A 72,089-nucleotide genomic window follows, 5' to 3' on the forward strand; every position below is an offset into this window, starting at 1 on the left:
TTACAAACTTATAGTATCACATAATGCCAACATATCATATATCCCATTTGTATTGGAATGAATTCTAACAAGATGCAAGGTGGAACATTTCATGATTGCCAATATGTGATACCATAAAAAATAAATATACCACTACTTAGTCAAGAACTTCATATTTCCAGGGTAAGTTTTATATGGATTTAATTGTCTTAGATATTAAGATAAATTCGTTCCATTTAATAGAAGCGATGTGGAGATGCAATGGGAACATCTACTTCTATCCTTATAGAATTTCAATAAAGAAGAATATACTAAGAAAAACCTTTGTACCTTAAATAACATCTCCCAGATCATTCACCTCTGTACAATTTTGTGGAAGCCAAACTTCAAAGCTGAAGATGACATTATGAACCAGAACCTCATAAGATACATAACATGGAAAGCGAGGAATAATCATTCCAGAGAGTCTCTAAACAAAGTAGCATGCTAAGCCCTTAATAGATATTCATTCATAGTTGGTCTATACTTCCCCACTTCTCTCAAGCCAGAGCCGAAAGCAAGCCACTCATAGATGTTGTTAGAGAGGTAGTACCAAGGATGGAATGAATGCTATGAGGCTATATATAGATGTGTTTCACTGTCTTCCTTCCTTTCCATCCTAGTATACTGATAGTAGCAAACAAACCAGATGGAATATCACTATGGGAAGGCTAGAAAATAAAATAAAATAAAAATATAAAAATGAGTGCTTAAAATATGACCTTTGAAGTTTTCCTTTGATTTTAACAGATAATTTATAAGCATATCAACCATTTTACATGCATCTACAGCCAAGCCCCATCTTTATCCCCCTGCCAAAATTTAAATAAGAATTAGAATAAGAATTACATGGGGGAAGTGGGAGGCTAAGTTTTTCAACTCTGAGGAACACCCTCTATTCAATTTTGTGAAGCCATGCTATTCCTGAAGGCGCGCATCCATGAGATGAGGAAGACACAGTTGTAGAGTCCAGATCATGCACCCTAATGTCAAGCAACATTCAGAGGCATGACAGAGAGCCTAAAACTTCTATGACCTACAAATTGTAGCAAGGCTAGCCCTATCCCTATAATTCAAGAGTGAAAACAGTACAACAACTCAAAAAAAAAAACACTAGTAATTATAAAAATTGTTAATATGGCATTGATACTAATAATTTTGTAGTGAGGGGCCTCTAGATGCAGCTCCATATTGAAAGTGGATTATGTATTATTATTTCACTGAAACATCAAAAACTCCTTTCGAAATCAAAAATATATTATTATACTTGCATGGTATAACCCAATCAGCTTTGGCTTTGACTGGGTATTATTTTGTCTTTGACAAAAAGGTTATGACTCTTATCCATAGTTTAGCATTATGAATTAATTTTTTATTTTTTTTTGACAATATTAAAATTTAATTATTTGTAAGATGATTGGTTGAGGTCTTATTATGGGTTGTTTAATAGCTTTCATCTCTATTAGTTACTATATTTTTGTTTTTAGTTTTATTTCGTTTTCATTTAACCTTTTGATTTTTTTTTATTATTTCTATTTTCATGAATTATATTTTTTTACAATATTTTCAATTTAAGTGACTTATTATTATATTAAAAAATATTTTAATAAATTAAATTATAGACAATTATATATATTAATAAAATAAAACACTCACATATAGTTATATGTGTTTTAATACAAACAATATTAGTTAATCATATTTCTTAATTCTTGGTGATGGCATTTAACAATATAATATTTTAAGTATTAAGGGGTTTTAGCAATGCATTATATTAGACATCATTTTTTTCCAATTCAATTAAGTAATTCATTCAGGTATGACCATTTCCATGAAAAATGGTAATACTTGAATGACTTACTTAATGCATTTGAATCCCAAAAAATGATATCTAATATAACATTTTATTAGTTGTTTTATTTTTGTGATGAAACGTCTTTGTCATTTTTTGGTTTTGTTAAACTATATTTAAGCTAAACCGCAACAACTAGCTGTTATATAACCCTTATTATATTTAAACTTTAGTCCAAATATAAATATATATTTAAACTTCCATCAAAATTATATGAAAAATTAAAAATTAACTAACTTTAAAAAAACACAAAAGCATTAATTTAAAATTGAATAAATGTATTCAACAACATTTCCATCCTTCTATTCGAGCATTGAGTAAGTACTACGTCCAATTGCAAACCTTCCTCAAAGAGAGCATCCCTTTCAACATTAATTTAATATGATAATACAAAATGTAACTAAAATATTTTTTATCTTCAAAAAAAAATTATGAGGGTTGAGTCTTTCTATTATTCATTTAATTGATAACTAATAGGAATGTTCAAACACATCGATATTGAAACCCCTTTTGGTTTCAACTCAACGAACTCCGCATGATCCATTTAAGTTTAAATATTCCCAAAACATAGTTGATCCGTTTCTACAATCTATATAAATTATAATCATATGGTTTTACGCAAAAATAAATTATTATATTTCAATGATTCATCAAATATTTATGTCTCACATTAATGAATCATTAAATGTAAGTACGACATTATTTTGATAAAAAAATTGAGTGTACTAAATTAATCAATATTATACAATTTCTCTATAAAAGGTCGATAAGTTTGTTAATTTTGATAAAAATTGAGCTTACATGAAATTAATGAATATTAGTAATTTCTGAAGAAAAAAGTTGATTAGTTTGTTGATTTGGAAAAGCTGTATAGAGAGGTATTTGTAAACGTGTATAGCATATGTTTTACATTTTCAAAGATAGCAATGTCGATTTTTAAAGATGAAAAGTTGTGCATTACCTCCCAATTATAATTAAAACTAAGTATTACTCACATCTCAATAGTTACCCACACCCCGAAGTATAAAAATTATATTTATGTTTGTTTTAATATTTATATATTTTAATTTAAAATAAAACTATTATTTGTTGTTGTTATAAATTATTTTATTTTATTTAAAATAGTATAGTTTTTTTATTTACTTCATTTTTTTCCACTCCTAATTTTTATCATAGAATTTAAGTTTTATATTACAATAAACATAAAATATTTTTTAAATAAATCATTTAAATATAGCAATAATACTTTTAAATATTTTTATTGACTACGTTTTGGTTATTGTTATTGACTAGGTTTTGGTTATTGTTTAAATATGTATACATATCAATAAAATTTGGATGATAAACTAATATAAAATATTTTTTAATTAAAATTGATTAACATAGGCGAATCTCCTCCATCCCATATTATCTCGTACTTCTGCGGATGCTAATAAAGATTGTTTCGTTGATTCACCACTTTGGTTTATAACATATCTAAGTTTATAAAACAGTAAAATCTAAAAAATATAAATAGTTCACATTCTGAATATGGCTATGAAAACTTGAAGTCTTAAGTAACTTGTTTATTTTTTATAAACATAGCATGAAGAACACTAAAAATTTCAGAAGGTTGTAAAGGCACATCTGATAAATGAATTCAACATTGCCAGGTAGAGATTGTTGTGCACACAATCACAAGAGATATCATTCATGCCTCTCTCCACCCTTGTGTGTGTTACTATTGATATCATTAATGCCTCTCCCCGCCCTTGTGTATATTTCTATTTTCTGAACTCAGCTTTGAAATATCAACACAATTTTTATTATAAAAAAATGAAGAAGAGGTTTTCCCACTAAGACTTGCAGTTGGCATCATCAAGAGTGAAAATAGAGAAATCAGAGATGAAAATGAACTTTCCTTGCAAAATGCTTGCAGTTGGCATGCTCAAAAGTTCCTTCCAAAATGAAAAATGCTAAAAAAACATAAAATAAAAAGTAGAAAAAATAGAGTTGAAAAAGGAACTTTCCTTCCAAAATGACCAAAATGTCTCTGTACATTCACAACACCTAAATTATACATTTTGGTTCCTAGATAGCCTTACATTTCCTATCAGCAATATTATGGAAAACAAATTCCTATTGCGACTTTCTGGATACTGCCTCTAAAGTTCTAGGTCACAAGAGACATTATTGTACAAATATTGCTTAAGTACTTGAAATCTAATCTAATTGAATATCAGCCTGTAAACATGTTTGTAATATGGATATTGAAAAACAAATAATGTGAAAATATTTGCAGTAGTTCAATGCGATCTTCTTCCTTAAGCCTTGTCCCTAATTAAATTACAACTACTACAACAACTATCGTAGTTAAACTACACATACCTTTCAAATTCAATGAACTTCTCAAATTTTCATATAAAATTCCAGCCGCATTAGAATCACCCGCACCACAAGTATGTACAGGGACGCTCAATTATAACATCCTTAGACAAAATAACATCATGGGCATGATGTTATTGTTCTCCTAAATTAAATCATCATTATTGAATTTAGGCTTCTATGATCCATATCAAGTTTGAGAGAAGATTTTTTGGCGAAAATCACATTGGGATGCTATTGTCAACGCTTTTTGAACCAACCAGTGTGGCTCTTCGTCAGGACAAGTTGAAGAAATAGATCTCGCTTTGCATATCAAATAGTCAGAGCAGAGCATCGAACAACTATATTTCATGATCAAGTAACGAGTATATTGATTAATGACTAAATTTGACAAGGAAACGATTAGTTTGCACTGTATTAGGGACATAACCTTTATTTAATTAAATAAGTTAATTCAGTTAGTTATAATCTTATTAAAATAAAAATAAAGGGACCATTTTATAAACTTATAATTATAAATATATATTAAAATAAATTAATTAAAATTAAAATTTATTATTATATATATATATTAGAGCAATCAATAGTTAGTTATAAAAGTTATTAAATATATAAATACTAGAGTAATATATAAATAGATAGTTATTTGTTACTAAAATACAAGTTAAAGAGACTATTTTATAAACTTATATTTATAAATATATATTAAAATAAATAAATTAGAAAATAAATTAATTTCAAAATAATAGTAGTTTATAAAAGTTATTAAATATATAAATATTAAAGTAATTTAAGGTTTAGAAAGAATATTTTAATATTTAAAAATTAATTAATAATTTATTTAACAGTTAAAATTAGCATATTATCATAGATTAATTTCAAGATTATTTTTCTTTCGTTAATTAAAATTATTAGAATAAAACAAGAAGCATAAGTTAAGTGCTATTAAAATACCTCAAACTATATCAACCACACCTGAAAGAACAATGGCCACAAGATATGGGAAACAAGGGGAAAATTACTTAAAAGAAAACAAGATCAAGCTATACCTAGGGATGGGAGGAAAGGAAGAAAATGACTAGGAAGAGAGGGATGTGACCTAGCAACTACTGATCTTCAAACCATCCTCTCTATTGAGATTGTTCGGTCTTTTTTCAATCTCAAGGGCTTCCCTATATTTTCAGTGATGAAATTGTGAAACTCTAGCAATAACATTAGCCTCCTCGATACAGACATGATGGTTGGTTTTCTCCACATGTTTTGCTAAAGAAAAAGAAATGGTTCTCCTATGCTTAAGGTTAATTGCATGCTGACTAATCCTTTGATTAATGGTGCAACCAATCTCACAAATATATGGTATCCCACAGGAACAAGGAATAATATATACCTGTTTCATGTCCTTAGGGTCGATAGGATCCTTCACTGATCTGAGGGACTTATGAATGGTGTTAAGGGGTCTAAAGGTCAAGGGGAAATTATGTTTCTTTAGAATCCTTGCAATCATATCAGTGGTCCCCTAAACAAACGGAAGATGGACACGTGGAGTTTAAATACATTACCAAGTATAATTCAGGAAAATGTGAGTTTTCGTTAGAAAGAGGAAATTAGACTTTTGGAGGAAGACTATTATGGCAAGTAGCTGGAAGAGAGAATTTACCCTTAGTTGCCATCCACCCTTTGTCAGGATATTTTTTTAAGACTATATGTGATGAAAATTTTTGAGCAATTGTGTGTTATTACTAACCCGTCACTATGTTTTACTAAGATATTCTGAACAGTTCAAACATTTTAAGGAAAATATGGGAGAAAAACAAATACTTAAAAAAATATTTAAAATAATAAAAATATAAATTACCCATAAATAAATAGTTCTATATCTTACTCTCCAAACCCATAAAGTAACCAACTCGTAGTCTTGTTTGAGAAGAGTTCTTAAGTTTTAACATGTATAGGGGAGGGGGGATGAGGATACTCAATGGGAAGAGTTCTAAGTTAAGTTTTAACCTATATAGGAAAGTGAATTAATTTAAAAGTTTATAAAAATGGAAGTGTTGAGTGGATGTTTTTAACTTTATACGTTTTATTTATATTTGTTGTATAAATGGTTTAATTTAAAATTTTAAAAATATGTATTTATATGTATTTATCTATATATATATATATATATATATAGATAAACATTAATTTGTGTTATTTTTTAATTAGATATGGATAAAGTTACACAGGAGGCTTGATTTTTGTTGGGTTTTTTGTGTGCTCTCTCTTGGATTCAAAAATAGTTTTCATTGTGGGTGGATCAGTCTCATGATGATTGATTTCAATACGCTTGTAAAAGGTGGTGCTACGTCTTCAAATTAGTATGGGAGTTAATGACAACAATAATCGACATTGCTACACAACTATGATAATAAAAGTTTTTAGTTATGAATGAAGAATAATCGATGTGCTTCTTTTGTGTGTGTCTAGATATTGAGTTTTCAATTATAAGATTTTTCACTTTTAAACTTACCTTTATATTAAAGATATTATCTTATTTTTTATTATTTAAATTTAGCAAATTACCTTTAATAATTTCATAAAGATCTTATCTGATTATTTTATGCTTTAGATAAATTTCAAAAAGAAAGTTAACTCTCAAAAGGTTAAGTGTATTAGTCATTTCCTTCATATTATATTAGATATTAGAATGAGAAATAATAATTAAATACATTATTTTTGGCCAAATGTAAAACGCACATGTGGATTCTAATTTTCTTATATTTATTTTAGTAATATTAAACATGATTTATTATTCATCTTTATTTTTAATTAATTAATTGTTTGAATTGCAAATGTATATTTTTTAATTTATAATATTTTAACAATATACGCTAAACAACCTAAATCTAAAACAACAATTATTATTTCTGCCTAAAATACAAATTTTATGTTCATTCACGTTTCATTTTTACATCATCTAATATAGAAACACATTTATTATGTCCTCTCACACTGCTCTATGATGACATAAGGGTAGTTGATATGCGAAAAGAGTCGAATGGTCTCCTCGGATTACGCGAAAGTGATGCTGAGTAAAACATTCATATTCCTTCAGGAGATCAACATTGCAATCAATTCAACATAGTCATTCAGTAAGTGGAAGATCCAATTAGTCTCTATGAGTTCCACATGAACAAAGTTGAATCAGATATCACAATCTCAATCATATAATCCCATTCCTAGTGATCTCCAACAAAATTTGTTACATGGATGATGTTTGAAATGATCTATTCTGAAGTCGCAACATTCAATGCTAAGATATCTTTGAGCCATGCCAACTTCTATGAAATAAATAGATATATAGGTTTACTTCTCTTTTAGGTTCAAGGTTTTCTTCCTTTTAGTTTTTGGATTGTCTTCTTAATTAGCCTCCAAATTCTCTTCTTGTTAAGCAACCAATTTAGCTTCTTATTTAGAGCCAATAATAGCCCCAAGTATGGCTTCCAATTTAACATCTAATTTTACTTTCATTTTAGTGCCAAATTATACTCTCATTTTAAGAACTCATGATGCTTCCTTTATACTTTCATTTTAAGAACTCATGATGCTTCCTTTATAGCTACCATTTATTATTTAATAGTTTTTATTTCAATTAAATTAGTTAAGTATATCATGCCTATTAAATACGTTTTATGATTATAAAGTAAGTCATATTTCACTTGAAATATTTTATAGCATACAATTTATAAATATATTTTAGAGAAATGGACATCCATACAAACCAAAAATATTTTTCTTAACTATAACCCATATTTTTATATTGTTAATAAACAAAATAGTTGGCCATGACTAGCTACACATAATGTAGGCCCAGATTCACATCATAGAGATTTCCATAGCATAACTCTTTCAGGTTTCATATAGTTACAACCCACACCACAACATTTGGCATGAAATATCTATATATATATATATATATATATATATATATATATATATATATATATATATATATATATAGATATATATATATATATATATATAAACTATAACCAATACTTTTATACTATTAATGAAAAATATTGTTGCTATGTCACTAGCTACACATAATGCATCCCCATATAATATATGTAAAAATGGTATAATTCAAAATGATACAACTCAATATGGTAATTTAGGTGAAAATGATACATATGGTAATAAACATTAAGGAATGATTTATGAACGATGATCCATGATTGAGTCTATATGATAAATGTCTATAGCTATGATAAATTTCGCTCGCTGCTACCAACTAATTACTCATCATCATCACCATCATCTACCATGATCATCACCATCATAATAATCATCAATGTCATCATCGTTGTCATATACCTCAGTGTCCTCTCCATCTACCTCATCATCATTGTCTCAAATGTTTGAACCATATCCAACATAATCTGGAATGATGTCAAGATCAACTCAATATTCTTGAAGACTCGTGTTATACAAAAAAAACATTCAAAATGAAAATTTAATTATTTCATCTAATATTTATTATATATTTGTTATATCTCTAATATTACAACATATGAGGTGAAACCATAATCATATTGTATCATATCAAAGTGCAGATATATACCATAATAAAATTTCAATTAAGTTACAACTAATATGTCACTAGAATGATGTAAAACATGAGAAAAATCTAATTAAAGTTAGTAAATCATTAATGACGATAGAGGATCGAAGTCTAGCCACTACTTTGCAAAGGAATGAGTAGGTGTAGCAACAAGAAGGGGGAAAGTGTCAATGATAGACATAGAAATTGGCCCTGGAGTAGCAATTCTTGGAAGGATTCTTTTTTTCACCATGTCGCTATAGAGAGGGTTGATGTAGCACTCCCCTCCTAGGCTATTTTAAGAGATATGGAGTAACTAAGCTCCCTAACTGCCCCTACAACTAGTGTACTAAAGTCTTGATGACAACATAAATATGGAAAAATGTTACCAAATACATGGGTATAGAAGGAGGATCAAGTGGCTCATGGATGAGAAACATTTTTGTGTTGGGCGCCAGTTGGAGCTCAATTTTTTTTGTGAAATTTTTCTGAAATGATTAAGGTTTCCTATTGATAATTAATGTAACTTGCGAAAATTGTTACAAAAGTTTCCTAACCTTATAAATTTTTAATATGCATTCTCAAATTATATCACATGAGAATCGAGAGATTCTCATTATGAACTTATCATTGTAATATGAAATTATAAAGCGGTGTGCTTTCTATGCGCAGAGATAGACATATAAAAGCAAATAGTGAATGATAGAAAGGGAGAGCACTAGAATTGTAAATCAGTATCTATCATTAAATCTTAATCATTCATGGTGCCATACCTTTCTATTCACTAGCTTATGTGTTGTCTAGTGTACTAGCCCTTTCTAGGAAGATAGGGCCCTTCTTCTTAGTAGGGTTCATTGGTTAGGAAAATATTGTGTCTTTTTAATTTATTTCCTCTCAATCATAATTAATATGTGATTGTTGTTACCATTATTATTAGACTTTTTGATGCTTTAGTGATTGCAGAGTGCTTACCTTTGTTGCATCAAGTTTTGCTTCCAATATATAATCACTTGTTGCATCTAGATTTGATTCCATTATTGCATCTTCTTTAGATTCTAATATGGCTTCCATTGTAGTGTCTTTAATTTTTTTTAATATTGCTTCTTGTTTTTCTACCTGAATGGCTTCTTTGTTTGTATCTTTAGGAAGGCCAAGATTGGCTCCTAATATTGCGTCCATTATTACATCTTTGTTTGTTACTTGAGTTGCTTGTATTTTTGCTTCACAACTAATGCAAAGTTTGGTACTAATATTACTTCAATTATTACTTCTTGATTTTCTACCTGAATGACTTATTTATTTTTCTTCTTAGGGAATCCCAAGTCTGGCCTTTGATATTGCTTCCAATATTACTTGTTTCTTTGCTACCTAAATTTATTTGGTCATTTCTTCTAAGGTTAAGCCATGTTTAGCAACTAGTATTGCTTTTATTATTACTTATTTGTTTAATACCTAACTACCTCTTTTTTTCCTTCCTAGGTAACGCCAAGTTTTAAGTCCCAGATTGCTTATAGTGTGCTTCTAGTTTAACATCTATTGTTGTTAACTTTCTTACTTCTAAAATTGGTTCCATGTTAGCCCTATTATTTGCTTCCTTTCAGTTGGAGGGTTTTCTCATGTTTAGTGAATGGGTTTGCTTCTCTTTTAGGTTCAAGGTTTGTTTCCTTTTAGTGTCAGGATTTTCTTCTTAATTAGCCTCCAATTTTTTTTTCTTGTTCTGCAACCAATTTAGCTTCCTATTTAGAGCCAATAATAGCTCCAAGTATGGTTTCCAATTTAACATCTAATTTTACTTTCATTTTAGTGTCACAATCTACTTTCATTTTAAGAACTCATGATGCTTCCTTTATAGCTACTAACAACATTTTTTTAAACTATAACCATTATTTTATATTGTTAATAAATGGAATAGTTGGTCGTGACTAGCTACACATAATGTAGGTCCAGATTCACATCATGGAGATTTCCATAGGATAGCCTTTTTAGGCTTTTTATAGTTACAAACCACACCACAACATTGGCATGAAATAATTTTTTTTTAACTATAACCAATATTATTATATTATTAATAAATAAAAATTTGGCCTGACACGAGCTACACATAATGTAGCCCCTTATAGTATATGTAAAAATGATATAATTCAAAATGATACAATTTTATATGGTAAGGTAGGTGAAAATGATATATATGATAATAAACATTAAAGGAGACATCATAACGATTTATCAACGATGATCCATGATGGAGTCTATATGATAAATGTCACTAGCTTTAATAAATTTCACTAGCTACTACCAACTTATTGCTCATCATCATCATCATGTCTATAATGATTATCACCATCATAATCATCATCAATGTCATCATCGTCATGGTATACCTTGGTGTCCTCTCCATCTACCTCATCATCATTGTCTTGAATATTTGAACCATACACAACATAATATGGAATGATATCAAGATCAACTCAATCTTCTGGAAGGCTCATGTTCTACCAAAAAACATTCAAAATGAAAATCTATTTATTTAATCTAATATTTAATATATATTTTTTGTATTTCTAATATTACAACATCTGAAGCGAAACCATAATCATATTGCATGATATCAAAGTGCAAATATAGCCATAATAAAATTTCAATTAAGTTACAACTAATATGTCATTACAGTGATGTAAAACATGCAAAAAAATCTATTTAAAGTTAGTAAATCATGGAGGAGGATAGAGAATCGAAATCTAGAAATTAATTTCCAGAGGAATTAGTAGGTGTACTAGCCCCTATGTCCAATGTAGTGTTCCAGCCCTTGTGTGACGTGTACTGTATTCTATTGAATATGAGGTACAATCATTACAGAAGAACTTAAAAATGCCCAGAACTGAGAAAACTCAAACAACTGAGTTGGCTCGAGTTTAAAAAAAGGAACTATTAATAGCATAACTAGTTGATAGAAATAAAGACATATTTATTTTAGAGGAATAAGTACAAAGCTTACAACAGTAAATTAAAAATCATGTTTTTCCCATTATGGTTCAAACTAAATTAGATGAACCTTCAAAGAAATTAACAAAGGTCATGGAAGAGCTCAAAATTTCATAATTTGAACTGAAGAAAACCCAAGATGATTTGGCGGTGGTAGGGGAGTAGTTGAATGTAAAGGAGAGGTAATAGCACATATTATATGACAATACAATCACCTTTCGAGAAAGTATAAGGAAACTCAATATGAAATCAAAGAGTTGAAAACCAATTTTGAAGGTGACATTTCTTTAATGGAAGATACACAACTATTTTTGTAGGAATTTACAGGGTAAGTTCCTCAGAAAGAACACCAAAAGGACACCGCTCACAACCAGATCACAGATCAATACACTAGTATTTTTGACGTGGTTAAAACCCTCAAAGAGGGAAACAGTCCACGGCCTGCGCCAACGTGGCTACTACAGGAAATTTATTAATCAAAGAATGAAAATTTACATAAGCTTCTCTCATGCACGGATTACCCGAACAATGACCCTCCATGCGCTTTAAATAGAACTCATGGACCAATCGGGTGTCAAGCCACGGATCAAGTGTCGGTAATACCGAGGAGAGAGTGAACCGTCAGATCACCACATATCGTGACCATCGGACTGTAAGTTACAAAATGTACAACGGTAAAGAAGCACACTTTACCTAACTCTATACCTAACTCTACACTAGACCAAGTTGAACTTAACTATATCCTATGTGTCGGAATATCCTAACATCCCCCCTTAAGAACAACTTGGGATAGGATTGAAGGATTTACAAATATGACACAATAGGAGAAGGAAGGAGGCACTAGAGCCTATCCCCCCTTAGTGACAACTTCCTGAACTCCAAGCATATATCGAAGTTTAGTGAACTTCGCCTCTGTGAGAGCCTTTGTGAAGATGTCTGCAACCTGATCATCTGTTGAACAATATTGCACTTCAAGAACATGGTCATGAATGAGCTTTCTGATGAAGTGCATGTGTAGTTCAATGTGTTTGCTGTGCTGATGCTAGACTGGATCTTTGCATAGCTGAATGGCACTTTGATTATCACACCAAAGTGTGGTTGGATGCTGCTGCTCAAAGCAAAACTCTGATAGGATCTGACGAATCCACAAGGCTTCCTTACTAGCTTCCACGACACCACGATACTCTGCTTCTACTGACGAAAGAGAAATGGCAGCCTGTTTCTTACAAGCCCATGTAATAGGTCCCGAACCAAGAGTGAGGACATAACCGGTAGTAGACTTCCGATCATCAGGGTCACCAACCCAATCAGAATCATTGAAACCAACTAATAGAGGAGCTTCTTTGGCACTGTAATGAATCCCAAACTGTACTGTACCTCGAACATAACAAAGTATTCTTTTAGCTGCTTTCTAATGACTTTCACGGGGGTTTTGCATAAAACGAGCAACAAGGCCAACAGCAAAGGAAAGGTCAGGACGAGTATGGGTTAAATACAAGAGTTTTCCTACAAGTTGACGGTATAAGGTAGCATCAACTTCAGGAGAAGTACAAGAGACTGAAAGTTTGACTCCAGACTGAAAGGGAGAAGGGGCTGGCTTACAGTCTTCCATGTGAAAATGACGAAGAATATCACAAGCATACTTGGACTAGGAAAGGGAAATACCCTCCTTGGATTGCAAGACTTGAAGACCGAGAAAATAGTGTAAGTGTCCTAAGTCTGTCATTTCAAATTTCTTTTTAAGGCTGGACTTCACATGGTTTATAAGGTTTGGATCACTACCAGTAAGAATAAGATCATCAACATAAAGAACAAGGATGATAAGAGAGTTGCCCACTTTCTTGGTGTAGACAGTATTGTCAGAATAACACCTAGAAAAGCCAGATTCTAAAAGAAAGCTATCCATTTTGGCATACCAAGCCCGAGGAGCTTGCTTGAGACCATAAAGAGATTTCTTAAGTCGACAAACAAGGCTGGAGTCTGTTTGGATGAAGCCAATGGGTTGTTCCATATAGATTTCTTCATGCAAGTCCCCATGCAAGAAGGCAGATTTAACATCCATCTGATGGACTTCCCATTTTAAAGAGGCAGCAAGGGAAAGAACAAGGCGGATAGAGTTCATTTTGGCAACAGGGGAGAAGGTTTCAGTGTAGTCAATGCCTTCAACCTGTGAAAAGCCCTTAGCAACAAGACGAGCTTTATGTTTATCAACTTTCCCATCTGGTCCATACTTGGTTCTGTAAACCCATTTACATCTAACAAGTTTGCGTCCCTTTGGTAGAGGAACAAGATCCCATGTATCATTTGTCAACAATGAATGATATTCTTCATTCATAGCTGCTTCCCAATGTGGATGGCCTGAAGCTTCTGCAAAAGTGTCAGGATCATGATTTACTGGAGCTTGAGCCAGTAAAGAAGAGGCTCTTTCAAACTGAGAACGTGTACGTCGCTGATCTGTAGGATCACCGGCAAGATCACCTGCTGCATCCCGAGTAGCACGGACCCATCTTGGAAGTTGAGGATCCTGAGAAGGTGGGGGAGGATTGTCATCCTCACTTTCATCATCTGAAGAAGAAATGTTTTCAAAAGTAGAAGAGATAGGAAGAGGTGGCACATCCGCCGAACTAGGCTCGCAGGCCGATTTATTTTCATCAAATTTTACATCTCTTCTAATGATAACATTTTTGGACTTAAATGGAATAAGTCTATAACCTTTTACATCTTCAGAATATCCAACAAAAGTACATTTCTCACTCTTAGGTTCTAAAGCTTTATGCTTTTCATCTGGAATATGGGCCCATGCTTCACTTCCAAAAACACGAAAGTGACTTACATCTGGTTTGATGGAACTCCAAGCTTCTTCTGGAGTGATATTCTTTAGAACCTTAGTAGGAGTGCGATTTATTATATAATTTGCACAATTAATTGCTTCGGCCCAAAAACTAAGACTGAGTCCTTTAGATTGCAGCATACAATTAGCCATTTCCTTTAAGGTGCGATTTTTCCTTTCAGCTACACCATTTTGTTGTGGAGTGTATGGAACAGTATGTTGCATTTGAATTCCATTTTCGGTGCAAAAGTTGATGAATGTGTTTTTAACATATTCTCCACCATTATCAATTCTTAGCTTAAGAATTTGATGTCCAGATTGTTTTTCAACAAAGGCTTTGAAGGCCAAAAATGTGTTAAATACTTCGCTCTTGAGTTTTAAGAAGTATACCCAAGTGCGTCTGGAGAAATCATCAATGAAAGTTAAGAAATACTTGCAGCCAGAGAATGAAGCAACATGAAGTGGACCACATAAATCACTGTGCACAAGCTGTAAAGGGGCTGAGGCGTGCCAAGAGGCACGTTTTTCAAAACTGTCCCGATGATGTTTTCCGAGTACACATCCGGAACAAACACCATCTCTGCAAGATACCATAGGAAGACCTGTCACCATATTTTCTTTACATAGATGCTGAAGGGAGCGATAGTTTAAGTGACCAAATCGCTCATGCCAAAGTTTGCTCACTTCATCATTATGAGCAACAAATACTGAGGGAAGATTTGATGACCCAAAGTTGTGAAACTTATACAACCTTGTGGAATCATCAGCAATACCAGTAGCTAGAATCTGTTTAGGATCTCTTAGATCCTTGATTACAACATCATGAGGTGAAAATTCAACAATTTTACCTTCACCTGAATGAGTTATCTGATATACAGATAGAAGGTTGCAGGATAAGGTTGGAACACATAATACATCATTAAACTGACCATTGTCTAGATGAACAGTTCCAGTCCCTACAACATTAAGAGATCTATCATCACCAACATATATATTTTTGGTGTTACAATCATTTAAAGAAGAAAACATGGCTTGATTTTTGGCCATGTGATAAGAGGCTCCAGAATCAATGAGCCACTCATGAGAATGAGAAGAAGAAGATACATTTAATGCATAACCAGACTGAGATGATTGACAACGACATGCAGAAAGTGCCATTCCTGAAGATGAAGTTGAATTTGAAGTTGAAGAATGCTCCACATGGATGTTATGTTTCTTCATTGCGGCTTCCAAGGCTTCCATCTTCTTAAAGCATTTAGATTCTAAGTGGCCATCTCGATTACAAAAGTTACAATGTCTATCAGTCTTCTTCCATTTGTTTTTATTGGTCCTATCATTTTGCTGAAATGATCTTTCATTTTGAGGTTGAGTTTGCTTAGGACCCTTGTTTGGTTTACGACCATTCTTTTTAGGAAATGACTTCTTAGGATTCTTTGAATTTGGTTGCTGCTGGGCGGCTAACGCTTTCTTGGAAGAGTTTCCAAGATTAAGAAGACCAAGGTGTAAGAGTTTTTCTTGTTCTCTTATTAAAGAATCACAAAAGGAGTCAAAGGAAGGGGCCTTGTAGTCTTTTCCCTGACAAATGAAAGCTTCCCTTGTAGAATGGAAGGTGGAAACAAATACAGAGTAGGCTGGTCCCAACTTAGTAAGGATGGAATAAATAAGGTTACTATCTTCTTTCTTAACCTTAACACCTTCCAAGAGATATCTAAGGGTCTTGAATTTGGACAAGAAATATTCAATGCAAGAAAAATTATTAGGATCCAATGTAAGCTGCTCATTTTCAAGTTGATGGGCTCTAATTTCATTTTCAATCCCAAAAACTTTAGTGAGTTGTTCCAATGCTTCATGAGGAGTCTCAAGTTCTGCAATATGGAATCTAAGATCAGGAGAAATAGACATCCCTATCAAACCACGTGCTTGATCTTGTCTATTTTCCCATTTTGCAGCCTTGTCTTCATCTTTTGGTTTCTTCTCTTGGTCTGTGGCTATTCTGTAGAGACCTTTACTTCTAAGTAAATCTTCCATGTAGGATATCCATTGGAAGTAGTTAGTGCTGTCAAGAATGACTTGGCATGGACTTTCCATTTTAAAAAAAGCTGAAGCTGAAGATGCTGAAAGTAAGTGTTCCAATGGATAGATCTCGAAAAATTAGGCAGTTTTAAAAAAAATGGCTCTGAAAAAGGCTTCCGGATGAAGAAGTTATGGCTTTTGGAAAAAAGTATTGTTGAAGTTGCCGGAAAAGTGCGCGAATGTGCGGAAATGAAAAAATCCGCCCCCACAAAATGGAGACTTGAACCCAAGACCTCTACTCTCTTAAAATATCTTTGAACCAATTGATCTATACAAAAAATTTGAGAGAGAGAGAGAGAGAGAGAGGGGGGGGGGGGGCCTTGGTTTGCGTGCTTGCCTTGAGAAAGCTCTTTTTCCCTACAAAACACAAAACACAAAACCCAACACGGACATGCAAAGAAAACGAACCTTATGGCTCGAAGTTAGCTTTAGCCAAAAAACTAGATATTTTAAAAAATGAACCTTGCGGCTCAAAGTTAGCTTTACTCGAAAAACTAACTATTTTTCTCAATGTTTCTGATTTTCCGAGATCACACTAAGGTGCAGGGAAAAGAGCATACCCATGAGAAAAATCCTTCCTTTCTGTTTCTGATTTGCCCAGATCACACAGAGTCGTAGGGCAAAGAGCATACGCAGAAATGAAAGGTATAGATCCGGTTAAAAAAAAACTAAATAAACCGAAACCGAAATAAGCAGAGAGAAAATAACAGTAAACTGCAAATAAAGACTGTATACCTCGAGATCTTAAAAATGACGCAAATAGGGATACCGGAAACCTTTTCGCGTGAAACGAAAGGGGTTCCTCACTGTAACAGATGCTCCGAACACAATAGAGCAGTTCTCTCGGCCCGAAAGCAGTCAGAAACAGCAAATCTAGGAAACGGCAGCCGCATGCAGTTCTACCGGCTTCAGATTTGGATCACCAACGGACGCGGCCCTCAAATAGCTCCGATGCCATGTAGGAATTTACAGGGTAAGTTCCTCAGAAAGAACACCAAAAGGGCACCGCTCACAACCAGATCACAGATCAATACACCAGTATTTTTCACGTGGTTAAAACCCTCAAAGAGGGAAACAGTCCACGGCCTGCGCCAACGTGGCTACTACAGGCAATTTATTAATCAAAGAATGAAAATTTACATAAGCTTCTCTCATGCACGGATTACCCGAACAATGACCCTCCATGCGCTTTAAATAGAACTCATGGACCAATCGGGTGTCAAGCCGCGGATCAAGTGTCGGTAATACCGAGGAGAGAGTGAACCGTCGGATCACTACATATCGTGACCGTCGGATTGTAAGTTACAAAATGTAAAACGGTAAAGAAGCACACTTTACCTAACTCTACACTAGACCAAGTTGAACTTAACTATATCCTATGTGTCGGAATATCCTAACAGAGGTGACATTATTGAAGAATTTCATTTTATATGGGAGTATATTGTTACAATTACACAACAAAATATTATAATAAGAGTATCATAAATGAGTATTGATTTATACAAGAAATAAGCAGAAAAAGAAGCACTCAAGTCCAAGGAGATAATTAAGTATTTGAATGAAAAATATTCAACAAAATTAAGGGTGATAGTCACAATATTTTGGACCAAGCACACCAGTGATGTCGTATTTTAACATGTGGAGGCATGGAAACTTGGGTGAAGGTCAAGACCGTGTGATGGGAAAGTATTCATTCCATTCATCGTAATCTTTGTTGAAGTTAAAGAAAGTGGTTAAGGGGATTACTGAATCAAATTTTTGTTGCAGAGGAGATCATCTGAGTTGTCAAATAAATGACGGAATTCCAAGCTTATGAATGCCGATGAGGCTAATACCAAGGTAAAATGGTAAAATAGGGTAATATTGGGAGACAATTAGCATGTGTCAACCATCGTATTGAGTATATGTGAAGGAATATTGTCAACTAATATCATGCACACTCAAAGTGATACCATAATGATGGCGTTGAGGTCACAAACAACCATGATGAACATGCACCAAGAGTTGAAAAACATAAAATACCACCAAAGGTATGATTGAGGAATGAAATAATTAGTGAAAGTAACTCTTTGAGTAATAGGGTTTCTTCGAGTAATAGGGTTTGAGAGAGGTATTTGTTGACGTGTATGCTATATATTTTACATTTTCAAAGATAGGAAGGTCAAGTTTTGAAGATGAAAAGTCATACATTAGCTCCCAGCTATAATTAAAACTAACTATTACCCACACCCCAATTGAAAACTATAAGAATTATATTTATGATTATTTTAATGTTTATATATTTTAATTTATGTTTGGTGGTGTTCTAAATTATTTTATTTTATGTAAAATAGTATACCTTGTTCACTCTTTTCTTTTTTTTAGTTCTAATATTTATCATACAATTTATGTTTTATATTATAATAAATATAAAATACATTTTAAAGAAATCATTTAAATATCATTTTTCTAATTTTTTTCATCCAACTTTTAACTTTTTTTATTATTATAATAATTAGCTAATTAACATAATATATAATTATTATTTAAGATATATAGCAATAATTTTTTTAAATACTTTGATTGACTAGGTTTTCGTTATTATTTAAATATGTATACATATGAATACAATTTGGATGATCAAGTAACTAATAAAATATTTTTCTAATTAAAATTGATAAACACATGCAACTCTCCTCCATCCTAGATTATCTCATTTTTCTAGCAATACTAATAAATATTATTTCATTGATTCCGCACTTTTGTTTATAACATATCTAAGTTTATAAAATAGTAAAAACTAAAAAATGGAAATAGTTCACATTCTGAATATGGTTAGCAAAACTTGAAGTGTAAGTAACTTGTTTAGTTTTTATAAACATAGCATTAAGAACACTAAAACTCTCATAAGGTTGTAAAAAGGCACATATGGTAGGTGAATTCAACATTGCAAAGTATAAATTGTTGTGCACACACTTGCGAGAGATATCATTCATGCCTCTCCCCACCATTGTGTGTGTTACTATTGGCTAAACTCTGTTTTGAAATATCAATGGAACTTTTATTATTAAAAAAAAGGAAGAAGAGGCTTTCCCACTAGCAGTTGCAGATAGCATGCTCATGAGTGAAAATAGATAAATAATAGATGAAAATGAACTCTCCTTCCAAAATGAAAAATGTTTTCAGTTGGCATGCTCAAGAGTGAAAATAGAGAAATCAGAAGTGAAAATGAAATTTCTTTCCACGATGAAAAATGCTTTAAAAGAAAAAAAAACAGAAAAATTAGAGGTGAAAAAGGAACTTTCCTTCCAAAATGCCCATAATGTGTTTATGCATTCACAACACTATATTATACATTTCAGTTCCTATATAGCCTCACACTACATATCAGCCATGTTATGGAAAAAAAATTCCTATTGTAGTTTTATGGGTATTGGCTTTCAAATTCTAGGTCACAAGGGACGTTGTTCTACAAATCTTGCTTGAAATACTTGAAATTTGATCTAATTGAATATCGATTTGTACACATATCTGTAGTATGGTTATTAAAAAACAAATAATATGAAAATATTTTAGATTTCTTAGTTCAATCTTCTTCCTCAAGCTTTGTCCCTAGTTAAATTACAACTACTGCAACAACTCTCTCAACAACTCTCGTAGCTAAATTACACATACCTTTCAAATTCAATAAACTTCTCAAATTTTCATATAATATGCCAGTGGCATTAGCATCACCATCTCCACAAGTGTATACAGGGACGCTCAGTTATAATATCCCTGTACAAAATAACATCATGGGCATGAGGTTCTTACTCTCCTAAATTAAATCATCATTAATACAAATTATGTCAAATAGTTTAAATACATGAGCAATTGGAAAATGTATGAGTTTTCCTTGTAAAGAGGCAATTAGACTTTAGTATAAAAGAAGATTATTGGAAGAAGACTATTATGGTAGGTAGCCAGCAAAATACTATTTGCCCTTAGTTGTCATGCAAGGAAAACTATTATGGTAGGTAGCCTGGAAAGGACTATTTGGCTGTAGTTACCATCCACACCTTCTCAAAATATTTTTTAGATTGTATCTGCTGAGGATTTTTGAGAAATTGTTATTAGTAAGTGCGTCACTGTGTTTTAATAACATATTTCGACCATCTCACACATTTTAAGGAAAAAGGAAAATACCTGGAGAAAAACAAAATATTATCCAAAATAATAAAAATATGAGTGGATGTTTTAAATTACCCACATGTATTTAAATATATTTGTAGACATTAATTTGTGTTAATTTTAATGAGATATAAATAAAGTTATATGAAGCTTGAATTTTTTTTTGTTTCATCCGCGCTCTCTTTTGGTTTCAAAAATGGTTGTCATTGTGGGTGGATCAATCTCGTCACGATTGACTTCAATGAGATTGTAAAAAGTGGTACTAAATCTTCAAATTAGTATGGGAGTGAATGACAACATGAACCAACATTGCTACACAATCATGACAATAAAAGGTTTTAGTTATGAACAAAGAATAATGAATGTGGATCTTTTGTGTGTGTCAAGATATTGAGTTTTCAATTATAAAATTTATCACTTTTAAACTTACCTTAATATTAAAGATATTATCTTAGTTTTTATTATTTAAATTTAGCAAATTACCTTTAATAATTAATTAAAGATCTTATCTAATTATTTTATGCCTTAGATAAATTTCAAAAAAAAATTAACTCTCAAAAAAATTAAGTGTATGAGTCATTTCCTTCATATTATATTAAATATTAGAGTGAGAAGTAATGATTAATTACATTATTTTTGGCCAAATATAAAACACACATGTGAATGGTAATTTTTTATATATATTTTAGTAATATTAATCCTAATTTATTATAAATCTTTATTTTTAATTAATTTTTTAATTTAGAAATATATATTTATTTATTTATAAACCACCATTATTATATCAAATTAAAATACAAATTTTATATTCATTCACATTTCAGTTTTACCTCGCCCAGCCCGGAAACATATCGATTACCTCCTCTCGCACTCCTCTACGATGAAATCGGGGTAGTTAACACGCGAAAAGAGTCGAATGGTCTCCTCGGAATACCCGGAAGCGATGCTGAGTCAAACATTCCTATTCCTTAAGGAGATCCCCTACGCTCATCGATTCAACATAATCATTCAGTAAGTGGTAGAACCCCGGCCATATACTTCCATTCCTAACGCTCTCCAATAGACTCTGTTGGACTCTGTTACATGCATGATGTTTGAAACGATCTATTCTGAGGTCGCAGGATTGAACGCTAAAATATCTTTGAGCCATGGCAATTTCTATGAACAAAGACTCCCTTCCGTGTGCTCTAGGAACAAAGACTCCCTTCATAGTACATACTACAATTAATTTGAATTCAATTCCATATTCAGATTTATTTACCACTTCAGATCTTGAAATTCGGATCCGCCTCACATCCCCTTCTCCGTCATGTATTTATAGACTATGCCCCTTTGTGAGTATTGTATATTAATGAAATAGTTTATGTGCAATTGCAAATCAGCCCTACACCGTAATGTATTTATAGACTATGCCCCTATGTGAGTATTGTATATGCATGAAATAGTTTATGTGCAATTGCAAATCAGACCTACACAGCATTTCTGCCATAATTTTTGTTATGTCCAACCAATAGCTAGGAACCATCTAACGTTATTCAGCATCCGATCTTTTCGGCGATAACCGATTAAGGGCATAAAAGTTGTCATTCCTGACACATCGTTTTTAAACTGATAATGTCATTGCCCATGAAGACGAAAATCAGTATGTCTGTAATTGTAGATGCTGCTCTACTCTTATTTGTGATGACCTTGTTGTTAAATGAAGTCTCCGCCACTTACAGGCAAATGCATGGGATTACTGATAAAAGAATGAATGCTCATTCTTCCGTTGAAGTGGCAGTAGCAGTAGAAGCTTTGTGCCACCACTTGCAGACGGTATTGTTGGCTCGTCTTGCGGGGCTCATCACGACAAAAATGTTCCATGTCCACCAAGTCTACGAACAGAGAAGTTCGAGATGGACGTGAATGGCAAGGCAGAGATAACAAGGAATCATCAGACAGAGAAGAACAAATCAGCAGATACGCCCGGTTTAATGATTAATTCTATTATAAAACCCAGGGCACTAACTAACTATAACTATTACTTGACCCTATTACATGAATAACAAGGTTAGGTTTGGACCCTAACATTTGGAAGGTCTAATATATGTCTTTTTAATTAAAGAAACAATTTTTTCTTTTTTTAATTAGCTCACTAATATGTAAGCCATGTACAAAAGGTTGTCAAGAGCCAAATGTGAAACCTCTCACCTAAAGTTAGGGAGGTTACAGATTCAACTATCTTGATCTTGTAGCCGTTAAGTACCCTAATTCGAGCCATTATTTTACTCGATATACCGTACATGGATCCTGGAAAAGTACTTGAATAAATTTCCACTTGGTGTTCTCCTAAGAAAAAAATACTCATGAGGTTTCTTTGGAAACAATGGTTGAACCCAAGTGGTTGTATAAGATGAAGCATGTGGCTAACAAGAGCAAATAGAAGTACAATGCCACATTCATTGGCTTAAAATTTTCATAAAGAGAGGTTACCTCCAATATTTGGTGAATAGCCAACCTCATATTTAAGTTTTCCTTTGTATAAATACATTGAGCCATTTCAAGGAAAATTCACTCAACTGTTGCAAAGCATTTGCTTCACTATTTGGAGGGCACTATGTTGCATAGCTTTGTGGATTCAAAATAGCAAGGTGAGGCTAGTTCTTGGAATAACAATTCCAGGTTTTGTTTCAACCCGGGGTTTGATCCTAATTATGATATCCTATATCAGTTGGAAGAAAGCAACAATGGCATTCATGTGTTGGAGCTGATGGTTTTAAGTATTATGACAAGCAAATTTGCTCAACTCCCTACAAATCCAATACTTCATGATCACTCCAAGAAAATCGACATTTGGTACCATTTCCTAGAAGATAAGTTCAAGAAGGGAGCAATGGTTCTTGAGTATGTTCCCTTGAATTTGGAAGTTTTACATATTTTGACTAAGCCCCTCTCAAAGGGGAAAATTGAGATGTTGAGGGAGAGACTAGGCTTAGTGGAGAACATCTTCTCACAAAGAGGTAGCATTACACATTTTTAACTTGTTTGCTCAGTAGTGAATTCTCCTTCCTCATAGCATAAGAATGATAGTATGTCCATAACTCGGAGCAACAAATACTTACCATTTGATGTGAGCAGAGCATTGATGGCTAACAGAGTTAGGCAAAACACTAGTTTACTTTGGGACAAGTATGGTTGTCTAAGTTACACACACACACATATGTATGCATTCTTGTTTCACTATACCATGCAACTTAGACAACAACACTTGTCCCAAGGTAAACTAGTGTTGTGCCCAAAATAAACTAGTGTATTGAAAGTATTTAAAATAGAGATAAAGATTCATAAATAATTTCTTTGCAATGCCAAAAAAAAAACATTCTACAACAAATACCTACATGTCATTGAAATCATCAATATCACACTTGAAGCATATTTCAATTACCTGTATGGCAATTTCTTTCAATTACTAAGACATTTTAATTATATTTGTATACTATAGTGAGTAGTCTACCTTTGAGAGGACCTCATCTCCAAAAAACTTAGACTTCTATAATTTCTATAAATATGAGGGCTTTCCATCAGGTAACCTTAACAAAAAATATCTTCCAGAAGTATCTAATGAAATCCCCTCAATAACGACACTTGAGTTCTCATTACCAAGACTCGAAATAGCCAACCTCTCCACAACACCATCATCTCCAACAAATGAAAGGCATAGATTAGAAGTATGTAGCAAATTCAGGCTCAAATAACCTCTGCAACATAGTAAAAAATGAAGCAAACCCTTAGTACATGCTATTGAAGATATCAGTTATTCTACATCACAATTCAAATGCTCCAAAAAAAAAAAAAGTTCTATGCATTGAGCCTCTTACAAACCATGAACTGGACTAAAAATCTAATAAATATCATTCTCTCTTTAACCATCATGATTTTCGTATTAGTCTAGATTTCTCGATTATACGAGTGCTTGTTACAGTTTGTTTCTTCTTTAACATACTTTTCAGCTGCTCGACATGCAATACATATACCAGTGAGCAGAATGAATAGGATGTGAATATATCCATGCATCAAAATCAGCATGGTAAATGTGGACTTGGAATCTATGAACCAAAGATTCAGTTGGCATGAAATGTTCTCAACCTCTATGGTTATCTTATATGCCCCAGAGGAAAACAAATAAAAATGTACAAGTGCACATATGAAAGGGAATTGAAATTTTAGCTCTGGAAATTGATTTTAGTTAGTTAACAAACATTTTTTTTTAAATGCAATGATTTTATAACATGAAAGAAGTCCTAGAACATAAGTAAAATCATGTCTTATAAATAGTTATAAGATCATGATTAATGAAATTGTGGGATCTTTCAAAGAATATACAAGTTACAAACTTATAGTATCCCATAATGCCAACATATCATATATCCCATTTGTATTGGAATGAATTCTAACAAGATGCAAGGTGGAACATTTCATGATTGCCAATATGTGGTACCATAAAAAATAAATATACCACTACTTAGTCAAGAACTTCATATTTCCAGGGTAAGTTTTGTATGGATTTAATTGTCTTAGATATTAAGATAAATTCATTCCATTTAATAGAAGCGATGTGGAGATGCAATGAGAACATCTACTTCTATCCTTATAGAATTTCAATAAAGAAGAATATACTAAGAAAAACCTTTGTACCTTAAATAACATCTCCCAGATCATTCACCTCTGTACAATTTTGTGGAAGCCAAACTTCAACGCTGAAGATTACATTATTAACCAGAACCTCATAAGATACATAACATGGAAAGCGAGGAATAATCATTCCGGAGAGTCTCTAAACAAAGTAGCATGCTAAGCCCTTAATAGATATTCATTCATAGTTGGTCTATACTTCCCCACTTCTCTCAAGCCAGAGCCGAAAGCAAGCCACTCATAGATGTTGTTAGAGAGGTAGTATCAAGGATGGAATGAATGCTATGAGACTATATATAGATGTGTTTCACTGTCTTCCTTCCTTTCCATCCTAGTATACTGACAGTAGCAAACAAACCAGATGGAATATCACTATGGGAAGGCTAGAAAATAAAATAAAATAAAAATATAAAAATGAGTGCTTAAAATATGACCTTTAAAGTTGTCCTTTGATTTTAACAGATAATTTATAAGCATATCAACCATTTTACATGCATCTACAGCCAAGCCCCATCTTTATCCCCCTGCCAAAATTTAAATAAGAATTAGAATAAGAATTACATGGGGGAAGTGGGAGGCTAAGTTTTTCAACTCTGAGGAACACCCTCTATTCAATTTTGTGAAGCCATGCTGTTCCTGAAGGCGCGCATCCATGAGATGAGGAAGACGCAGTTGTAGAGTCCAGATCATGCACCCTAATGTCAAGCAACATCCAGAGGCATGACAGAGAGCCTAAAACTTCTATGACCTACAAATTGTAGCAAGGCTAGCCATATCCCTATAATTCAAGAGTGAAAACAATACAACAACTCAAAAAAAAATCACACTAGTAATTATAACAATTGTTAATATGGCATTGATACTAATAATTTTGTAGTGAGGGGCCTCTAGTTGCAGCTCCATATTGAAATTGGATTATGTATTATTATTCCACTGAAACATCAAAAACTCCTTTCGAAATCAAAAATATATTATTATACTTGGATGGTATAACCCAATCAACTTTGGCTTTGACTGGGTATGATTTTGTCTTTGACAAAAAGGTTATGACGCTTATCCATAGTTTAACATTATGAATTAATTTTTTTTTTTTTTTGACAATATTAAAATTTAATTATTTGTAAGATGATTGGTTGATGTCTTATTATGGGTTGTTTAATAGCTTCCATCTCTATTAGTTAATATATATATATATTTTTTTAGTTTTATTTCGTTTTCATTTATCCTTTTGATTTTTTTTTATTATTTCTATTTTCATGAATTATATTTTTTTACAATATTTTCAATTTAAGTGACTTATTATTATATTAAAAAATATTTTAATAAATTAAATTATAGACAATTATATATATTAATAAAATAAAACACTCACATATAGTTATATGTGTTTTAATACAAACAATATTAGTTAGTCATATTTCTTAATTCTTGGTGATGACATTTAACAATATAATATTTTAAGTATTAAGGGGTTTTAGCAATGCATTATATTAGACATCATTTTTTCCAATTCAATTAAGTAATTCATTCCGGTATGACCATTTCCATGAAAAATGGTAATACTTGAATGACTTACTTAATGCATTTGAATCCCAAAAAATGATATCTAATATAACATTTTATTAGTTGTTTTATTTTTGTGATGAAACCTTTGTCTTTATCATTTTTTGATTTTGTTAAACTATATTTAAGCTAAACCGTAACTACTAGCTATTATATAACCCTTATTATATTTAAATTTTAGTCCAAATATAAATATATATTTAAACTTCCATCAAAATTATATAAAAAATAAAAAATAAACTAACTTTACAAAAACACAAAATCATTAATTTAAAATTGAATAAATGTATTGAACAACATTTCCATCCTTCTATTCCAGCATTGAGTAAGTACTACGTCCAATTGCAAACCTTCCTCAAAGAGAGCATCCCTTTCAACATTAATTTAATATGATAATACAAAACGTAACTAAAATATTTTTTATCTTCAAAAAAAATTATGAGCGTTGAGTCTTTCTATTATTCATTTAATTGATAACTAATAGGAATGTTCAAACACATCGATATTGAAACCCCTTTTGGTTTCAACTCAACGAACTCCGCATGATGCGTTTAAGTTTAAATATTCCCAAAACATAGTTTATCCGTTTCTACAATCTATATAAATTATAATCATATGGTTTTACGCAAAAATAAATTATTATATTTCAATGATTCATCAAATATTTAAGTATGTCTCACATTAATGAATCATTAAATATAAGTACGACATTATTTTGATAAAAAAATTGAGTGTACATGAAATTAATCAGTATTATACAATTTCTCTATAAAAAGGTTGATAAGTTTGTTAATTTTGATCGAAAATTGAGCTTACATGAAATTAATGAATATTAGTAATTTCTGAAGAAAAAAGTGGATTAGTTTGTTGATTTGAAAAAGCTGTATAGAGAGGTATTTGCAAACGTGTATAAGTTTGTTGATTTGAAAAAGCTGTATAGAGAGGTATTTGCAAACGTGTATAGCATATGTTTTACATTTTCAAAGATAGCAATGTCGATTTTTAAAGATGAAAAGTTGTACATTATCTCTCAATTATAATTAAAACTAACTATTACTCACATCTCAATAGCTACCCACACCCCAAAGTATAAAAATTATATTTATGTTTGTTTTAATGTTTATATATTTTAATTTAAAATAAAACTATTATTTGTTGTTGTTATATATTATTTTATTTATGTTTGTTTTAATGTTTATATATTTTAATTTAAAATAAAACTATTATTTGTTGTTGTTATATATTATTTTATTTTATTTAAAATAGTATAGTTTTTTTATTTATTTCGTTTTTTTTTCACTTCTAATTTTTATCATAGAATTTAAGTTTTATATTACAATAAACATAAAATATTTTTTAAATAAATCATTTAAATATAGCAATAATACGTTTAAATATTTTTATTGACTAGGTTTTGGTTATTGTTATTGACTAGGTTTTAGTTATTGTTTAAATATGTATACATATCAATAAAATTTGGATGATAAACTAATATAAAATATTTTTTAATTAAAATTGATTAACATAGGCGAATCTCCTCCATCCCATATTATCTCGTACTTCTGCGGATACTAATAAAGATTGTTTCGTTGATTCACCACTTTGGTTTATAACATATCTAAGTTTATAAAACAGTAAAAACTAAAAAATATAAATAGTTCACATTCTGAATATGGCTATGAAAATTTGAAGTCTTAAGTAACTTGTTTAGTTTTTATAAACATAGCATGAATAACACTAAAAATTTCAGAAGGTTGTAAAGGCGCATCTGATAAATGAATTCAACATTGCCAGGTAGAGATTGTTGTGCACACAATCACAAGAGATATCATTCATGCCTCTCTCCACCCTTGTGTGTGTTACTACTGATATCATTAATGCCTCTCCCCGCCCTTGTGTGTATTTCTATTTTCTGAACTCAGCCTTGAAATATCAACACAATTTTTATTATAAAAAAATGAAGAAGTAGTTTTCCCACTAAGACTTGCAGTTGGCATCATCAAGAGCAAAAATAGAGAAATCAGAGATGAAAATGAACTTTCCTTGCAAAATGCTTGCAGTTGGCATGCTCAAAAGTTCCTTCCAAAATGAAAAATGCTAAAAAAAACATAAAATAAAAAGTAGAAAAAATAGAGTTTGAAAAAGGACCTTTCCTTCCAAAATGACCAAAATGTATCTGTACATTCACAACACCTAAATTATACATTTTGGTTCCTAGATAGCCTTACATTTCCTATCAGCAATATTATGGAAAACAAATTCCTATTGCAATGTTCTGGATACTGCCTCTAAAGTTCTAGGTCACAAAAGACATTATTGTACAAATCTTGCTTAAGTACTTGAAATCTAATCTAATTGAATATCAGCCTGTAAACATGTTTGTAATATGGATATTGAAAAACAAATAATGTGAAAATATTTTCAGTAGTTCAATGCGATCTTCTTCCTTAAGCCTTGTCCCTAGTTAAATTACAACTACTCCAACAACTATTGTAGTTAAACTACACATACCTTTCAAATTCAATCAACTTCTCAAAATTTCATATAAAATTCCAGCCGCATTAGAATCACCCGCACCACAAGTATGTACAGGGACGCTCAATTATAACATCCCTAGACAAAATAACATCATGGGCCTGATGTTATTGTTCTCCTAAATTAAATCATCATTATTGAATTTAGGCTTCTGTGATCCATATCAAGTTTGAGAGAAGATTTTTTCGCGAAAATCACATTGGGATGCTATTGTCAACGCTTTTTGAACCAACCAGTGTGGTTCTTCGTCAGGACAAGTTGAAGAAATATATCTCGCTTTGCATATCAAATAGTCAGAGCAGAGCATCGAACAACTATATTTCATGATCAGGTAACGGCTATATTGATTAATGACTAAATTTGACCAGGAAACGTTTAGTTTGCACTGGATTAGGGACATAACCTTTATTTAATTAAATAAGTTAGTTCAATTAGTTATAATCTTACTAAAATAAAAATTAAGGGACCATTTTATAAACTTATAATTGTAAATATATATTAAAATAAATTAATTAAAATTAAAATTTATTATATATATAAATATTAGACGAATCAATAGTTAGTTATAAGAGTTATTAAATATATAAATACTAGAGTAATATATAAATAGATAGTTATTTGTGATTAAAATACAAGTTAAAGAGACTATTTTATAAACTTATATTTATAAATATATATTAAAATAAATAAATTATAAAATAAATTAATTTCAAAATAATAGTAGTTTATAAAAGTTATTAAATATATAAATATTAGAGTAATTTAAGGTTTAGAAAGAATATTTTAATATTTAAAAATTAATTAATAGTTTATTTAACAGTTAAAATTAGCATATTATCATAGATTAATTTCAAGATTATTTTTCTTTTGTTAATTAAAATTATTAGAATAAAACTAGAAGCTTAAATTAAGTGCTATTAAAATACCTCAAACTATATCAACCACACCTCAAAGAACAATGGCCGCAAGATATGGGAAACAAGGGGAAAATTACTTAAAAGAAAACAAGATCAAGCTATACCTAGGGATGGGAGGAAAGGAAGAAAATGACTAGGAAGAGAGGGATGGGACCTAGCAACTACTGATCTTCAAACCATCCTCTCTATTGAGATTGTTCGGTCTTTTTTCAATCTCAAGGGTTTCCCTAAATTTTCAGTGATGAAATTGTGAAACTCTAGCAATAACATTAGCCTCCTCGATACAGACATAATGGTTGGTTTTCTCCACATGTTCTGCTAAAGCAGAAGAAATGGTTCTCCTATGCTTAAGGTTAGTTGCGTGCTGACTAATCCTTTGATTAATGGTGTAACCAATCTCACAAATATAGGGTATCCCACAGGAACAAGGAATAATATATACCCGTTTCATGTCCTTAGGGTCTATAGGATCCTTCACTGATCTGAGGGACTTATGAATGGTGTTAAGGGGTCTAAAGGTCAAGGGGACATTATGTTTCTTTAGAATCCTTGCAATCATATCAGTGGTCCCCTAAACAAATGGAAGATGGACACGTGGAGTTTAAATACATTACCAAGTCTAATTCAGGAAAATGTGAGTTTTCATTAGAAAGAGGCAATTAGACTTTTGGAGGAAGACTATTATGGCAAGTAGCTGGAAGAGAGAATTTACCCTTAGTTGCAATCCACCCTTTGTCAGGATATTTTTTTAAGACTATATGTGCTGAAAATTTTTGAGCAATTGCATGTTATTACTAACCCGTCACTATGTTTTACTAAGATATTTTAAACAGTTCAAACAATTTAAGGAAAATATGGGAGAAAAACAAATACTTAAAAAAATATTTAAAATAATAAAAATATGAATTACCCATAAATAAATAGTTCTATATCTTACTCTCCAAACCCATAAAGTAACCAACTCGTAGTCTTGTTTGAGAAGAGTTCTTAAGTTTGAACATGTATAGGGGAGGGGGGATGAGGATACTCAATGGGAAGAGTTCTAAGTTAAGTTTTAACCTATATAGGAAAGTGAATTAATTTAAAAGTTTATAAAAATGGAAGGGTTGAGTGGATGTTTTTAACTTTATATGTTTTAATTATATTTGTTGTATAAATGCTTTAATTTAAAATTTTAAAAATATATATATATATATATAAACATTAATTTGTGTTATTTTTTAATTAGATATGGATAAAGTTACAGAGGAGGCTTCATTTTTGTTGGGTTTTTTGTGTGCTTTCTCTTGGATTCAAAAATAGTTTTCATTGTGGGTGGATCAGTCTCATGACGATTGATTTCAATAAGCTTGTAAAAGGTGGTGCTACGTCTTCAAATTAGTATGTGAGTTAATGACAACAGTAACCGACATTGCTACACAACTATGATAATACAAGGTTTTAGTTATGAATGAAGAATAATCGATGTGCTTCTTTTGTATGTGTCTAGATATTGTGTTTTCAATTATAAGATTTATCACTTTTAAACTTACCTTTATATTAAAGATATTATCTTATTTTTTATTATTTAAATTTAGCAAATTACCTTTAATAATTTCATAAAGATCTTATATGATTATTTTATGCTTTAGATAAATTTCAAAAAGAAAGTTAACTCTCAAAAGGTTAAGTGTATTAGTCATTTCCTTCCTATTGTATTAGAATGAGAAATAATAATTAAATACATTATTTTTGGCCAAATGTAAAATGCACATGTGGATTCTAATTTTCTTATATTTATTTTAGTAATATTAAACATGATTTATTATTCATCTTTATTTTTTATTAATTAATTATTTGAATTGGAAATATATATTTTTTAATTTATAATATTTTAACAATATACGCTAAACAACCTAAATCTAAAACAACAATTATTATTTCTAACTAAAATAAAAATTTTATGTTCATTCACGTTTCATTTTTACATCATCTAATATAGAAATACATTTATTATGTCCTCTCGCACTGCTCTATGATGACATAAGGGCAGTTGATACGCGAAAAGAGTCGAATGGTCTCCGCGGATTACACGAAAGTTATGCTGAGTAAAACATTCATATTCTTTCAGGAGATTAACATTGCAATCGATTCAACATAGTCATTCAGTAAGTGGAAGATCCAATTTGTCTCTATGAGTTCCACATGAACAAAGTTGAATCAGATATCACAACCTCGGTCATATAATCCAATTCCTAGTGATCTCTAACAAAATTTGTTACATGGATGATGATCTCTGAAGTCGCAACATTCAACGCTAAGATATCTTTGAGCCATGCCAACTTCTATGAAATAAATAGATATATAGGTTTACTTCTCTTTTAGGTTCAAGGTTTTCTTCCTTTTAGTTTTGGGATTGTCTTCTTAATTAGCCTCCAAATGCTCTTCTTGTTAAGCAACCAATTTATCTTCCTATTTAGAGCCAATAATAGCCCCAAGTATGGCTTCCAATTTAACATCTAATTTTACTTTCATTTTAGTGCCAAATTATACTCTCATTTTAAGAACTCATGATGCTTCCTTTATACTTTCATTTTAAGAACTCATTATGCTTCCTTTATAGCTACCATTTATTATTTAATAATTTTTATTTCAATTAAATTAGTTAAGTATATCATGCCTATTACATACGTTTTAAGATTATAAAGTAAGTCATATTCACTTGAAATATTTTATAGCATACAATTTATAAATATTTTTTAGAGAAGTGGAAATCCATACAAACCAAAAACATTTTTCTTAACTATAACCCATATTTTTATATTGTTAATAAACAAAATAGTTGGCCATGACTAGCTACACATAATGTAGGCCCATATTCACATCATAAAGATTTCCATAGCATAACTCTTTCAGGTTTCATATAGTTACAACCCACACCACAACATTGGCATGATATATATATATATATATATATAAACTATAACCAATACTTTTATACTATTAATGAAAAATATTGTTGCTATGTCACTAGCTACACATAATGCATCCCCATATAATATATGTAAAAATGGTATAATTCAAAATGATACAACTCAATATGGTAATTTAGGTGAAAATGATACATATGGTAATAAACATTAAAGAATGATTTATGAACGATGATCCATGATTGAGTCTATATGATAAATGTCTATAGCTATGATAAATTTCACTCGCTACTACCAACTAATTACTCATCATCATCACCATCATCTGTCATGATCATCACCATCATAACCATCATCAATGTCATCATCGTTGTCATCTACCTCAGTGTCCTCTCCATCTACCTCATCATCATTGTCTCGAATGTTTGAACCATATCCAACATAATTTGGAATGATGTCAAGATCAACTCAATCTTCTCAAAGATTCGTGTTATACAAAAAAAACATTCAAAATGAAAATTTAATTATTTCATCTAATATTTATTATATATTTGTTATATCTCTAATATTACAACATATGAAGTGAAACCATAATCATATTGTATCATATCAAAGTGCAGATATATACCATAATAAAATTTCAATTAAGTTACAACTAATATGTCATTAGAATGATGTAAAACATGAGAAAAATCTAATTAAAGTTAGTAAATCATGAATGACGATAGAGGATCGAAGTCTAGCCACTACTTTCCAAAGGAATGAGTAGGTGTAGAAACAGGAAGGGGGAAAGTGTCAATGATAGACATAGAAATTGGCCCTGGAGTCGCAATGCTTGGAAGGATTATTTTTTTCGCCATGTCGCTATAGAGAGGGTTGATGTAGCACTCCCCTCCTAGGTTATTTTAAGAGATATGGAGTAACTAAGCTCCCTAACTGCCCCTACAACTAGTGTACTAAAGTCTTGATGACAACATAAATATGGAAAAATGTTACCAAATACATGGGTATAGAAGGAGGATCAAGTGGCTCATGGATGAGAAACATTTTTGTGTTGGGTGCCAGTTGGAGCTCAATTTGTTTTGTGAAATTTTTCTGAAATGATTAAGGTTTCCTATTGATAATTAATGTAACTTGTGAAACTTGTTACAAAATTTTCCTAACCTTATAAATTTTTAATATGCATTCTCAAATTATATCACATGAGAATCGAGAGATTCTCATTATGAACTTATCATTGTAATATGAAATTATAAAGCGATGTGCTTTCTATGTGCAGAGATAGACATATAGAAGCAAATAGTGAATGATAGAAAGGGAGAGCACTAGAATTGTAAATCAGAATCTATCATTAAATCTCAATCATTCATGGTGCCATACCTTTCTATTCACTAGCTTATGTGTTGTCTAGTGTACTAGCCCTTGCTAGGAAGATAGGGCCCTTCTTCTTAGTAGGGTTCATTGGTTAGGAAAGTATTGTTTCTATTTAATTTATTTCCTCTCAATCATAATTAATATGTGATTGTTGTTACCATTATTATTAGACTTTTTTATGCTTTAGTAATTGCAGAGTGCTTACCTTTGTTGCATCAAGTTTTGCTTCCAATATAGAATCACTTGTTGCATCTAGATTTGATTCCATTATCGCATCTTCTTTAGATTCTAATATGGCTTCCATTGTAGTGTCTTTAATTTTTTTTAATATTGCTTCTTGGTTTTCTACCTGAATGGCTTCTTTGTTTGTAACTTTAGGAAGGCCATGATTGGCTCCTAATATTGCGTCCATTATTACATCTTTGTTTGTTACCTGAATTGCTTGTATTTTTGCTTCACAACTAATGCAAAGTTTGGTACTAATATTACTTCAATTATTACTTCTTGATTTTCTACCTGAATGACTTATTTATTTTTCTTCTCAGGGAATCCCAAGTCTGGCCCTTGATATTGCCTCCAATATTACTTGTTTCTTTGCTACCTAAATTTATTTGGTCATTTCTTCTAAGGTTAAGCCATGTTTAGCAACTAGTATTGCTTTTATTATTACTTATTTGCTTAATACCTAACTACCTCTTTTTTTCCTTCCTAGGTAATGCCAAGTTTTACTTCCCAGATTGCTTATAGTGTGCTTCTAGTTTAACATCTATTGTTGCTAACTGTCTTACTTCTAAAATTGCTTCCATGTTAGCCCTATTATTTGCATCCTTTCAGTTGGAGGGTTTCCTCATGTTTAGTGAATGGGTTTGCTTGTCTTTTAGGTTCAAGGTTTGTTTCCTTTTAGTGTCAGGATTTTCTTATTAATTAGCCTCCAATTTTTTTTTCTTGTTCAGCAACCAATTTAGCTTCCTATTTAGAGCCAATAATAGCTCCAAGTATGGTTTCCAATTTAACATCTAATTTTACTTTCATTTTAGAGTCACATTCTACTTTCATTTTAAGAACTCGTGATGCTTCCTTTATAGCTACTAACAACATTTATTTTAACTATAACCGTTATTTTATATTGTTAATAAATGGAATAGTTGGTCGTGACTAGCTACACATAATGTAGGTCCAGATTCACATCATGGAGATTTCCATAGCATAGTCTTTTTAGGCTTTTTATAGTTACAAACCACACCACAACATTGGCATGAAATAATTTTTTTTTTTTAACTATAGCCAATATTATTATATTATTAATAAATAAAAATTTGGTCTGACACGAGCTACACATAATGTAGCCCCTTATAGTATATGTAAAAATGATATAATTCAAAATGATACAATTTGATATGGTAATGTAGGTGAAAATGATATATATGATAATAAACATTAAAGGAGACATCATAACGATTTATCAACGATGATCCATGATGGAGTCTATATGATAAATGTCACTAGCTATAATAAATTTCACTACCTACTACCAACTTATTGCTCATCATCATCATCATGTCTATAATGATTATCACCATCATAATCATCATCAATGTCATCATCGTCATGGTATACCTTGGTGTCCTCTCCATCTACCTCATCATCATTGTCTCGAATTTTTGAACCATACACAACATAATATGGAATGATATCAAGATCAACTCAATCTTCTGGAAGGCTCATGTTCTAAGAAAAAACATTCAAAATGAAAATCTATTTATTTCATCTAATATATAATATATATTTTTTGTATTTCTAATATTACAACATCTGAAGCGAAACCATAATCATATTGGATGATATCAAAGTGCAAATACAACCATATTAAAATTTCAATTAAGTTACAACTAATATGTCATTACAGTGATGTAAAACATGCAAAGAAATCTATTTAAAGTTAGTAAATCATGGAGGAGGATAGAGAATCGAAATCTAGAAATTAATTTCCAGAGGAATTAGTAGGTGTACTAGCCCCTATGTCCAATGTAGTGTTCCAGCCCCTGTGTGATGTGTAGTGCATTCTATTGAATATGAGGTACAATCATTATGGAAGAGCTTAAAAATGCCCAAAACTGAGAAAACTCAAACAACTGAGTTGGCTCGAGTTTAAAAAAAGGAACTATTAATAGCATAACTAGTTGATAGAAATAAAGACATTTATTTTAGGGGAATAAGTACAGAGCTTACAACAGTAAATTAAAAATCATGTTTTTCCCATTATGGTTCAAACTAAATTAGATGAACCTTCAAATAAATTAACAAAGGTCATGGAAGAGCTTAAAATTTCATAATTTGAACTGAAGAAAACCCAAGATGATTTGGTTGTGGTAAGGGAGTAGTTGAATATAAAGGAGAGGTAATAGCACATATTATATGAAAATACAATCACCTTTCGAGAAAGTATAAGGAAACTCAATATGAAATCAAAGAGTTGAAGACCAATTTTGAAGGTGACATTTCTTTAATGGAAGATACACAACTATTTTGAGGTGACATTATTGAAGAATTTCATTTTATATGGGAGTATATTGTTATAATTATGCAACAAAATATTATAATAAGAGTATCATAAATGAGTATTGATTTATACAAGAAATAAGCAGAAAAAGAAGCACTCAAGTCCAAGGAGATAATTAAGTATTTGAATGAAAAATATTCAACAAAATTAAGGGTGATAGTCACAATATTTTGGACCAAGCACAACAGTGATGTCGTATTTTAACATGTGGAGGCATTGAAACTTGGGTGAAGGTCAAGACCGTGTGATGGGAAAGTATTCATTCCATTCATCGTAATCTTTGTTGAAGTTAAAGAAAGTGGTTAAGCATTACTGAATCAAATTTTTGTTGCAGAGGAGATCATGTGAGTTGTCAAATAAACGACGGAATTCCAAGCTTATGAACGCCGATGAGGTTAATACCAAGGTAAAATGGTAAAATAGGGTAATATTGGGAGACAATTAGCATGTGTCAACAATCGTATTGAGTATATGTGAAGGAATATTGTCAACTAATATCATGCACACTCAAAGTGATACCATAATGATGGCGTTGAGGTCACAAACAACCATGATGAACGTGCACCAAGATTTGAACAACATAAAATACCACCAAAGGTATGATTGAGGAATGAAATAATTAGTGAAATAACTCTTCGAGTAATAGGGTTTCTTCGAGTAATAGGGTTTGAGAGAGGTATTTGTTGACGTGTATGCTATATGTTTTACATTTTCAAAGATAGGAAGGTCAAGTTTTGAAGATGAAAAGTCATACATTAGCTCCCAGCTATAATTAAAACTAACTATTACCTACACCCCAATTGAAAACTATAAGAATTATATTTATGATTATTTTAATGTTTATATATTTTAATTTATGTTTGGTGGTGTTATAAATTATTTTATTTTATGTAAAATAGTATACCTTGTTCACTCTTTTCCTTTTTTTTACTTCTAATATTTATCATACAATTTATGTTTTATATTATAATAAATATAAAATACATTTTAAAGAAATCATTTAAATATCATTTTTCTAATTTTTTTAATCCAACTTTTACCATTTTTTATTGTTATAATAATTAGCTAATTAACATAATATATAATTATTATTTAAGATGTATAGCAATAATGTTTTTAAATACTTTGATTGACTAGGTTTTCGTTATTATTTAAATATGTATACATATGAATACAATTTGGATGATCAAGTAACTAATAAAATATTTTTTAATTAAAATTGATAAACACATGCAACTCTCCTCCATCCTAGATTATCTCATTTTTCTAGCAATGCTAATAATATTATTTCATTGATTCCCCACTTTTGTTTATAACATATCTAAGTTTATAAAATAGTAAAAACTAAAAAATGGAAATAGTTCACATTCTGAATATGGTTAGCAAAACTTGAAGTGTAAGTAACTTGTTTAGTTTTTATAAACATAGCATTAAGAACACTAAAACTCTCAGAAGGTTGTAAAAAGGCACATATGGTAGGTGAATTCAACATTGCAAAGTAGAAATTGTTGTGCACACACTTGCAAGAGATATCATTCATGCCTCTCCCACCATTGTGTGTGTTACTATTGGCTAAACTCTGTTTTGAAATATCAATGGAACTTTTATTATTAAAAAAAAAAAAGAAGAGGCTTTCCCACTAACAGTTGCAGATGGCATGCTCATGAGTGATGGCATGCTCATGAGTGAAAATAGATAAATAATAGATGAAAATGAACTCTCCTTCCAAAATGCAAAATGTTTTCAGTTGGCATGCTCAAGAGTGAAAATAGAGAAATCAGAAGTGAAAATGAAATTTATTTCTAGGATGAAAAATGCTTTAAAAAAAAAAAACAGAAAAATTAGAGGTGAAAAAGGAACTTTCCTTCCAAAATGCCCATAATGTGTTTATGCATTCACAGTACTATATTATACATTTCAGTTCCTATATAGCCTCACACTACATATCAGCCATGTTATGGAAAAAAAATTCCTATTGTAGTTTTATGGATACTGGCTTTCAAATTCTAGGTCACTGGCTTTCAAATTCTTGGTCACAAGAGACGTTGTTCTACAAATCTTGCTTGAAATACTTGAAATTTGATCTAATTGAATATCGATTTGTACACATATCTGTAGTATGGTTATTGAAAAACAAATAATATGAAAATATTTTAGATTTCTTAGTTCAATCTTCTTCCTTAAGCTTTGTCCCTAGTTAAATTACAACTACTGCAACAACTTTCTCAACAACTCTCACACCTAAATTACACATACCTTTCAAATTCAATAAACTTCTCAAATTTTCATATAATATTCCAGCGGCATTAGCATCACCAGCTCCACAAGTGTATATAGGGACGCTCAATTATAATATCCTTGAACAAAATAACATCATGGGCATGAGGTTCTTACTCTCCTAAATTAAATCATCATTAATACAAATTATGTCAAATAGTTTAAATACATCAGCAACTCTAATTGAGGAAAATGTATGAGTTTTCCTTATAAAAAGGCAATTAGACTTTAGAATAAAATAAGATTATTGGAAGAAGACTATTATGGCAGGTAGCAAAATACTATTTGCCCTTAGTTGCCATGCAAGGAAAACTATTATGGTAGGTAGCCTGGAAAGGACTATTTGGCCGTAGTTACAATCCACACCTTCTCAAAATATTTTTTAGATTGTATCTGCTGAGGATTTTTGAGAAATTGTTATTATTAACCGCATCACTGTGTAAGGAAAATACGTGGAGAAAAACAAAATCTTAAAATATTATCTAAAATAATAAAAATATGAGTGGATGTTTTAAATTACCCACATGTATTTAAATATATTTGTAGACATTAATTTGTGTTAATTTTAATGAGATATAAATAAAGTTGCATATAAAGCTTGAATTTTTTTTTGGTTTCATCAGCGCTCTCTTTTGGTTTCAAAAATGGTTGTCATTGTGGGTGGATCAATCTCGTCACGATTAACTTCAATGAGATTGTAAAAAGTGGTACTAAGTCTTCAAATTATTATGGGAGTGAATGACAACATGAACCAACATTGCTACACAATCATGATAATAAAAGGTTTTAGTTATGACCAAAGAATAATGAATGTGGATCTTTTGTGTGTGTCAAGATATTAAGTTTTCAATTATAAAATTTATCACTTTTAAACTTACCTTAATATTAAAGATATTATCTTAGTTTTTATTATTTAAATTTAGCAAATTACCTTTAATAATTAATTGAAGATCTTATCTGATTATTTTATGCCTTAGATAAATTTCAAAAAAAAAAGTTAACTCTCAAAAAAATTAAGTGTATTAGTCATTTCTTTCATATTATATTAAATATTAGAATGAGAAATAATGATTAATTACATTATTTTTGGCCGAATATAAAACACACATGTGAATTGTAATTTTTTAATATATATTTTAGTAATATTAATCCTAATTTATTATAAAGCTTTATTTTTAATTAATTTTTTAATTTAGAAATATTTATTTATTTATTTATAAACCACCATTATTATATCAAATTAAAATACAAATTTTATAGTCATTCACATTTCAGTTTTACATCGCCCAGCCTGGAACCATATCGATTACCTCCTCTCGCACTCCTCTACGATGAAATCGGGGTAGTTAACACGCGAAAAGAGTCGAATGGTCTCCTCGGATTACCCGGAAGCGATGCTGAGTCAAACATTCCTATTCCTTAAGGAGATCCCCTACGCTCATCGATTCAACATAATCATTCAGTAAGTGGAAGAACCCGGGCCATATACTTCCATTCCTAGCGCTCTCCAATAGACTCTGTTGGACTCTGTTACATGCAAGATGTTTGAAACGATCTATTCTGAGGTCGCAGGATTGAACGGTAAAATATCTTTGAGCCACGGCAATTTCTATGAACAAAGACTCCCTTCCGTGTGCTCTAGGAACAAAGACTCCCTTCATAGTACATACTACAATTAATTTGAATTCAATTCCATATTCAGATTTATTCACCACTTCAGATCTTGAAATTCGGATCCGCCTCACATCCCCTTCTCCGTCATGTATTTATAGACTATGCCCCTTTGTGAGTATTGTATATTAATGAAATAGTTTTTGTGCAATTGCAAATCAGCCCTACACCGTAATGTATTTATAGACTATGCCCCTATGTGAGTATTGTATATGCATGAAATAGTTTATGTGCAATTGCAAATTAGACCTACACGGCATTTCTGCCATAAGTTTTGTTATGTCTAACCAATAGCTAGGAACCATCTAACGTTATTCAGCATCCGATCTTTTCGGCGATATCCGATTAAGGGCATAAAAGTTGTCATTCCTGACACATCGTTTTTAAACTGATAATGTCATTGCCCATGAAGATGAAAATGAGTATGTCTGTTATTGTAGATGCTGCTCTACTCTTATTTGCGATGACCTTGTTGTTAAATGAAGTCTCCACCACTTACAGGCAAATGCGTGGGATTACTAATAAAAGAATGAATGTTCATTCTTCCGTTGAAGTGGCAGTAGCAGTAGCAGTAGAAGCTTTGTGCCACCACTTGCAGACGGTATTGTTGGCTCGTCTTGCGGGCCTCATCACGACAAAAATGTTCCATGTCCACCAAGTCTACGAACAGAGAAGTTCGAGATGGACGTGAATGGCAAGGCAGAGATAACAAGGAATCATCAGACAGAGAAGAACAAATCAGCAGATACGCCCGGTTTAATGATTAATTCAATTATAAAACCCAGGGCACTAGTATATACTATATACCATATATTGTGATCTTTTGCATGTTCTAGTTCGTCCTCGGATATATAGTATATACCATATATAGTATATACCATATATGGTATATACTATATACCATATATTGTGATCTTTTGTTTTTCTTTCATGTTCCGATACATCTGTTACCTATCCCGCAACAAAATATAATTTTGTTTTCTTTTGATTATAATGGATTATTTGTTGGAATAATCTAGGCACATATCATTCCTTTTAAATATAAGTGGAAAGAGGATTGAGTCCTTTTAAATATAAGTGGAAAGAGGATTGAGTTGCAAACAAATTTTTTCTGGTAACACAACGCATATTTATTTTAGTAAACGGATCTCTACTTCTATATCTTATACTAAAAATTTAGAGATCGACCTTATTAGGTTAGCTACGCATATAATAATATTAAATACATTTTGCCGGATGTTTATAAAATTTATGTTGGAGGTATTTAAGTTATATTATAATAATGGTATGTTAATTATTAAGTTGAATAGTTCATTATTAATATAATAATAATAATAATATGATTTCACTGTTAAGTTTACGAAGGTATTCATATTCTACTTCTATTGACTCGCTAGTTTTGAACCTGTGACCTCTTAACAAGAAACACATGTTTTTAATCATTAGGCCCACTCAAGCTATATTATGAATGATGAGTTTAACTCTTTTTATTTAAAAATGAAAATAAATAGAAATAAAGTAAAAATGCACATGGTTAAAGAAAAATAATCATTTCAATGTTGATTCTTTTGGGTATTTAGAAATTTGTTTTTCTATATATTTATACCAAAAGACCTACTTATTTTGGAGTGGGAGGTAAAAAATTTATTGTTTGTTCAATAATAAATGATACATCCACCACTCCAAATTAAAAAAATAAAATATGCTTTTTTTTTGTAAAAATAAAAATAAATGACCAACATCAAACTAGAAACATAGTGTTCATCATTATTTTTATCATTGTTCCATTTTTTTATTTTTTATTTTTAATATGATTTTCAATATTTTTTGTTGTGACAAGTCTCTAGATAGTTTCTAGTAATAAACTATATATACCTGTGTGATATTCCATATTTAAAATGCGACCACACCTTCTCTGAAAACACTACAACAAAATAGGCATTTAGTGCCAGAAATAGCATCATAATTGAGTGTTTTTTAGCATGTCACTATTACATAAAGGACTATTTTAAGAAAATATTTGAGACAATTTTTTGGTAAGCTATGTTAACTTAAGACAAAAGAAAACTTCTGTATTGTCTAAAATATTGTCTTCAAGGGGTGTCTCAAAAATTATTTTAAAGATTATTGTCTTAAAAAATATTGTCTTATAGATTATTGTCTTAAAAAATATTGTCTTGATTATTGTTTTAAAAAATATTGTCTCTATAGAGACAATATATAACACAAGAATTATTGTCTCTTTAGGAGACAATTTCATTTGTGTCTCTCTAGGGACAACACTGGCATTAGAGACAATATGTATTTAATACTAGCTATTGTCTCTCTAGAGACAATAAATTTTTTATTTAAATATCTCTTTTCTCTCCTTAGAGACAATATAAAACAATGAATCCAAAAATATCTCACCATTGAAATAAATCAATATAAAAAACATTTAAAATAAGCTACAAAATTATTGATTAATTCATGTTAGTGCACAGTGGAATCGAACCACCAACTTCCTGCTTGTAAGGAACACACTCTTCCATGAGCTAGCACACTTTAAAGAATGGTTAATTATTAAATATCTAGTGCTTAAGCTGGTACATATGTCATGAAAGCATGTAATGATGGATGTAGCGAATCAGGCATTGTAAATGTCCTTCCTACTTATGGTTTGTTGATATCACGTAGCTAGGGTACTCCTTTGGGGGAAAATATTAAGTTCGACTTGCAATATGCTACAGTCCCTATGTTTAGAGGGAAAACCTATAGATTATAGAGGGAGCCCTAACAATTAAATAAATTCTCTCATGTATACAACTAATGAGATGGGTGAATATGTAATGAGTCTTAATGCTGAGCCTGTGGAAATTTCTAAGAATTTGATGAACGAGGATGAGAGGCATGAGCCTGCTAGTCTATGGAATATTAGTTTTGATATGGCTTCTTCTAAAGATTGTTTTGTGGTAGGTGTTTTTCGGGTTTCTGTTGTGGGCACTCATCATCATTTTACCTTCAAATTGAAGTTTTAATGTACCAACATTGTGATGAGTATGAATCCATGATGTTGGGTCTTAAGACAGCTAGGAAGATAGGAATGAAAATGTTGAAGATTGTGGGTGATTCCCATCTATATATCAATCAAGTGAAAAAAAAATGTCAAGCTAAGCATCCAATACTGAGGTAGTACCGAAATAAAGTATAGGATTTATTCTATTTCTACATCAGTATATATATCTATGTCATCAGTCATGAGTAGATAGTATCAATGTACAACAACTCAACCACATCTCCCGTGCTATCTACATAAAAAATATGATGGTTGAGTGAAAAAATCGCATGGAATACATCATAAGTGTGTCACGAATACATCATGTGTACACAATACATCAGGAGAGGACTATAACGTTGACTCTAGCCCTCTCACTCAAGAGGATCATTTGTTAGTATCTACTGCAAGCAATATTCGTATCTATATCACATGCCTCATAGGGTCGCCTGTATGGCGATCCTCACTCTCATAACTCTAGCATTGCTCACTGTCTATGACGTCCCTCACCTCTTCCTACCTTACACGCTAGCCTCCTTATGTCACCTTATATCAGTCTACAGGCTCTCCTTATCTCTCCTTAGCTAGATAATATTCGTGTCCTTAGCTACTAGAATTATACCCAATAGAGTTATATTTGTTCCATAGTGTTTCATGGCCTAAATTGGTTGTATCTCTACTACACCTATGCCGCAATAACAAGATCTATGGTCACCTATGTGGGTTTGTATCCATGTGATCTTAATCTCCATCTAAAAAATTAATCTTTGTTGCATCCTATCTTACCAACTTGGCCAAAATATTTTCAACTGCGTCCTCTAATTCAACTTGTTAGAAGCGGGGTGCAGCATTGAAATCCATTAACTAAACTGGTAATAACAATTGACCTTGACTGATCAACATCAAGCACACAAGTATTTTTTTTCAATTGTTTAAAGCTTTATTCATTGCTCTATTGTGGTGACTCCATAAACCTGGTAGATCATCAAAAGAGAAATATTTGTCTATGACTTGTGAGAAATTTTCCTCCCACGTATAAGATAGTAAGACATTTAGGCAAGGAAAACTATTATAAAATATAAAAAATTTACAACCCACATCTACAATTTACGTCCTTAGCTATTATCACACCATCATTGATAATCTTTGAAGAACCATAATTGCTTTCCAAAAAAACATTTTTGCCCTTTGGTCCAAGGGTGAGTTTGACAAGATCAGTAAGCTTTTTGATACCTGAGTGCAAGACAATTTGAAAATATTTTCAATAGATGCACAGTGAAATGCTGGAATATATGTCATACCAAACCTACATACAAACCACACATTAACATCAAATGTATATGGACAAAGAAATATCTACCACAATGAAGTTTTATGTGAAAAGAATCTTCCTTTAGATGGACTTTTTTTCTCTGACCTGCAATTTTTTTTGTTGCTGACCCATCTTGGTTGAAGTACAAATCCTTTGCCATAGCTCTTGGATTGACTACCACTCTCTCCTACATAATCTTGTGGTTTGCCTTTTGCTTAATAAATTGAAGAAGATGGGTGAAAAAACTACAAGAGAATACAATTGTCGGGCATTTTTGTCAGATATTGCACCTAACTTCCTCTCCTTTCCAATGTTATCCAGGTAGACAAAAGTGGAAACTATTGTCATACTACCCATATCATAGGCCATCTTCCCTTATTCTGAATAGAGAATTACAATATCTTCATATTAGTTATTATTTCACAAAAATGAATGCCAAAGTAACAAAAAACACCAGTAACTAACAAACTAAATAGCTATTAAGGCTTCTGGCAAAATTTGTAGCATCATTAGAGACATAGCCTAATCGAAACCCACCCACCATCCTCATCTTAAATGATACAGGTTTCTATACTTGCACTCTTATTTTACAAAAATAGACAAAAGATGGTTAAATTAATACTATAATAGAACAATATCAACCCAGTTCTCATATGCACCCCAAGGTTTGCAAGTGAGCTTGATATGCAATTTAATCGTGGCTGTTTATCTGGCCACAATCCAATGGTCTATCATTAATCACTATTTTCTTTGTGCAAACTTCTAAGGCACATTTTGATAACTTATAAGGGACTCCCGTCGCTCCGATTTGATCTCAGCTGTTGATCTAATTGACCCAATGGTTGCTGAGTGTAACGTTCACTCCTCCGCTCATCCTTTTTTTCTTGGGTTTACCACATTTTCCTCAATTTCTCTATGTATTTCGAGTTCCTTTAAGGTTCTTCCTTACGCCCTTTCACTACTCGTTCTTCCTCTCAGTCTTAACTCCTTTAGAGAATTCTTGCTTCGCAATTTCACCCTAGATATCCACTTTGGTCTTTGATTGGATTCAGAGATCCTTAGTAGTTGCTCTGTCAGTATTACACCCCAACATACTTTAGAACTTTGCCTGCACTCTTTCACAGATCCTACAAGTTCAAAATAGTAATTCAAGCATTCATGAAATACTCTTCAATACTCTGACACAATCAGGAACCAACATTTGCATATATTAATATAAAAGCAAAGATTACATCCGAGACACTTCAGTCTCATGCACACACACAGAGGCCTGATTTTACTATTATTCGTGGCCTCTGCTTCTACCTGTAGGCTTTCATATGCTTATATGGAAACTTCGATTGGGTTACTATTCCCATCCTTTCCTTAAATCACTCAAATAAAGCTTTAAAGCTTGATACATACATACATATGTGGCATACTTTATCCACTGCATCTTTCCCCTCTATTTTAAAGAAAAAAAGTTGCCTTATTAGCTCAATGGTCCATATCTACTCTAATTAACTCCTAAAAGCTCTCTCTTGCTCCTAGAGAATCGGCTTTGACCTCTACTTATGTTATCATTTATTTATTTTGAGAGAATTTACATATTCTCCCATTATCTAATTAAATCACACTTAAAAGCCTAGATATTGCATTAACTTGACACTTAGGAAAACATTTCCTTAAAATGCATGACCCCCTATGTCTACTATTCATAATGATTTTCCTTCGGCTAAACGCTCCTGCATCAATAATATATGGTTGTAGGTAATTGAATGCAAAAGTATTGTCCAATGTAGTTTTATATCGAAAAATTAAAATCAAATTGAAGCTATTGCACAACCAAACTCAAGCAGATAGTTATTAACATAGAGACAATAGATTTTTATTGCAAGAACCCAAATTGAAAAAAGAAAAATTGTTGGAAACTTTATTTTTCTTTTGAAATACTTACAAAGAATAAGATTTACATTGAGATTTCATGTACTATTACTCAATGATAGCAATTGCAACTCCTCATGCATGGACAGGCTCAATTGTCACTTCCTCCAATCTTCAAGCAAGGTTTTCTTCCTGAGTTTTTTCTTACTATTTCCCTTTTTCTTCATTTCCTCTCCATCTTTGTCTTCATTTTTTTTGGATAAGAAACATTATCTACTAATGAGCCACCTTGGAAATCCAACCATCAAGAGGATTCATTTTATTAAGGCCTTTTGGCCTTTGAACTTCAAGTTGCTTGACATTCAATCCCCAAATCAACCGCAACAACATGCCACATTGCAGAACCTGGAAACATAAAAATAATTTCAGAGAATGTTTTGACCCTTAATCTGGAAATCAACCACAACAATATGGTAGCTGGAAAGGGACAAAATTTTTTTTTGACCTTTACATGAATCATATGAGACTATTATTATAACAATTTCTAGCATTTTTTCTACAATCAGTTTATCTCTGCATGCTATGGAAACATAAACAAAAACAAGAACTGGCTTTAGGTCTCAAGAAACAATGGATATCGTCTGTCATTCTCTAGGATGTAATACAATCACATCAGGGGATTAAACCCCAAGCAACTACTTTGATACATAAATCTATTATGCACTCAAAATGGTACAAAGAGGCAATTTGTTAGTAAACGTATTGAAGTTACAAGCCCCTCAAGGTATTGTCCATAATCATGCTTTCTAATGTATGGACACCTATTCACCTTTATTCTTAAAATAGAAGTGCATGCATCCAAAACAAGAACATGCTAGAAACATTATATGTGTGTGTGTGTGTGCATTCATGTTTCACTATACCATGCAACTAAGACAACAACACTTGTCCCAAAGTAAACTAGTGTATTGAAAGTATTTAGAATATATATAAAGATTCATAAATAATTTCTCAAGTGATAAGACCCAAGGCCCAACAAAAACATGCTACATCAAATACCAACATATCACTGAAATCATCAATATCACACTCGAAACATATTTCAATTACTAATACTATTTAATTATATTTGTATACTAGAGTTGGTAGTCTACCTTTGAGAGGAACTCATCTCCAACGAACTTAGACTTCTCTCACTGCTATAAATATGAAGGATTTACATCAGGTAACCTTAACAAAAAATATCTTCCAAAAGTATCTGATGAAATCCATTCAATAACGACACTTGAGTTCTCATTACCAGTACTCAAAACAACCAACCTCTCAACAACACCATCATCTCCAACAAATGAACGGCATATATGAGAAGAATGTAGCAAATTTAAGCTCAAAGAACCTCTGCAACACAGTAAAACATGAAGGAAACCATTGGTACATGCTATTGAAGATATCAGTTATTGTACATCATAATTCAAATGCTAGAAAACATAATTTCTATGCATTGATCCTCTTACAAACCATGAACTGGACTAACAACCTAATAAATTTCATCCTCTCTTTAGCCATGAGGTTTTTCATGTAAGGCTAGATTTCTTGATTATACGAGTGCCTGTTCCAGTTTGTTTCTTCTTAACAAACTTTTCAACTACATGACAGGGAATACATATACCAGTAAGAAGAATGAATAGGATGTGAATATATCCATTCATCATAATTAGCATGGAAAACATGGAATTGGCGTCTATGAGTCAAAGATTTAGTTGGCATGAAACGTCCTCAACATCTATGGTGATCTTAGATGCCACACAGGCAAACAAATGAAAATATACAAGCAAGTGCACACATGAAAGGCCATTGAAATTTTAGCTCTCGAAATTGATTTTAGTTAGTTAAAAAACATTTTTTTTCTTTTTTAATGCAATGATTTTATAACATGAAAGATGTCTTAGAATAGAAGTAAAATCATATCCTATAAATAGAGATAACACCATGATTATTGAAATTGTGGGATTTTTCAAAGAATACACAAGTTACAAACTTACAGTATCACATAATGCCAAGATATCATATATCCCATTTGTCTTGGAATGAACTCTAACATGATGCAAGATGAAACATTTCATGGTTGCCAATATGTGATACCTTAGAAAATCTATCTACCACTACTTAGACAATAACTGCATGTTTCCAGGGTAAGTTTTGTATGGATTTAATTGCCTTAGATATGAAGAGAAATTCATTCCATTTAATACAAATGATGTGGAGATGTAATAAGCACATCTACTTCTATCCCTATATAATTTCAATAAAGAACAATATACTAAGAACAATCATTGTACCTTAAATAGCATCTCCCAGATCGTTCACCTCTGTACAATTTTTTGGAAGCCGAACTCCAAAGCTGAAGCTGACATTATCAACGTGAACCTCATAACATACATAACATGGAAGGTGAGGAAAAATCATTCTAGAGAGTCTCTAATCAAAGTAGCATGCTAAGCTCTTAATAGATATTCATTCAAAGTTGATATATACTTCCCCACTTCTCTCAGGCCTGAGCTGGAAGAAAGTCACTCATAGATTTTATCAGAGAGGGAGGATCAAGGATGGAATGAATTCTATGAAGCTATATATAGATGTGTTTCACTTTCTTCCTTGCTTTCCATCCTAGCATACAGGCAGTAGCCAATAGACCAGATGGACTATCACTATGGGAAGGATAGAAAATAAAATTAAAAAAAAAAAGATGAAAATGAGTCCCTAAAATAAGACTTTTGAAGGTTTCTTTTCATTTTAACAAGCCATTTATAAACATACCAACCATTTTACGCACATTTACACCCAAACCCCATATTTATCCCCCTGCCAAGATCTAAATAACAATTAGAATAAGAATTACATGGGGGAAGTGGGATGCTAAGGTTTTCAACTGTGAGGAACAATCTGTTAAATTTTGCAAACCCATGTTGTTACTGAAGCTGCACATCCGTGAGATGAGGAAGACGCAACTGTAGAGTCCATATCATGTGCCCTAATGTCAAGCGATGTCTAGAGGCATGAAATGGAGCCTAAAACATCCATGACCTATAAATGGTGGTGAAGCTGGCCCTATCCTTGTAATTCAAGAGTGAAAACAACACAACAACTCAACAAAAAAGTAAATAACTAGTAATTATAACAATGGTTAATATGCCATTGATACCACTAATTGTGTAGTGAGGGGCCTCTAGATGTAGGTCCGTATTTCAGGCGTCTAATTGCAAAACCTCTCCAACTCGAGAGGAAAACCCATAAGAATTATTCTTCTTATAGAATCTTCAATTGACAGATTCCAACACCTAGACCCTTGACATTAATTCTCTCTACGAAAAAGAGATATGTTTCCTCATAGTTCTTAAAATAAATAAATATATACTTAATGAACTCAAACTTCTTTTCAGGGTTTACCAACATATGGATTATTGTGGAATTGTTGAGCTTTTTATCTTGGTTGAGATGTTGTCGCTTCCCCAAGTATCTATAGTTTATATTTAAGAGGAAGGGACTATGAAGCTTGCTTTGTTCAATTATAATTAAGGGATTCTTATGAAACTTGGAAAGATTAGTCAACTTGAACACATGTTGAAGGTAATAAGAATTTGACATGTGAGAGGGGGCCAAATTAAATATTATATATAAATATCACATTTTAAAATTATTTAATAATTTTATATAAAACAATTTAAATGAAATTACTGTTAATTTTTATAAAAAATTGATCACTAAATTTATAATATCAAAACATACACCATTATCCCTACTTTTAAATATTGAAATTGGACTACGTATTAGTATTAGTAATTCACTGAAACTTCAAAAAGTCCTTACAAAATCGAAAATCTATTTTTATACCTGCATGGTATAACCTATTCAATTTGGCTTTGACTGGGTATTACTTTGTCTTTAAAAAAAAAGTTATGACGCTTATCCATAGTTTAACATTAAGAATTCAACTTCTATTATTTTTTAACATTATTGAAATTAAATTATTTGTAAGATGATTGTTTGAGGTCTTATTATGGGTTGTTTAGTAACTTCCATTTCTATTAGTTACTAGTTTTTTCTTTTTAGTTTTATTTCCTTTTCATTTAACTCTTTTATTTATTTTTCTATTATTCCTACTTTGATGAATTATATTGTTTTCACAATATTTTCAATTTAAATGACTTATTATTATATTATTAAAATATTCTAATAAATTAAATTATAGACAATTATATATATATATATATATATATATATATATATATATATATATATATATATATATATTAATAAAAATAAAACACACACATATAGTTCTATGTGTTTTAATATAAACAATATTAGTTAATCATATTTCTTAATTTTGGTGATGGCGTTTAACAATATAATATATAAGTACTAAGGGGTTCTCCCAGTGCATTATATTAGACATCATTCTTGTGGGATTCAACTCGGTTAAGTAAGTCATTCAAGTATAATCATTTCCATGAGAAATGGTCATGCTTGAATGACTTACTTAAAGGAGTTGAATCCCACAAAATAATATCTAATATAATATTTTATTAGTTGTTTTATTTTTGTGATGAAATCTTTGTCATTGTTATTTTTTTTTTCATTAAGCTATATTTAAGCTAAACCACATGTACTAGCTATTATGTAGCCCTGATTATATTTTAATTTGAGTCCAAATCAAAATATATATTAAAACTTCCATCAAAATAATAAGAAAAAATAAAAAATTAACTAACTTAAAAAAACACAAATTCATTAATTTAAAAATAAATAAGTGTATTCGACCACATTTCCATCTTTGTATTCAGCATTGAGTAAATACTACATCGAACTACAAACCTTCCTCAAAGGGAGCATCCCTTTCAACATTAATCTAATATAATAATAGAAAATATAATTAAAATAATTTTTATCTTCAAGAAAGAGTATGAGAGTTGAGTCTTTCTATTATTTATTTAATTTATAACTAACCAGAATGTTCAAAAACATGGATACTGAAACACCTTTTAGTTTCAATTCAACGAACTCCCGAACTCCCCATGATTACTTATGTGTATCTTTTTAAACCTTTTCAAGTTTAAAAATTCCGAAAACATAGTTGATCCGTTTGTACAATTTATATAAATTATAATCATATTGCTTTTACGAAAAAATAATTTATTATATTTAAATGATTTATCAGATATTTAAGTACTTCTCACATTAATGAATCAGTAAATATAAGTACGACATTATTTTGATAAAAATTCAGTGTATATGAAATAATAAATATTAGCAATTGCTTTAAAAAGTGTAAAAATGGTTGGTTGGTTGGTTAATTTGGAACAATTGTGTGAGACAGGGATTTTTAATGTATGCTATATATTTTATATTTTTAAAAATAGCAAGGTCAATCTTTAAAAATGAAAAAATGTGCATTAACTATTACCCACACGTCAATTGATAACTCTAAAAATTGTGTTTATGTTTATTTTAATGTTTATATATTTTAATTTGAAATAAAATTATTGTTTTGTGGTGTTATAAATTATTTTATTTTATGTAAAATAATATACTATATTTATTCACTTTGTTTTTTTTTCACTTCTAATTTATATTATAGAATTTAAGTTTTATATTATAATAAATATCAAATATATTTTAAAGAAATCATTTAGATATTATTTTTCTAAAAGAAAATTTCCATCTGTTACCATTATTGTATTATTATATTAATTATCTAATTAACATAATATATAATTATTGTTTGATTTCTAAAGCAATAATATTTTTAAATAATTTCATTGACTAGGTTTTGGTTATTGTTTAAATATGTAAACATATGAATAAAATTTCGATGATAAACTAATTAATTTATTATTTTTAATTAAAATTGATGTTTCATTGATTCACCACTTTGGTTTATAATATATCTATGTTTATGAAACAGTAAAAATTAAAAAATGGAAATAACTCACATTGAAGTCTAAGTAACTTGTTTAGTTTTTAGAAACATAGAATGAAGAACCCTAAAAATTTGAGAAGGTTTTAAAAGCACATTTGATAGGTGAATTCAACATTGCGAGGTAGAGATTGGTGTGCACATAGATATGATTCATGGGGAGGTATGATCCATGCCTCTGCCCCCCTCTGTGTGTTATTATTTGCTGAACTCAACTTTGAAATACCAATGCAACTTTTATTATTACAAAGGAAAAAAGAAAAAGAGGTTTTCCCAGTAAGAATTGCAGTGGGCATGATCAAAAGTGAAAACTGAGAAATCATAGATGAAAATGAACTTTCCTTCCAAATTTCTTGCAGTTGGCATGCTCAAGAGTGAAAGCAGAGAAATCAAAAGTGAAAAAGAACTTTCCTTCCAAAATGAAAAATGCTATTTAAAAATAAAAAATAAAAAAGTAAGGAAAGAAATTAGAGATGAAAGAGGAACTTTCCTTCCAAATGATGGAAATGTATATGTACATTCACAGTACCTAAACTATACATTTCGGTTCCTATATAGCCGCACACTGCCTATCAACCATAATATGGAAAACAAATTCCTATTGCAGCTTTTTGGATATTTCATACATTTCGGTTCCTATATAGCCGCACACTGCCTATCAACCATAATATGGAAAACAAATTCCTATTGCAGCTTTTTGGATATTTCCTCTTAAATTCTACGTCAGAAGAGATGTTGTTGTACAAATCTTGCTTCAAATAATTGAAATTTGATATAATTGAATATCAATCTCTACACACATCTGTAATATGCTTATTGAAAAACAAATAATGTGAAAATATTTTAGGTAGCTCAGTGCCATCTTCTTCCTTAAGCCTTGTTCTAGGTTCAATTACAACTACTGCAACAACTCTCCCAATTAAATTACACATACATTTCAAATTCAATGAACTTCTCAACTTTTCATATAAAATTCCAGCCGCATTACCGTCAATATACAGGGACGCTCAATTATAACATCCCTTCACAAAATAACATCATATAACATCATGGGCATGATGTTATTATTCTCCTAAATTAAATCATCATTAATATAAATTATGTCAAATAGTTTAAATACATAAGCAAGTAAAATGTGTGAGTTTTCGTTATAAACAGGTAATTAGACTTTAGAATAAAAAAAGACTTTTGGAGGAAGACTATTATGGCAGGTAGCCTTGAACCGACTATTTGGCCTTAGTTGCCATCCACCCCTTGTCAAGATATTTTTTTAGGTTGTATGTGTTGAAGATTGATTTTTAATGCATTGCGTGTTGTTACTAATGGTTAGTGTTTTACCAAGATATTTTGACGAGTTCACACATTTTAAGGAAAATAGGAGAGGAAAAGCAAATACCTAGAAAATTATTTAAAATAATAAAAATATAAATTACCCATAAATAAATAGTTCCATATCTTACTCTCCAAACACTAAAGGAACCAACTCATAGTCTTGTTTGAGAAGAGTTCTCAGATAAGAGTTCCATATCTTACTCTCCAAACACTAAAGGAACCAACTCATAGTCTTGTTTGAGAAGAGTTCTCATATAAGTTTTAACATTTATGGGAGAGAGTGCATGATGATACTAAATGGGAAGAGTGCTAAGTTAAGTTTTAACATGTATAGGAGAGTGTATTAATTTAAAAATTTATAAACATTGAAGTGTTGAGGGGATGTTTTTAACTTTATTTGTTTTAATTATATTTGTTGTAAAAGTATATTAATATCAAAATTTAAAAATATGTATTCAGATATATACAAAGGTATTAATTTGTGTTAATTTTTAATTAGATATGGATAAAGTTACAGAGGAGGCTTGATTTTTGTTGGGTTTTTCATGTGATCTCTCTCGGATTCAAAAATGGTTGTCATTCTGAGTAGCTCATTCTAGTGACGATGACTTCAATAAGCTTGTAAAAAGCATTAATGGGTCTTCAAATTAGTATGGCTCTGAATGACAACATGAACCTAAGTTGCTACACAATCATGATAATAAAAGGTTTTAGTTATGAATGGAAAATAATTGATGTGCCTCTTTTGTGTGTGTCTAGATATTGAATTTTCAATTATAAAATTTATCACTTTTAAACTTACTTTTATATTAAAGATGTTATTTTATTTTTTATTATTTAAATTTAGCAAATTGCCTTTAATAATTTCATAAAGATCTTATCTGAATATTTTATACTTTCGATAAATTTCAAAAAACAATTAACTATCAAAAAATTAAGTCTATTAGTCAATTCCTTCCACATATAAATATTAGAGCAAGAAATAATAATTGGATATACTATTTTTAGCCAAATAAAAACACACATGGAAATTGTAATTTTCTTATATATATTTTAATAATATTAAACATGATTTATTATTCATATTTATTTTTAATTAATTAATTTTTTAATTTATAATAATTTGATAATACACCAAGCAACCTAAATCTAATACAACAATTATTATTTCAAACTAAAATAAAAAATTTATATTCATTCACATTCCAGTTTTACATCACCCAGCCTAGAAACACATTTATTATCTCCTCTCGCACTCCCCTACGATGAAATCAGGGTAGTTAACAAGCGAATAGAGTCGAATGGTCTCCCTGGATTGCCTGGAAGTAGTGCTGAGTCAAACATTCCTATTCCTTCATAAGATCCCCTACTCTCATCGATTCAACATAGTCATTCAATAGGTGGAAGATCCAAATGGTCTCTATGAGTTCCCCATGAACAAAATTGAATTAGATATCGCAACCTCGGTCATATACTTCCATTCCTATCGCTCTTCAACAGAGTGTGTTAGATGGATGACGTTTCATACGATCTAAAATATGTTTGAGCCACGCCAACTTTTATGAAATAAGTAGATATATGGGTTTATTTTTATTAGGTTCAGGTTTTGCTTCTGAGTATTTTACATGGATGAGGTTTCAAACGATTTATTCTAAAGCCTCAACATTGAATGCTAAAATATCTTTGAGCCACACCAGCTTTCATGAAATAAGTAGATATATGGGTTCATTTTTTTAAGGTTCAGGGTTTTTTTCTTTTTAATGTTGGGATTCTCTTCTTAATTAGCCTTTAAATGTTCTTTTTGTTAAGCAACCAATGTAGTGTTCTATTTAGAGCCAATGATAATCCTAAGTATGGCTTCCAATTTAAGATCTAATTTTACTTTCATTTTAGCAACACATTATACTTTCATTTTAAGAACTCGTGATGCTTCCTTTATAAATAACATTTTTTATTTAATGTTTTATATTTCAATTAAATTAGTTAAGTATATCATGCCTATTAAATAAGTTTTATGATTATAAAGTAAGTCATATTGTACTTGAAATATGTTATAGCATACAATTTATAAATATTTTTTAGAGAAATGGACATCCATACAAACCAACAACATTTTTTTTAACTATAACCAATATTTCTATATTGTTCATGAACAAAATAGTTGGTCATGACTAGCTACACATAATGTAGACCCAGATTCACATTATAGAGATCTCCATAGCATAGCCCTTTCAAGTTTCTTATAGTTAAAAACCACACCACAACATTGGCATGAAATATAAATATAACTATAACCAATATCTCTATATTGTTAATAAAAAATTGTTGGTTTGTTACCAACTACACATAATGCAACCCCTTATGATACATGTAAAAATGATATGTTTCAAAATAGTACATGTCAAAATGATACAACTCAATATGGTAATGTAGGTGAAAATGATACATATGATAATAAACATTAAAGGAGACATCACAAAAATTTATGAACGATTATACATGATGGAGTCTATATGATAAATGTCTCTAGCTATGATAAATTTCACTAGCTACTACCAACTTATTGCTCATCATCATCATCATCATCATCATCATCATCTCTATCATGATCATCACCATCATAATCATCATCTTCGTCGTCTATCTCCATGTCCTCTCCATCTACCTCATCATCATTGTCTCGAATGTTTGAACCATACCCAACATAATCTAGAATGATCTCAAGATCAACTCAATCTTCTGGAAGAGTCATTTTCTACCAAAAAAAAAAATTTAACATTCAAAATGAAAATTTAATTATTTCGTCTAATATTTAATATATATTTGTTATATTTATAATATTACAACATATGAAGTGAAACCATAATCATATTGTATCATTTCAAAATGAAAATATATACCATAAGAAAATTTCAATTAAGTTACAACTAATATGTCATTACAATGATGTAAAACATGCAAAAATTCCAATTAAAGTTAGTAAATCATGGAGGAGGATAGAGGATCGAAATCTAGCCACTACTTTCTAGAGGAATGAGTAGGTCTAGCAACAAGAAGGGGACAAGTGTCAGTGATAGACATAGAAATTGGCCCTGGAACAACAATGTTTGGAAGGATTCTTTTTCTGAGCATGTCGCTGTGGAGAGCGGGGATGTAGCACTCCCCTCCTAGAATATTTTAAGATCTCTGGAGCAACTAGGCTCCTTAACCGCCCCTAAAACTAGTGTACCAATGACTTGAAGACATCATAGATATGGAAAAATGTTACCAAATACATGGGGATAGAAGGAGGATCAAGTGGATCAAGGATGGGAAACATTTTTTTGTTGGGTGCCTATTCGAGCTCAATATTTTTGTGTCAAATTTTGTTGATACGATTAGGGTTTGTTATTGATAATTAATGTAATTTGGAAAACTTGCTACATAATATTCCTAGCCTTATAAATTTTTAATATGCATTCTCAAATTATATCACATGAGAATCAAGAGACTCTCGTTATGATCTTATCATTGTAATATGAAATTATAAAGCGATGTGATTTCTATGCACGAAGATAGACATATAGAAACAAATAGAGAATGATAGAGAGGGAGAGCATTGAAATTGAAAATCAATATCTATCATTAAATCTCAATCATTCACGGCACCATACATTTCTATTCACTAGCTTGTGTGGTTTGTAGTGTACTAGCCCTGGCTAGGAAGACAGCCCCCCCCTCTCTTAGCAGGGTTTGTGTATATTTTATTTATTTCCTCTTAGTTATAATTAATATGTGATTGTTGTTACCATTATTATTAGACTTTTTGGTGCTTTAGTGGTTGTAGAATCCTAACCTCTGTATTTTGTGACATCATATGTCTTGCACTAGTGCCTTTGTTAGTGTGACAATTATTCAATTCCCATTTTAGTTTGATGTTGTTTTAATTTTTTGTATTCCAACATTTGTTAAGAGAATGATTTTCAGGAGTGACATTCTTTGTTGAATAAGAGTGAGTCTGTAACAAAGCAGTTTTATTCTGCATTGTGTGTTTATTTCTTGAGAGTGTGAGAAACGTATGAGAGTGTAATAATGAGAGTGCTGACTTGTTGGGAGTATGATTACAATGGTTGAGCTTGAGATTCATTAGAACTAGTCATCATTTTAACTTGCATATATTTTTCATAATATTATTGCAACACCAAAGCATACCTAGATTGACAATCAATGTGAAGAGCTTGAATTATTTCTTTGAATTAGATGGACAAGTGTTCTACACAAGAACAAGCTGAGTAAAAACATATACACAAATTTCACATAATTAAAGTTGAAGTAAACATATAATAACTCAAAAGTGCGTAAAATGATTAAATAAATAATCTACAATTTGAATCAGTTAAATTTCTTAATAAATGAAGTCTAGGTGTCAATTTTAGTGAAGCAATGAAATTTTAGCCTACTTCACCAAAATGCATGCCCAACCTTCATTTCCACGCCAAATTGAATGATTCAACTTGGAGAGTACTTTTTACTCATAATTAACAATAATTTTGCACAAAGAAATTTTTGTTGTGCTAAAAAAGTGCCAAAGTGGATCTCTTGCATAGGGTTCAAGTCAAGGTTTATGTGCCTCAAATAAATGCATACTAGGACATATAATTAATTAACCATGAGATAATGATCATTCCAATCTAAAGATGAAATCATTTTATGCAATGTGCCATAGTCATTTTCATTAAGGAAATGGTATACACTGAAATCCAATTTTGTTTGAGTAGCGATTGATGATATGTGTCAATGATCACAATTAGAAGAAATATGCATCCATAGGGAAAACCAATTACACTCTTTGTAACAAAATTCAAAATGGGACATGATTGGCCAATTGCTAACCTTAGGATATAACCTTGCAACATGTCTTACAAATACCCTACATAACTATGTTTCCCACTTATACACAAGTTTCACAGAAGGCAAGTCAAAGCAAAACATAGAATGTTGTATGAAATCTGTAGTATACATATTTAAGCTAAGGTAAAGATAAAACAATGTAAAAGTGTGTAATATCATTAAATAAATAATATCCAATTTTAATCAATCATATTGGCCAATAAATGAATATTGGGCATGCATTTTAGTGAAGAAAGATAATTTTGGCCTGCTTCACAAAGATGCCTGCCCAACCTTCATTTCAAGGCCAATATCTTTTCCTATGAGTATATTCTCTTGTGAATTTGTAAGGCATGTTCTTAGTGTCGACCAAGTACATTTTGTTTCTACAGAAAAAAAGGTATATTTCTAAGCTAGAGAGTACTTTAGGTCCATTTATTGTAAACGATAGAAAATCCCTTACAAAGGTGGATGTGATGATGAAGGAGTTCGGCTCTGAGAAGGAGAAAAGTGGTAATATGAACCTCACTGTATAATTTCTCATAAAAAGGTGGAAATTAGTTTTGTACCTTATATTCATGAAAGTAGACTAGAAATTGAGAAAATTGAAAATGAAGATACTTGGTCATATTGTTAGGTACAACAGTTAAAGGATGTTGAAACCCCGATGGTAAACGAGGATACATTGAATGGGAATGATCTTGAATAGATAGATGTTGATATGGAATACGCGGAGTCACAAAAGAGGACTAAAATCCCATTGGAGGATGAAGAATAAATACAAATAAAATTAACAGAAGGACCTTTAAAAGAGCCTGCACTTTAGATGCAGTTAGGAAATCCATGGCATACTACTTCCTCTTCTATCTCCACTCATTTGGAAGAATTCACGATAGAATTGATTCCTTTTTCATTTGAAACTTTGCAAAGTAATTATAAACAAATTAAAGAAACAAGTTACAAACTGGGAATTAATGTGGAAACAGAGAATCAAGACCTTGTTGCAAATCATAGAATATGAGGTGCAATCGTTACGAAAGAACCAAAAATGCCTAAAATTGAGAATACTCAAACAAATGAGTTGGCTCAAGTTGAAAAAAAAAGAGCTACTAATATGATAATTGGTTGATAGAAATAAAGACATATTTATTTTGCAGGAAAAAGTGCAGAGCTTACAACAGTACATTAAAAATCACGTTTGCACCATTATGGTTCAAACTGAATTAGACGAATCCATAGAGAAAATAGCAAAGGCCATGGAAGAGCTTAGAATTTCATAAGTTGAACTAAAGAAAACCCAAGATGATTTGGTCACGGTAAGGGAGTAATTGAATGTAAAGGAGAGGTAATAGCACATATTATATGAAAATAACAATCAGCTTCCGAGTAAGTATAACGAAACTCAAGATGAAATCAAAGAGTTGAAAACCAAGTTTTAAGGTAATATTTCTTTAATTGAGGATACACAAACGTTTTGGGATGAAATTGTTTAAGAAGTTCATTCTATATGGGAGTATATTATTATTATTCCACAAAAAAATATTATGATAAGAGGATCATATATGAGCATTGATTTATGCAAGAAATAATTATGAAAATAAGCACTCAAGTCCAAGGAGATAACTAATTATTTGAATGAAAAATATTCGACAAAATTAATATTGAGAGACGTAACATTTTGGACCAAGCACACCATTGATGTCGTACTTTAACATGTGGAGGTGTGGAAACTTGGGTGAAGGTCAAGACCGTGTGATGGGATTTCAACCAAAGTATTGATTCCCTGCATCATAATCTTTGTTGAAGTGAAAGAAAGTGGCTAGGCGGATTATTGAATCAAATTTTTGTTGCAGAGGAGATCATGTGATTTGTCAAATAAACGATGGAATTACAAGGTGATGAACACTAATGAGGCTAATACAAAGGTAAAAGGATAATATAGGGTAATATTTTATGGGGCGAGACAATTAGCATGTGTGTACCATCGTATTGGTTTGATGTGAAGGAATATTGTAAACTAATTTCATACAGAATCAAAGTGATATAGATCAGAAAACCATAATGTTGGAGTTGATGTTAGAAGCGATGATGATGAATGAGCACGAAGTGTCGGACACCATATAATACCATCGAAGGGATAATTGATGAATTGAATAATTATTGAAAGGAATTCTTCAAATAATATAGTATGAGAGAGGCATTTGTAGACGTGTGTGCCACATGTTTTAGATTTTCAAAGATAGAAATATCATCCTTTGAAGATGAAAAGTCATCCATTAGCTCGTAGCTATAATTAAAACTAGCTATTACCCACACCCCAATTGAAATCTATGAAAATTATATTTATGTTTGTTTCAATGTTTATATATTTTAATTTAAATAAAATTATTGGTTGGTAGTGTTATAAATTATTTTATTTTATGTAAAATAGTATACCCTGTTCATTGTTTGTTTTTTTCACATCTAATTTTTACCATAGAGTTTAAGTTTTTATCATTAAAATATCATTTTTCTAAATTCTTTTATCCAACTTTTACCAATTTTCTATTATTATAATAATTAGCTAGTTAACATAATATATAATTATTTTTTAAGTTGTATAACAATAATATTTTTAAATACTTTCATTGACTAGGTTTTAGTTATTGTTTAAATATGAATACATATAAATAAAATTTGGATGATAAAGTAACTAAAAAAACATTTTTTTAATTAAATTTGATTAAAACGGGCAACTCTTCTCCATCCTAGATTATCTCATCCTTCTAGGGATGCTAATAGAGATTGCTTCATTGATTCACCACTTTGGTTTATAACATACCTAAGTTTATAAAATAGTAAAAACTAAAAGATGGAAATAGTTCATATTCTGAATATGGCTAGGAAAACTTGAAGTCTGAGTAACAAGTTTGGTTTTTCTAAACATGTCATGAAGAACACTAAAACCTTGAGAAGGTTGTAAAAGCACATTTGAGAGATGAATTCAACATTGACAACTAGAGATTGTTCTGTACCCAAACACAAGAGATATCATTCATGCCTTTCCCTTCCCTTGTGTTTGTTACTATTCGCTAAACTCCCCTTTGAAATATCAATGCAAATTTTATTATACAAAGAAGAAGAAGAGGTTTTCCCACTAAGAGTTGTAGTTGGCATGCTGAAGAGTGAAAATAGAGAAATCAAGAGAGGAAAACAAACTTTCCTTCGAAAATGAAAAATGCATGCAGTTCGTATACTCAACAATGAAATCAGAGAAATCAGAGGTGAAAATGAGCTTTCCATCCAAAATGAAAAATGCTAAAAAAAATAGAGAAATTAGAGGTCAAAAGCGAACTTTCCTTTCATAATGCCAAAAATGTATTACATTCACAATACCTAAATTATACATTTTGGTTCCTATATAGCCTCACACTGCCTACCAACCATAATATGGAAAGCAAATTCCTATGGTAGGTTTCTGATACTACTCCTAAAATTCTAGGTCAAAACAAACGTTGTTGTACAAATCTTGCTTCAAATACTTGAAATCTGATCTGATTGAATATCGATCTGCAAACATATCTGTAATATAATTATTGAAAAAAAAATAACGTGAAAACATTTTCGCTACCCCAATACCATCTTCTTCGTTAAGACTTTTCCCTAATTGGATAATGACTATGACAAGAACTCTTGCAACTAAATTACACATAAATTTCAAATTCAATAAACTTCTCAAAATTTCATATAAAATTCCGGCCAGATTAACATCTCACTTGCTCCACAAGTATATACAGGGACACTCAATTATAACATCCCTACACAAAATAACATCATGGGTATGATGTTATTATTCTTCTAAATTAAATCATCATTAACATAAATTATGTCAAATAGTTTAAATACATGAGTAAGTCTAATTAAGGAAAATGTGTGAGTTTTCGTTATAAAGAGGCAATTAGACTTTAGAATAAAAAAGATGTTTGGAGGAAGACTATTATGGTAGGTAGCTTGGAAGAGACTATTTAGCCTTAGTTGTTATAAAGAGGCAATTAGACTTTAGAATAAAAAAACACTTTTGGAGGAAGACTATTATGGTAGGTAGCCTGGAAGAGACTATTTAGCCTTAGTTGTGATCTAACCCTTCTCACAATATTTTTTTAGATTGTATGTGCTTTATATTTTTGAGCAATTACTTGTTGTTATTGACCGTCATTGTATTTAAATTACCTCACAAGTTTTAAGGAAAATATGAGGGGAAAAACAAAATCTTAAAAAATTATTTAAAATAATAAATATATAAATTACCCATAAATAAATAATTGCATATCTTACTCTGCAAACCCCTAAAGAAAACAACTCATAGTCTTGTTTGAGAAGACTTCTCAGTTAAGTTTTAACATGTAGAGGAGAGAGTGCATGAGGATACTAAATGAGAAGAGTTCTCAGCTAAGTTTTAACATGTACAAGAGAGTGCATTAATTTAAAAATTTATAAACATGGAAGTGTTGATTTGTTTTCCTTAGATGTGGGTGGTAGATAATCATTTATGGTGTATGAGTAGGTGGGAAAAAGGGTGGCCCATCCGTATAGCCACTTGTGCCTCCACTTGTGTGTTCTCAAGGAAAACTATGTCTCTCAGCTCGCAACATTAACTATCTGGGATTTTCGAGACGTTCCCTATAGCTCCCATAATATGGAAGAGGAGCCTCATCTTCACCTCCTTCAGCCCCTTAATTGTTCCTGTCCTCCTTCCATCTCTGATCCAAGCCTCTGCACAACTACTGGAAGACGCTACAGATTATTATGCTGTGTAGACCATGGGAATTGTATCCATCACTTCGAGTCCCTTCTCTGCCATCCATGGTCTGAGATCCTAACTCATTTCTCTGCTTTGCCTATAAATTCCGCGAATCCCCGATCTTTCCCTCCCGTGGAACCTGATTTGATTTCTGCTCAGCACTCCTACCACTTTCAGTAGCCTCTTTCCTCCAGACCTATGCGATATCGACATAGAATGAGAAGCAGGTGCGCAGGCAATCATGGTGATGCTACAAGTTCCAGATATCGTTCCCCCTCTGCCTCTTCTTCCCCTTTAGTTTCCCAATCCCCTACCCTCTCTAATCCCTGTTCCCTTGGCAGGTACCTGAACACGTGAAGCAGACATGGAAGAATGAGCTGAAGTGGAGTTCACCACTTTGAAAGCATCCCTTTGTATGCTTCAACCACCTCCTCCTCCTAGCAAGTGCACTTCCAGTATTAAAGCTCCCTGAGCAAGCCGCGCATTATGATCACCATCATTGTCGATTTCAGGGAAATTCCTGCTCCCAATTCAGAACCTTTGCTTAGCAGGGATTTTAGCCATGACCCTCCTTTCAATTTTGATCCAGGTGAGCCAAGCTCCTGACATTATCCAATAGATAAGGATATCCTGAAAAGTAGCAATCTGTGAATGCTAGAAAGTGACACCCATCGTAAGGATAAAGGCATTAACTTTGAGGACACTGCAGGTGGCAGACATGCAGAGTACACGAGTGCTGACATCTACGAGTGGTGTCCAATATTGGAGGACGAATGTACAAAGGAAACTAAGCAGCAGCTCGCCAGGTCATGTGGCGAGCCTTAATCTAGTTATGTTGAGCTTTGGCAGTTGTATTTTGTTTCTTGCATCTTGTACAGTCTTTTACTGTCTTATTTTCCTTCTCGGGCATCAAAATTTCGGAGTTTTGCTCCCAATGGTTGACTATTATGGACAAATCTCGGTCAATTTTTTATTTTCTCAGTCTTCAACCATATTTTTTGTATTTTGGAACTATAGCCCCTACGTGGGCAACTGAAACTTTCTTAATTTTGGGCTTGGACTGGTTTCCCCTGCTGGGGCAGTCTCCATCTCAATGGTTGAAGATTAGAATGGTCATTCCACTGACCCAATACTATTGTGGCCGGTGCCTCCGTGTATATTATGCCTTTATCAATAGATTAGTTTTACTTGGAAAAAAATAAAAGAAAAGTGTTGATTTGTTTTAATTATATTTGTTATATAAATGTGTTAATTTATAAATTTATAACTATGTGCTAATTAGATTTGGATAAGGATACGTAGGAGGCTTGACCTTTCTTGGGTTTTTCTTGCACTCCCTCTTGGTCTCAAAAATGGCTTCAAAAATGGTTATTATTTTAGGTGGATCAATCTCGTGAAGATTGACTTCAATGGGCTTGCAAAAAGTTGTACTAAGTCTTCAAATTAGAATGGGAGTGAATGACATGACCTTGTAAAAAATTGTACTAAGTCTTCAAATTAGTATGGGAGTGAATGAGAGCATGAGCCAACATTGTTGCACAATCATGATAATAAAAAGTTTTAGTTATGAGCTCAGAATAATCTAGGTGCCTCTTTTGTGTGCGTCTGGATATTGAGTTTTCAATTATAAGATTTATCACTATTAAACATACCCTTATATTAAAGATATTATCTTAAATTTAGCAAATTACCTTTAAAAATTTTATAAAGATCTTATCTCGTTATTTTAAGCTTTAGATAAATTTGAAAAAGAAAATTAACTATCAGAAGATTAATTGTAATAGTCATTTCCTTCGTATTATATTAAGTATTAGAATAAGAAATAATGATTAAATACATTGTTTTTGGCCAAATATAAAATGCACATGTAAATTTTATTTTTCCTATATATGTTAATAATATTAAACATAATTTATTATTCATTTTTATTTTTAATTAATTAATTTTTTAATTTAAAAATATATTTATTTATTTATAATATTTTAATAATATAAACTAAACAACTTAAATCTAATACAACCATTATTATTACAAACTAAAATACAAATTTTATATTCATTCACATTTTAGTTTTACATCACCCAGCCGCGAAACACATTTATTATCTCCTTTGGCACTGCTGAAATTAAATCGATTCAAGATTCCTTGAATATTCGAGAATCAAACTAACATGGGTCCGACCAAAAAATTGACCACCCGAGTATCTATCCGATTCCGAAATATTTGGAAAATCTACAATCAACTTAAAAATAGCGCTTTCGCACTCCTCTACGATGAAATCGGGATAGTTAATATGCGAAAAAGGCCGAATAGTCTCCTCGAATTACCCAGGAGCGACGCTGAGTCAAACATTCCTCTTCCTTGAGGAGTTACCCTACGCTCATCGATTCAACATAGTCATTCAATAAGTGGGAGATCCAAATGGTCTCTACGAGTACCCCATGAACAAGGTTGAATCAGATATCGCAACCCCGGTCATATACTCCCATTCCTAGCTCTACGAACAAAGACTCCCTTCATAGTATATACTAGAATTAATGAATTCAATTCCATATTCAGATTTATTCACCATTTCAGATCTTGAAATTCGGATCCGCCTCCCCTCCCCTCCCCTTCTCCGTCATGTATTTATAGACTATGCCCCTTTCTGAGTATTGTATATTCATGAAATAGTTTATGTGCAATTGCAAATCAGCCCTACAACGTGATGTATTTATAGACTATGCATCTTTGTGATCATTGTATATGCAAATCAGCCCTACACAGCATTTCTCCATAATTTTTGTTATGTACCATCTACCGTTAGGAACCAATAGCTAGGAACTATCTATCGTTATTCAGCATCCGATCTTTTCGACGATATCCGATTAAGGGAATAAAGGTTGAAATTCCTGACACATCGTTTTTAACACGAGTAAACTGATAATGTCATTGCCCATGGAGATGAAAATCAGTATGTCTGTTATTGTAGATGCTGCTCTTCTCTTATTTGTGATGACGTTGTTGTTAAAGGAAGTTTCCGCCACGTGCAGGCCAATGCATGGGATTACTGATAAAAGAATGAATGTTCATTCTTCGATTGAAGCGGCAGTAGCAGTACAAGGTTTAGCTCTATGGGAATCACTTGCAGACGGTCAACCCGAGAACAATCTTCCAAAAACGCCACCACCGCCTCAAAACAATATTGTTGGCTCGTCGTTCGAAGCGGGGTTAGCGGGAAAATCTTGCGGACCTCATCACGACAAAAATTTTCCGTGTCCCCCAAGTCTACGAACAGAGATATACGAGATGGACGTGAATGGCAAGACAGTGATAACAAGAAATCATCAGAGTTCCATTATGGCTGGAAATAACGAATCAGCAGATACGCCCGGTTTTAATGGTTTAATTCTATTATAAAAACCAGGGCCTTCTCGCACTAGTATATACTATACATTGCATGTTCTAGTTCGTCCTGGGATATATTTTGATCTTTGTTATAAAGTGAGTTATTTTTATGTGAAAAAACCATTACCATGAATTTTATTAGAAACAACATTGCTTTTCAGAATGAATATTATTAGAAAGTTTGAAGTACAGATCATCAAATATTATTTGATGTGATTTATACAAAAATTTTGTTGCGAAAATTAGAAAATTATAAAAGTTTCCGGTCATAAGGTTATATTATGATGTTTAAATTGGAAAGGAAATTATTGTTTTATAAATATGGAAATAAAAGTAAAATTAAGATAATTTTAATTTAAAAAGTTAAAATTGTTTTTTGTTTTGATTCATGTAAAACAAAGCGTTAGTAAAATAAGAATAAATTGTTATGAGTTTAAAAGTTAAACATGGTATTGAAATAGGGATATTTGGTAAAATAAGAACAAATTGTTATGAAGTTTAAAGTGAAACATGATATTGAACTATCCATGTTTTGTGTCATTATCCTTCCAAATATAGTTGCTTAACTTTCGTATGATATATCACATATAGTTTAAGTGAATGCTAATGATTATTAAGAAGGATGAGTTTAACTCTTTTATTTAAAGATGAAAATAAATAAAAATAAAGTCAAAATGCCCAAGATTAAAGAAAAACCATCATTCTAATGTTGATTCTTTTGGGTATTTAGAAATTTATTTTTGTATATATTTACACCAAAATACTTACCAATTTTGGAGTGGGAGGTAAAAAAGTTATTGTTTCTTCAATAATAAATTATACATGGATGACTTGGAATTAAAAATAACAAATATGTTTCTTTTTTTTTTTTGTAAAACTAAAAATAAAGGAAGGACATCAAATTAGAAACATAGTCTTGATGATTATTTTTATCATTTTTTAATTTTCTATTTTTAATATGACTTTAAATATTTTTGGTTGTGACAAGCCTTTAGATAGTTTCTTGTAATAAGCTATGTATACATGTGTGATATCCCATATTTAAAATGCCGATCATATATTCTCGATATATGGTACAAAAAATAGGCCATTAGTGCCAAAAATAGCGACATAATTGAGTGCTTTTCAGCATGTGAATTGGCTTCAATTGGCGTCAAGAAACCTGGCGTAAACTAGAATATTCATCTAGGTAGCTTGAATAGAACTAGAATCTTCACATGGGTGGTGTGAATAGTTCGAATAGTGCGGGAAACAATTTTTTCTATTCTTGAATCCATTGTTGTGCCCATTTCTACTTCTAGTTTTGCTCCCAATTATGCTTCTTGTTTTGTTTCTGGTATGGCATGGAAAATCGACTATTTTATGGCTTCCTAATTAAAACCAATTTATACTTTCATTATAACATCCTTTGTTGTGTCAAGCTTTTCTTCTAGATTTGTATCGACTACGACATCTTCTTTAGCTTCCAATATGGCTTCCATTGTAGTGTCTTTTATTTCTTTTAATATTTCTTCTTGGTTTTCTACATGAAGGGCTTCTTTGTGTGTTTCTTTAGGAAGGTCAAGTTTGGCTTCTAATATTGTGTCCATTATTACATCTTTGTTTGTTACCTAAATTTATTTTGTTTTTTCTTCATAGCTAATGAAAAGTTTGGCTATGAGTATTACTTCAGTTACTACTTCTTGATTTTCTACTTGAATGACTTATTTATTTCGCTTGTCATAGAATGCCAAGTGTGGCTTTTGATATTGCTTCCAATATTAGTTCTTTATTTGCTACCTAAATTTCTTTAGTTTTTTCTTCTAAGGTTAAGCCATGTTTGGCTACTAGTGTTTCTTCCATTATTACTTCTTTGTTTACTACCAAATTGCCTCTTTTTTTCCTTCCTAGGTAACACCAACTTTTGCTTCCCAGATTTCTCCTAGTGTACTTCTGGTTGAACATCCGTTGTTGCTTCCTTTTTTGCTTCTAGAATTGGTTCCATGTTAGCCCTATTATTTTCTTCCTTTTAGTTGGAGGGTTTGCTTCATGTTTAGTCCATGGGTTTGCTTCCTTTTAGTGTAGGGATTTTCTTCTTAATTAGCCAGCAATTGTTCTTCTTGTTAAGAAACCATTTTAGCTTCCGATTTAGAGCCAATAATAGCTCCAAGTATGGTTTCCAATTTAACATCTAATTTTACTTTCATTTTAGCACCACATTATACTTTCATTTTAAGAACTCATGATTCTTCCTTTATAGCTACCATTTATTATTTAATATTTTTTATTTAAATTAAATTAGTTAAGTATATCATGCCTATTAAACACGTTTTATGATTATAAGGTATGTCATATTGCACTTGAAATATTTTATAGCCTACAATTGATAAATATATTTTAGAGAAATGGACATCCATACAAACCAACAACATTTTTCTTAACTATAACCGATATTTTTATATTTTTAATAAACAAAATAGTTGGTCATGACTAGCTACACATAATGTAGGCCCAGATTCATATCATAGATGTTTCCATAGCATAGCCCTTTCAGGTTTCTTAGTTACAATCCACACTGCCACATTGACATGAAATAAAAATATATTTTTTAAACTATAATCAATATTTTTATATTATTAATAAAAAAATTGTTGGTTTGTCACTAGCTACACATAATGCAGACTGATATAATATATGTAAAAATGATATAATTGAAAATGTTGCATGTCAAAATGATACAACTCAATATGGTAGTGTATGGGAAAATTATACATATGATAATAAAGATTAAAGGATACATCACAACGATTTATAAATGATGACTAATGGTGTGGTCTATATGATAAATGTCACTAGCTATGATAAATTTCACTAGCTACTACCAACTTATTGCTCCTCCTCCTCCGCCTCATGATCATCATCATCATCATCAATGTCATCATCGTCGTCATATACCTCGGCGTTCTCTCCATATACCTCATCATCATTGTCTCGAATGTTTGAAGCACTACCCTCCTAAGCTATTTTAAGAGATCTCGAGTGACTAGGCTCCCTAACTGCGCCTACAAATAGTGTACCAAAGGCTTGAAGACAACCTAAATATGGAAAAAGGTTACCAAATGCATGGGGATGGAAGGAGGACCAAGTGGCTCAAGGATGACAAACATTTTTGTGTTGGGCGCCTGTTGGAGCTCATTCTTTTTTTTTGTGAAATTTCACTGAAATGATTAGGGTTTCCTATTGATTATTAATGTAATTTGGAGAAACTATTACATAATTTCCCTAACCTTATAAAATTTTTTATATGCATTCTCAAATTAGATCACATGATAATCAAGATATTCTTGTTATGATCTTATCATTGTACAATATGAAATTATAAAGCGATGTGTTTTCTATGCGTGAAGATAGACATATAGAAAGAAATGGAGAACGATAGAGAGGGCGAGCATGGAAATTGTAAATTTGTATGTATCGTTAATTCTCAATCATTCATGGTGCCATACCTTTCTATTGACTAGATTGTGTGTTGTGTAGTGTACTAGCCCTAGCTAGGAAGATAGGGCCATCCTTCTTAGCAAGGTTCATTGGTGGGGAAAGTATAGTGTATTTTTTATTTATTTCCTCTTAGTTATAATTAATATGTGATTATTATTACTGTTATTATTAGACTTTTTGATGCTTTAGTGATTGCAAAATCCTAACCTCTGTATTGTGTGACGAGATATGTCTTGCACCAGTCCCTTTGTTAGTGTGACAATAATTTAATTGCCATTATAGTTTGATGGTGTGTTAGTTTCATTTGAATGTGTGTTCCAACATTTGTTAAGAGAATGATTTCCACGAGTGACGTTCTTCTCTGAATAAGAGTGACTCTGTAACAATGTGGTTTTATTATGCATTGTGTGTTTATTTCTTAAGAGTGTGAGCAAGGACTAAAAGTATAACAACGAGAGTGTTCACTTGTTGAGAGTGTGGTTACAATGTCTGAGCTTGAGATTCATTAGAACTAGTCATCATTTTCCATTGCATATATTATGCATAATATTCTTGCAATAACAAAACCTACCTAGATTGACATTTAATGTGAAGACTTTGAATTATTGCTTTGAATTATAAGGACAAGTGTTCTACACAAGGGCAAGCTGAGGAAGAACATATACAGAAATTTCAGATAATTAAATTTCAAGTAAAACTGGGAATTTCATATGAAATTTGAAGAAGAATTA

This window comes from Pinus tabuliformis, chromosome 3_2 (assembly GCF_031772625.1).
Source record: "Pinus tabuliformis cultivar Carrire ecotype Pingquan chromosome 3_2, CPIR1, whole genome shotgun sequence".
Taxonomy (NCBI): Eukaryota; Viridiplantae; Streptophyta; class Pinopsida; order Pinales; family Pinaceae; genus Pinus; species Pinus tabuliformis.